The following is a 72,089-nucleotide window of genomic DNA, read 5'->3' as shown; positions in this document are numbered from 1 at the left end:
CAAGCTCACAAATCCTCAGTAGTAGCCTATAAGTTCCACGAGTCCAGAGGCCACGTGTATTGTATATATTGTGTCCTATATGGTATCAAAGAGTTGTTGAGCCATCAGTATTGATAAGCGATACAAATAATAATTTTCTAGTGTTTATAGTATGAGTGCCTAGTATATAGTATATTTCTTAAACTATACAATAACATAGCCAGTTAGATACTACTGTTATCCTTGGATTACAACTAAGGAAACAGAGGTCATTTTTAGGTTGTCCTGTAGTACTTATCTAACTGTCCTAGTAGATAACAGTTGGACAGGTGGCCTTGAATCTGGGCAGCCATATTTAACAGTGTGGTAGCCTTGTTTTCAAGGGAAACTCTTGAAGAGAATATAATTGTGGCATGCATGCATTAAAGGAATATTTGTCAAATAATGAACACTGATGTGGGGAAATCAACTGGAGTTACGAATGGTTCCAAAAGACTCGGAATGTCACACACTTGCAGCCAGTCAGATAAAGAGAAATGAATTTACGAGTGGCCTTAAACTCAAAATGCAAAACCGTTCAATATCTCGAGGGCAATAATCAATTGCATGTTACCAAACTCCATTTCCTTTTTAGTAGACGGGAATTATTTGCATTCCTCTAAGCTTCATTATAGAGCTCTGAAATCACAAGGCAAAATACCCACAAAGGCAGAGCTGGACTTGACTAGATGAGGTAGTCTGTGCATCATACACTTGAGTCTTTTACAATCCTCCTCATGGTGGGTTTCGTGTTACAGTATACTCTAAGTGAAAGCAAACACAGAGATGAACATTCAGAGCGCACAGTTCTCTGACACTGTGGAAATACTCTTAATTTCTAAAACTGTCCTCTTAGCACACAAATGTTTGCTGAGGTCTCAACAGATATCAGTGCTCAGACCAACTGATTGGTGTTCAGCTACTTCGGTCTCCTTTAGCTTTTGTGTAAACAGTACTGTGCTGGGGGACAAGGTTCATGACCAACAACTGCACAAAACAGCTTGGGGTCGAATCTGAGTGGCAGGAAAGTTCTAGTTCAAATTTCTGGGTGGCACACACCATAGTCAGGACAAAACTTCACAGTTAACATGCACCTTGCAATTTGAGTTATTTCTTACGTCTTGCTAGAGTGCAAACCCACTGGCAGAAGAATGTCATATAAGTTGATTTGGTGTTGTCCCTGTGACAATCGCTGATTTTGGCATGAGCTCTTTGGAGTTAAAGGAGCTGTGATAGGACAGTACAGAACCTTGGAAAGATTCTGTTTCTGTGGCTCATTGCAAAGGTATGAGCAGCCTACTGGAAGAGTAACACTTTCTCCTCTTTCCCTACTTCTAAGGCTTTAGGGAGAGTAGCTCTACACACAGATACACTGGGGGGGGGGGGGGGGGGGAGGGAGGGAGACAAAACACATCATAGGCACATGTTTCTAGAACATTGATCTTCCTGGACTGTAACAGCAACAACAATAACAACAACAACAACAACAACAAAAAATCAGGAGTCACACAACCTACCCAGACATCACTTAGCAGTGTGTCCTATTAACTGTCTTAGCACTGGACACAGTCGTTAGATTTTGTAATTAGTATTTTAAAATGCCTAAGTAGCTGATAAATTGCCTGGCTCAAGTACCCTTCGTTTACAACCTACATTAACTACTTAACTACAAACAGATGGGGCAGAATTCAGCAGGTCAGTTCAACACTGTCCTCGTAAGAGACTCTGGAGACTACCACGATCTAACTGTAATGAAGTAGCTTCGGTATTTAGAGCCAAAGTCTTAAAATGTGCTGGGCCTTATAAACTATAACATGATCATGAAAAGACATGAGCAAAATAGGAATCTAGAGGACAACGATGTTATTCAGACTTGGGTACTAGAACCACCGGCTACCAGAGTCCTATATCATAGTTGCTATTTTAATGCACAAAATTCTTCTACAACAGTGTCTCAAGGGCTGCTTTGGGGTTGAATGTAGCAAGTATCTGTGCTATGACTATGGGTGTCTGCACTGGTCACATGAGCCTATATGATAGAAGTCCCTCCTATCTGCCCCAGAAGATGCTTCAAACAGTGGATGATACAACCCTGTATGTGCCGTCTTTCCATATATATGCATACTCATGATAAGTCTAACTTGTAAATTAGATTAAATATTAATGATACAAAGATGGTTCTGCTTCACTACTTCAATAATAACTTTATTTTATTACTCAAATGGAAAAAATACACAATATACTGTAGGCACAGAGTGGTAACAAGAGGTTGAGTTCAGGGTGGGTTTCCTCAGTCACTCTCTACCTTATTTTTGGAGACAGGGTCTCTCATCTGGAGCTTGATAGCTCAGCTACACTCTGGGCCAGCAAGCCCCAGAGTCCTTCTGCTTTCACCCCCAGCATGGGTGTTACAGGCATGTATCCAGCTTGTACATGGACCGGATGACCTACATGCAGGTCCTCATGCTTATGTAGCAATTACTTTACACATTAAGCCATCTTCTCCACCCAAAATTTCAATTTCTTCTATGCATCATAACATGCCATTCGTGTCTTAGCTCTTCCTCATGGTCTGTCTTGATCAATCTTTTCAATAACTCCCATGACTTTCTGTAGCACAGCGTAAGTTCATAGGTCCTCCAGAGATGTCAACAGGCTTTAGCTAACAAAACCAAAGCTGCTACAAAGGTGTGTTTCTAGAATTGCTGTGTGATGAAACACCATGACCAAAGCAACTCAGGAAGGAAAGGGGTTGTTTGACTTTCACTCCCAAATCATGGTTGATCACTGAAGGAAATCAGGACAAGAACTCAAACAGGGCAGGAACCTGGAGGCAGGAGCTGATAGAGAGGCTGTGGAGGGGTGCTGCTTACCGGCTTGCTCATCGTGACCTGTTCAGCCCATTTTCTTATAGAACCCAGGACCATGTCCGCTAACAATCACTAATTAAGAAGATATTCGACAGGCTTGCTTATAACCCAGTCAATGGAGGAATTTCCTCCGTTGGGTCCCCTCCTCTCAGGTGACTCTAGCCTGTCCAGTTGATATAAAATTAGCCAGCACATTTGATCCCTTGTCAACTTGACACACGGCACTTTTAAAGACATAGCCTTTCCTTTTTTTTGATTTATCCCCCATGATCTCAGATTAGTAAATATCACAAAAACACGTTACAGACTTAAAAGTCGTACAGTCTTTACCAATTCAAACACTCTAAAAGTTAACTCTCTGTAAAAATCCAAAGTCTCTTTTAAAATCCAAAATCCTTTTTAAAAAACTCAGTTTCTCAACTGTAGGTTCCTATAAAACCAAGCATAAGTTAAATACTTACTTCAAGAGAGAAGAACCAGGGTACAGGCACAATCTAAACAAAGCAAAACCAAACTCCAACAGTGTAAATAACTCAATGTACATATCTGGGATTCACTCACCACCTGCGAACTTCTGGGCTCCTCCAAGGGGCTTGGGTCACTTCTCAGGCTCACACAGCTTGTCTTCTAAGCTCTGGCTGGCTCCACTGCACTGCTGCTGCTGTTCTGGGTCGTCAGTCCATGGTACTGACATCTCCAAAATGCTGGAATCTTCTGTTGCAACTGGACTGTATTATCACCAATAACATCCTGGGCTCTCTTCATGAGGCAGAGCCTCAATTTTTCTCCATGACCCCTTCAGGCCTGGGGCTTCTATTACTACTCTGGCTGTACCTTCACCAATGGCCTCTCCTGGGCTCTCACAGTTCCAGCTTCAGCTGCTCTTAAAGTGGAAACTTCTGGTTTGTTTGGAAACTCAATTATGTCAAATGATGTTTTGCTGGGGCACACAGGTGACAGGATGTCTTACTAAAGCAGACACCTGCAAGACTGTTTTCCTAAAGCAGACATGGGTGAAAGGATGTTATGATTTAGCAAACATGTGAACGGGCCCATGATGAAGGAGAATAAATATGACCCCACAAACAGTAGGAGAGGGAGCACTGAGCTTTGGTCTGGTTTGCTCCGCCTTGCTGTTCTTCACCAATGACATTCCTGTATTGGTTAACCTTTCTGAGCTCAACTTGAGGTAACACTGCCATTGAGAGAAATTTGCCCAAGAACTTCTTGTGAGGTTCCTGTGGCAGTTTGCCACTTCCTCGGCCTCACCTCAGGCTGGTTGAAGAGCCTTGCGGTTTCTTCAGGATTGAACTACAGATGCTGGTTTGTGCCCGGTGTCTGCCTGCCAAGAGGACTGGACTGAAGCTTCTGAGTCGTATTTGGTGTTTGCTACAGGACTGAACTGCTGACAAAGAAGATTGAGCTCGCCCCCAAAGGACTATTGCTGAACAGGTCCACTTCCCTCATATCCTAATAATCTTTCTCTTCCACTGCCTCTGGTGGGTGGTGGACAAGAGGAGAGGTTGAACAGTTATTAAAATAAGCTGCAAAAAAATTTATGCCTTCAGCTCTCCATGACCCCTTCATGCCTGCAAAACCAGTACCACCTGAGTGACTTACACATGACCAAGTTTGGTTGCCATCACATGACACAGCCTTGGCCACCTCTGAACCCAGCTTGCATGTTTTAAGTCTGAGGAAACACTTTCTAGATTTCACCTCAGTGATTCTGGCCTCTTCTTAATAAGGGCTGATTCTTCAGCCCCAGATGACCAGCATCCACTGTCCCAGCAAAACAAAGTTTACTTTGGTGGCTCTGGTCTCTTGTTAATCACAGCCATTCTTCAGCTCCAGCTGGCTACACACCACAGAGTCTTGACACAAAGGCCTGCTAGAGTCTTTGCTTCCCTCTGAAACGTCACAGGCCAGGCCTCCATCTTCTGCACTGCTCTCAACATCCTTATTCCCCAAGCTCCCACAGAATCGCTCACTGAACTCTCTCAATGGCTTTTCTAATCCAAAGTTCCAAAGTCCTTCCACAATCCTTCCCAAAACAAAATGGTCAGGTCTGTCATTAGCAAAATTCCACTATCCTGGTACCAATTTCTGTCCTATTAAGGTTATCATTGTTATGATGAAATACTATGTATGTCAAATGTAACTTGGAGAGGAAATGGTTTATTTAACTTACAGTTCCACATCACTGTTCATACTAAAGAAAGTCAGGGCAGGAATTCAAATAGGGCAGGAACCTGGAGGCAGGAGCTGATGGAGAGGCCATGGCGGAGTGCTGCTTGCTTATCATGGCTTGTTCAGCATGCTTCCTTATAGAACCCAAGACTACAAGCCCAGGGATGGCCCCACCCACAATGGGCTGCCCCCCCCCCCCCACCCATCAGTCACTAATTAAGAAAATGCCTACAGCCTAGCCTTCTGGAGGTGTTTTCTCAACTGGACTTTCTCATCTCAGATGACTCTAACCTGTGTCAAGTTAACACAAAATTAGCCAGCACAAGAATTAGCCTATAAAAAAAAATCCCCAACTGTGTTTATTGTGGTTTTGTGTTTACTATCACAGTAACAAACTTAAAACTCAAATATGACCATTTCAATCTTCAATCACATCTTTGTTCAAAAATTTCCTCTATTCTTGAGAAGTTCATACATTTATACAATGAATTACAGTTTTAGATATCCCCCCATCTGCCTATACCAGCTCTCTCACATCCCTGTCAATATACCTTCTAACTTCATGGCCTTTATAACTCACTAAGAACAGTTAGTGCCACTCACATGTGCATGGATGTGGGGCCAGCCACTGGAGCATGGGAAACATACCATTGGTCACATCCTCAAAAGAATTGCCCTCCCTCCCCCAGTAAGTGCCCACTGTCAAGAGCTCCTCAGTAGGGAGTAGGACCTTGAGGTCCTCTACCCTACTGATGCCAGAATTCTGTCTGGCTCGATCTTGAGCGGGTCTTGTGGTAACAACTCGTGCTGTGGGCTCATGAATGTGATAACCATGTCATGTCCAGAAGACAGCATATCACAGAACTCCTCCTGTCCTGGTCCTTACATTCATTCTCTATATTTTTGGTAATATGTTCCAGAATGCAACCAAGTACAAATAGCACATGACTGACACTAAGTCTACCACGTGTGTGGTGTATGTGTGTACGGTGTTCCTGCATGTGCACATGTGTGAGTGTGTGCATGCCAGAGGCTGAGGGTGAGTGGCTTCCTCAGTCATCCTCCAACTTGTGTCTCGATGAAGCTGAAGCTCCATGACTCATCAGTCTATCTGGCCACAAGCCCCAGGGATGCCCATCTCTACCCTCCCAGCACTGGGGTTCCAAGCATGGGCTGCTACACCTGGCTAAGTAGATGGAGGCTGGGGATTGAACTATGGTCTAAGAATCCCTGTCCTGGCTCGTGTGTCTACAGGGTTAAAGAGTGCTATGTACTGCGAGTCTAGCAAATTGCAGCCATGACTTTATTCTCTGAAAAAGAAAACCCAGACACAGAACAGCTCTGGAGCTGGGAGAAGACTCATGATTGGCTGTGTAGTGCCTGGAATACAGACTCCAAAGAGTGAAGGCCAATGGTTAGCATCCTTAGCACCTGAGACTTCAGTTTGAACATCCCCCACCCCGTGTATCTGCAGCCCAGTGGTATTTCTTTTCTCTATATAGAGAACACAAACGCTGTCACCTGCCGGGAGTGACCCTTGCAGAAAGGAGCTCAGAGTCGTATGACAATAAAACTAGATCTTGCTGATGAACTTCCATATACACAATACTGTTTAATCTGCCTACTGTCGTACTTCAACCCTGGCCTTCTGCAAGCTGCCTCTTGCCTCCTCCTGGTCATTTCTACGTTGAACGATCTGCATGTCTGAACATGGGGCAGTGGTGTCACAGTCGCTCTCCCTGGGGTCCACTGGCCTGGGATACACTCCTAATGTAGTCTGCATAAAAATATTCCAGAAACGAAGCTGCTGAGCTGTGGGGAGTTCCCAGAGCCTCTGCATTAAGCCAGGGGATCCAGAAGAGGGAAGACCAAGAAAACCTCAAGCGAATGGCTAGAATGCCACAGAGCAGTAGAGCATAGACTAGCACTTGTGGCATGTGAGTCTCCGAACCCAATCACCCCTGAGGTCCAGCTGCACTCCCCTTAGAGCCGGTTCAGAGCAAATGCCCAAGCTTATTTGTGGTAAGTTTCCATCACTGCAACCTGAAGAAAATTCATCCACGCTGCTGGGAACCTCGAGCCTCTTGTTTGACACTGAACACATCTCTGCATCAGCAGCACCTTGCTTCTCTTTATGGAAAACCAACCCCAGCCATCTGCTCCAGTGACACAGTTTAGGCAGAACTTCAGAACTTACTAGTAACCCAAATTCTCCCTGCCCTGCTAGATATATTCAGTGAGAAAAAGAATGAAAGCTATCTTGGTACCTTCATAAAAAGCAACTGCCACACAACCTGCTACTTGTAACAACACAGGCTGCATGCTGGCCTTTACATTTTAATTTTAGCAAATGGAAAAAATGGAGACAAAATAGATTATTCTCTCTCTCTCTCTCTCTCTCTCTCTCTCTCTCTCTGTGTGTGTGTGTGTGTGTATGTGTGTGTGTGTGTGAAAAGGTAGTCAGTTCAATGAAAACTAAAATTTCAACTGTGTCGATGAAGATATCAAAGTCAAATATGAAATAATTCCAAATCTCCAAGGGATTTTTGAAATGATCTTCATGAGAGACAGATAAATTACTTCCTGGACACTCATCGTCCTTCTCAAAGAGGAGAGCCAGGACTGCCCAGCTGGGGTCAGACTGGCTAAGTAGATTGAGCGGACTGCATGGAGGGTCTCAGATGAGGACTCAATGGCACACTCAGACGGGTTGTCAGAGGTGAGGAGTTCATTTGAGGAGCTACTTTTGCCATGGACAGACAGTCAGGCAGGACAGACAGTGTCATGGGGGCTCTGAGGAGAGTTTGGGCTCGATCACCTGAGACAAATAGCATGGTGAAGTCTCTGAAGAGGAGCCTGGGTCCCTTCTTCTAGGCCCCTAGAAAAAGGGTGTTCCACAGCACAAGCCTAGAGCCAGGCTCTCTGAGTCCCCGTGAGGTGGCAGGGAAGGAGGTTGGAAACAAGATACGGACACCAGGAGCATTTTGCAGTGTCCAAGATGGAAAACTCGCTTCCCCTAGTGACAAATCCAGCTACCTGAAAGCCTGCTTGCTAGAGCTTCAGACACGCTACTGTCAGCAGGGGGCTGTTCGTAGCTGTGACAGGAAAGAGGGACTGCAGCTGTGGCCTGGGCAGTAGTCTGGTCTGGAGTCTAACACTGCACCGAGCAATAGGAGTCCAGTCGTGTGGAGGTCACAGAACACAGCCAGGTGGCGCCGATGCGATGATCAGGCTCAGCTTCCGGGTGCTCTCTTCTGTCTTTGGTACCTGGTTTACCAGTTTGATGATTCATTAGCTTCCTGGAAGGTCTTCCTGCCTTCACTTCTGATCTTCTGCACCACCGACTCATGGCTAGCGAGTGGTTAGAACGTGTCTGCAATCCCAGCATACTCCTATGGGGAGATGGGTGGGGGAGACAAGATAATCCTTTGAAGCTCACTGGCCAGAGCTAGCCTGGCATACATAGAGGTGAGCAGGAGACCCTGTCTCCAAGAAGACATAAGTCAAGGACCAACTCTCAGCACTGTCCTCTGACTTCCACATGTGAATGCACACCCACGCTTACACATGACCCTACACACACATACATACCATACACACACATATACATCATACACACAAACAACATATACACATATACACACCATACACACATATATGCCACACACACATACACACCATACACACATACACGCCACACACACATACACACCATACACACACATATACACCATACACACACATATACATCATATACACACATACACATCATATACACACATATACATCATATACATACATATACACCATACACACATACATACCTTATACACATACACACCATACACACACATACACACCTTACATACATATACATCATACATACTTTACACACACATACACACCATACACACACATATACATCATATACACACATACACATCATATACACACATATACATCATATACATACATATACACCATACACACATACATACCTTATACACATACACACCATACACACACATACACACCTTACATACATATACATCATACATACTTTACACACACATACACACCATACACACACACACCATACACACATACACACCATACACACACATATACACCTTACACATACATACACATCATACACACACATACACACCATACACACATATACACCATACACACATACACACCATACGCACACATATACACATATAAACACCTTACACACACATATATACCATACACACACATACACACCACACACACACATACACACCTTAAACACATATACACACCATACACATAAACACCTTACATACACATATATGCCATACACATACATATACACCACACACACATATACACCATACACATACATACATACATACATTCCATATACACACATACACACCATATACACACAGACACAAACGATTTTCATAAGTAGGGGAGAGGGGATGCAGCAGTTACAGTGTTTGTTCTTATCCAGGTCCTTTCTTTAAAATGTTATTATTTCTTTTATTTTTTTATATTACAAATCACATCATTTCTGCCTTCCTGCCCTCCCTCCAAAGCCTCCCATATGACCCTCCTTACTCTCTTGCAAAGGCATGGCCAGTTTTATCATTAATTGTTATTGCGTGCATACATACACATATGCACATATAGATTTCTACATATAATCATCTGCTCAGTCCATATAATGTTAACTTGTATGTATGTTTTCAGGGCTGACCATTTGGTGTTGGATAACCAGTCGGTATGTTCTTCCATGGGGAAGACTGCTTCTTCCATTCTCAGTGTTCCTTGGCTGCCTGGAGCTCTTCGTATAAAGCCGAGATTTACTTGATGTAATGCCATTTACTTGAGCGTGCCTACTCTTGTCTTTGTTCAGCTCATGATTCCTGACTACATTCTAGGTATGTGTCCTTATATTCACAGGTAAGTGTGGCCCTCCTCCTCGGCAAGGAGACTTCTCTTTGCAACCACATCCAATCGAAATGCAGAGTGCGGGGCCCAGTCCCAACTGATGTGTCTTCAACATAGCTCTCCTGCACAGAGGCCCCTTTTTAATGTGGAAGACACTAGCTCTGTTTTTGTTGTGCTAATGGGATTTAATTAAACTAATGATGTCTGGCTTCCCCTATGGAAGATCAGGCTACTAACCTCATCCTGGCACTATAAATAGCTGTAAAGTAGGAGAATATATTTACAGTTGTTCTGGCAAAAAGAGTTAATTAGCAGCATCCCGAACCACCTTTGAGGTCTAATGGTCAGACACCGGTGTCGTTTTCATTAGTAGGTTCTAATATTTAGACTTCTGAAAATCGAAGAAAGGTTGCCAGTGGGTGGAGAAGAGAGTATTTTCCCACTGACTGGTGTCTATAATGATTAAATACCCAGACAGTGGTAACATACAAGCCCTGTGAATTTCTATAGACTAATAAACGTGTGCTTCATAAAAGCATCACCGCAGTCCACCGCCGTGACTTGTCAGATACCCGAGAATGTTGGATGTACAATGCAACGTGCCAAGCAGGAGAGACGCTATGCTCTGCCGATGAACAAGCTAAACTAACACCATTTGCATGGCATTCGTATACTAGCAGCACATAGATCATTCCAGAAACCAGCCAGCATAAATCCATCATGAGCCTGGATGGAACTGCTGTCCATACACTGAGCTCTGATCTCAGATTCGGTGTGTGATGGTCAGTGGATGGTTCTCCAGGCTCAGAGCAAGTACCACTTCCTCTTCTATTCCACAATGCTGACATTTAAACCTGTCGCCAGCAGTGCAGCCTCGTCCTGATGGCAGGATTTCTTGTGCTTTGAGGCCCAATTGCATATTTAATCATAAGAACTGCTCTTGGGAAAGGGGACAGAAAAAAATGGAACACATTCAGTATGTCCAAGAGGGACAAGCGAAAATTCAGCCCCTTGAGGTTGGAGAGTTGACTCAGTGGTTCAGGCCATTTACAACTGCCTGTAAGTCCAGCTCCAGGGGTACTGATAGCTCTCTCTTTTGGTACCCACATGCACATGCGTATAGTGTGTGTGAGCACAGACACACACGCATACATGTGAATAAAGATAAAATCAATCTTTTTTAATGCAGTGCTTCTTTGGAAATGCAAATGAGCTGAAAACTTGGAACCAATTAAGGACAAAGAGAGAGAAAGAAAAAAAGGATGGAGGGAGAAGAAAGGAGGGAGAAATGGAGGGAGGAGGAAGAAGAAGGAAGAGAGAGAGAAGAAGGAAGGAAGGAAGAAATGAAAGAAGGAAGGGAGGGAGGAAAGAAGGAAGGAAGGAAGGAAGGAAGGAAGGAAGGAAGGAAGGAAGGAAGGAGAAAAAGAGAAAGGGAATCCAAAGCTAAGCACACCTCTATGGTAATTGTTTCTCCATCAGCAAAGCTCTGCACTGATAAAATTAAATCCAGGTAAAAGGCACTGAAGCAGAAGGCCAGCATTTCCTCTATCTTCTCCCTGTAGGCAAATTTCCTAAAGTTTATAACCATCAAAAAGGAGAATCAGATTTTTAATGATGAGAGAGAGAGAGAACTCTCTTACATTACAAAAATCTTAACTCTCAGCTCTTGAACCTAGTTCTTCGAAATGCCTGAGATCGAGGGTAGACCTGAGCTGGTACAATAACAACAATAACAACAATAAGAGACAATAACAACAACAACACAGTAAATATGAAGTGTTCCTCTAAGCCCAAATTAAACTGGGGTCACTTCCTTTCTCTGGTCATATGTTTCTTCATTCATTCAGACAACAGACATTTACTGAGTCATTTGCCAGATCCTGAAGGGATAGGATAATCAGCGTGGACCACATCCACCACCTGTGTGAAGCCTCTGTCTTAGAAAGAGGCAGGCTCCCTGCTTGGTACTCAACTGAAGGACCTGAGTCAACCTGACTTAGAGACCCCTGTACAGCTGCATCTGTGGCTGCGCTGCACACAGCAGGTTATCTACAGAATCTGCCTAGAAGTCCCCCCACCCCGGCACCTGATGGACTTGTAGATAAAGGTTCTTGCCAAGAAGGAAATGACATGGATACCTCTTTATATTTCTCTCATTTCACTCTTGGGAACTTTTGTATGTAAACAGGAAAAATTAGCTTCCCTGTCTATAAAACGGGAATGGGTGATGTCACCCTTTTTGCGGAGGACAGTATATCTAGCAAAAGAAACATGGCAGTGCCTGCGAGGATCTGTCTAAAATCCTACATCTAATTACATTCCCTTTAACTGACTGCCAACAATGGCTCAGAGTGGAGGAGGGAGAGAATTTGTTTTTATCCAGCACATTCTAATACTTAGAAATCCCCAAATACCACTTTCTTTCCTGCTGTGCAATCACATTGGGACCACTTTCTTTCCCACTGTGTAATCAATCACACTGGGATATGTCCATGTTGTTTTTGAATTTAGAATTGGAGTAGAATTCTATAAATAGAAAAAGAGGACCAGTGAGATAGCTCAGTGGGTAAAGGTGCTTGCTGCCAAGCCTGACAACCTGAGTTCAAACCCCAGAACCCCCATGATGGAAGGAGAGAACTGACTCATGCAAATTGTCTTCTGACCTCCGCACATGTACCACAGCAGGTGCACGTCACATGTGCACACGCATGCGCACACACACACACACACATAAATAAATAAACACAATTTTAAAAAGTAATCCAAAAGCTCTATGTCCTTTTCAGAAAACAATATATATGGACACAGAAAAACACCTTCTCTTTTTCCTTTGCAAAATGTGAGGTGACACCAGCTCCCCAAAACAAGAACAAAGCACAGCTCCCCCAAATGAGAAAACAGAAAGCTGCCTCTTAGAAGAAGAAGCTTCACCATTTAGAGACCGAAATAAGCCCCTATTCCCCTCTCTTCAGCTTCCTTCCCAATTAGAGGCAGCCGGGAGTTGGCTCCTGGGGGCCTTGCTTCACAGCTTAGAAGACAAATAATCCCTTAATGGTCTTGTTCCCCACACAAACACAGTGACTGACACCACATACTGCAATTAAAAGTGATGGAGACATTTATTTGAGATAAATTATACTTTAATTGGCATTTTAACTGAGGATGTGTTAAACACACTAACCCTGCGGGCAGACTGTGCCCTCTAGGCAAAGGCTCAGGGTTTCTTGTTTGTTGATACCTTTGAGCTGGTGACCAGGCTTTTATTTGACAATAACTGTCTGTATTCCACATCTGAAAAGTATGTGCTATAATATCAGTGAGCCAGCCCCACCCAGTTCCTTCCTGCTGTGATCAGGTGACATTACTCCACAAGGGTCCTTGCTTCTGCACATTGGGGTTCCTCACAGGGGTGAGTGGGGCCTTCTCAGGACACCTGTTCTACCTGCCACTCAGCACACAGCTTCGGTGTTTAGGACACAGTCCTCATGGGTAGGTACAAGAAAGAAAGTGCAAGCCCAGCTTCTCTACTGCTTCAGAAGTACCTGAGAAACTCCCAAATCTTTGTTGGATCACACATAGGAAGTGCAGTGTCTTCCCAAAAGGGAGACAAGTGTATGTGAATGATACAAGTATGTTTGCGTAGGTGTGCATGCACTGTGCTCTTAGATGCTTGGGTAAGTGTGGGAATGCACGTGGAGACCAGAGGTTGATATTGGGGGGGGTGGGGGTGTCTTCCTCCATCACTCTATGCCTTGTTTCCTGAGACATAGTCTCTCACTGAACCTGGAGCCCATCCATTCAGCTGGGCTGTCTGTCCCTAGAGCTCTGGAGATCTATCTGTATTCACCCCACCACCACCCCTGGGGCTACAGATTTGCAGCACCACCAAGGTGCTGGGTTACAGCTCCACAGCTATAGAAAACCCACTTTCCTTACATATGCATTGGGTATCAAGACTCGGGTCCATGTTTGCAGGGCAATTGCAAGTCCATGTTTGCAGGGCAATTGCAATGCAGACTGAGCTATCTCTCCAATGCCATGAGGGATTTTTGTTCTTTTCTTTTTTTTTTTTTTTTATCCCCAATCCTTTCATCAGATTTTGTTCCAGGCCATCTTTTCAAAGAAGATTGGGAAGCAAAAGGCCTTGAGAGATAAAGTCACTTATTCAGGGACAAGGGACAAATTGGTCTCTTGACCAGTGTAAGAAGGATAATGTTTATTTAGTTCTTAGCAACGTTTGGGCAGATTTGCTACTGACCTCTTTAAAAGACTGGATGTCTCAGCTCGAGCTTTCTCAAGCTGTGGCCTGTGTGCACACATGCAAAAAATGCACATGTACCAAAAAAATGCACACATCCACAGGCATACACAACTGTGCACACACTGGTACACAAATGCATACAGATACACATGCAAACATTCACACACCCAGATTTGTTCATACACATTCACGCACACAACCGAGCAGCATCTACGTGGGCTGCTTCCCAGGTCTGCCAGGGACCTTGGGAGGAAGAGACATCACAGGCTCAGACAGGTCTGAGGCCCTATGGCTCCTGCCAGCATCTACAGAGCAACAGCAGAGTAGAGTTACAACCTAGAAAGCAGCATGAAGATCTCCGTCCCTTCACAGTTCTTGTCAGAAAGGAGAGACGTTTGCCAAAGAGAGCGGTGGGGGGACAAAACAGAGGAAATATGGTTGATTACCCTAAAGGTGTTGTGATCAAATACGGGATCTCAGGAGTGCACAGGTAAAAATCTCATCAAAGCAGGCAAACTCGTGAGGGCCCTCACAACCTCTCCATGCCCCAGAATCCATGTCTGAAAGGTCGGAGCAGTCCAAGGGAGCTGATTTGCCCTTCTGGGTTAACAGTCTATTAGAAGAATGCTATAGCGAAGACAGACAGACAGACAGACAGACAGACGAACAGATGGACGGATGGACAGACACACAAATGGACAGACAGATGGCAGTCTGGAGGGGTGGGGGCTCTGTTAAGAGTTTAGGTCTTCGAAGCCCTGCTCACAGCTCTCAGCAGCAGGGAGGTCCCCACCTAGGATGCAGCCAGGCTATCTCTCTAATTCCCAGACTGTGGAAGGAGAGGTGAAAATTCAGGGGAAGGAGTGTCAGGCTCTGACTTTGGTTGTGGGGACACTAAGGAGGCGCACACCTCCTTAGTCACCTCTGGTGACTTTTTGATGTCAGGGAATCTGGTAGGCTTGTGGGCTGTCTGGCTCTCCTGGTAGCATCAGGCATCCCACCATCAGTGACAAGGCTGGAAGCTGCAGAAAGGGCGGGAACTCTTGAGCCTGAGCAGCCCTGGTCAGAAATGCAAACTTTGCTTTCCCAGAATCCAGGACAGAAGAAGCGCGGCAGTGCATCACAGATGGACTGTCTGTGGGTGCTGCTTGCCCGGAGCGGAGTGGCTGCAGAGAAGTGTGGCTCCCTTAGCCCCAGCTCAAACCTAAGAGCATCCTGCTCCAGTGCACCTGAGGACTTTACAGAACAACCAGACAGGTGAGTCTCTTCATGCACCAAATGGAAGCTGCCTCCTTCGAGACACTCCAGCCATGATCAGGATGCCCCTTTCCATTGTGTTCCAGTCTTCCAGCCAGACTCTGAAACTTAGTTTGGGTGAGGTTAGGAGCTGAGATTAGGAAGTGGGTGGGTGTGGGGAAGAAAGATGGGTGAGGAAAATAATGAATGAGTAACTATGACTCTGACGCTCTAGATAACACACAGGTCTGGAATGAAGCTGGATGTTCCGTCTCCCACCCATAGGTTACAAATCTTGGCTCTCAGAGTGCTGGCTCTTTATCAGATTATTTTCATAAATTTATGTTCCTCAAGGTCCTGAAGTCCTAAGCACAAGAGAGGTTCCACTAATGAGAGCCTTCCACTGCAAGGCTCTGCCTGTCTGACAGAGACCCCCTAAATTCCATGCATCATTACCAGAAACCCACTCATGGAGGGGAGAAGTTGCAGAAACAAATCCCACCTTTGACACTGGATGCTAGTCTACACAGTACTCAAGGACTCGCCTTTGCAGTACTACAAAACCCAGGTCCCTGGCTACTCCTAAAACCAGGGAAGGAACCCCAGATCTTTTTGGTTCTAGGCTCTGCTCTTGTGCTGAACCGAATATGCAGGGATCACAGGGCACTCTCTGGGGGCTTTTCCATTTGGAAGGGTGGCTCAACATTTTAGTATGCCTCTGCTGGCTTGATTGGTCTTCACTGTGAACCTGGCTGGATTTAGAATGAACCAGAGGACACACCTCTGGGAGCATCGTTGAGGGTGATTTCAAGGAGGTTTTACTGAGGAAGGAAGACATGCCCTAATGTGGGCTGGGGTCCTGGGCTGAATAAAAGTGAGAGGTGGAGCTGAGGGCTTGCATTCATCTCTCTTTGCCTCCTGACTGTGGGTGAAGACTCACTGCCTCACATGCCCAAGGGGATCAAACCAAAACCTCCAAGATAGACCATATCCCACAAACTCTAAAGTAAACCTTTCCTTTCTTAAGTCATAAGTAAAGGTCCTTGCTTGTTTGTAATGTATGTGGATTTGTGTGTGTGTGTGTGTGTGTGTGTGTGTGTGTGTGTGTGTGTGTGTGTGTGTGTTTTGAGACTGGATCTCACTACACAGCCCTGGTTGCCCTGGAACTAACTATGTAGACAAGGCTGGTATTGAACTCATAGAGCTGTGCCAGATTTCTCTAGTGCTAGGAGTAGAGGCATGTGCCACCTTACTGGGGTTTAAATTGCTTTGGCCAAGGATTGCCAATGCAACGAGAAAGGAAACTACGACATTAAAGGGATCCAACACACAAAGGTTGCCAGTCATGAGAATTGTACCACCGAGGTCACAGAGTGGTGAGGGAGAGGAGCCCACAGCCCAGCACTTACCCAGGAACTTGGTGGAATGTCTCTGTTCTCTCGAACACGCTGTCTAGTCCCATCCTGCAGCTGACCATCTCCTCCTTACAATACTCTGGAAAAATGACTCAAACTTGACCTTATGATTGGTTCTGTCCCTCAGCTGGCAAATACACACCACCTGCACAGTGATGAGCTGGTATAAGTGGTGTACTGACAGGTCACAATTGTCTCTGAGCAGACCAAGTCTCCAGCTGCTGCCTGAGCAGTGGGGTCTGTGATGGTTTGTCTATGCTTGGCCCAGGGAGTGGCACTATTAGAGGGTGTGGCCCTGTGGAGTAGGTGTGTCACTGTGGGTGTGAGCTTTAAGACCCTCACCCTTGTTGCCTGGAAGTCAGTATTCTGTTAGCAGCCTTCAGATGAAGACGTAGAACTCTCGGCTCCGCCTACGCCATGCCTGCCTGGATGCTGTCATGCTTCTGTCTTGATGACAATGGACTGAACCTCTGAACCTGTAAGCCAGCCCCAATTAAATGTTGTCCTTATAAGAGTTGCCTTGGTCATGGTGTCTGCTCACAGCAGTGAAACCTTAACTAAGACAGGGTCACTGTAAACTTCACTCTCCGTTGTGAAAAAGGACCAGCCTCTTGTTATTTGTAGAACAGGTCTACCGCAACCTCAGTACTTGCCTGCTTGGCAAGCTGCAGCCAGTAAGAGAACCTGAGTCAAAAACCAAGTTGAAGGTTGCACACACACAAGCACACCCCCACGCGCGCGCGCGCACACACACACACACACACACACCACAAGCCTATGTTGTGATCCACATGTATATAATCTCAGGCATGGTGGACTATCCATTTAAACACCTTTATCCACAAAATGCTACGTTCTTGAGTGTTTGTTCTCTAAATAAACCTTATCCACTCTCTAAGATCATTTTTCATTTCTATACTCAAAAACCATCCAAGCCTAAGAGCTGAACAGTCTGTCTTTGCACCTTGAGGTCAGGCTTTCGGGAGGAGCGGTGGGGCTGCCTGTCAGAGTCTACCCACTTCAATGTGCTGCTCCCTCTTCCAGGGGAGTTGACATCTCCTTAGTGGAAGACAGTAACTTTCATCTCAGAGCTCTGCTGTAATTAGTGGATTTCTTAATTACAGCTTGCGTGAATTACTTCACACAGGGGAGGGTGGTGGGGTAAGCGCTGCGGCTGCTGATGGCGGGCGAGCAATCTCTCAACTGCCTGGACCTCCAGATAGTCTGCAGGCAGCTCTGCCAGTTCCTCCAGAAGTGGAGGCTGTTCAAAGGTGGCCCTTTACTTCTTAGTTAGAACTTCTTATTCTTCTGCTCACAATGGCTTGACCACAGAGCAGGGTTACTAGGGGTTGTTTGGTGGGAAGCTGGAGGCTCTGCGTATCTGCCTGAGCCAGATATAATATTGTGTGTTGGATAGGGGTGTGTGTGTGTGTGTGTGTGTGTGTGTGTGTGTGTGCATGTGTTTCTGAGGAGTGAGCCTAACAGAGCTCATGCATGCTAGGCAAGCAATTTACAACTGAGCTGTAGTAACTCCAAGCCTCCTTTTCCAGCTCTCAGTAAACTGCCCAGGCTGCCCCTGAGCTCACTATGTGTAGTCTAGGATGACATTTAATAGGTAAGCCAGCTGTGGGTGAATCTGTCTTTGTCCTTTTTTAAACTCTTACTTAGTGGTGTGGTCATTTTTGCTTTTAGATTGTGTCAAATTGCCAGTCAACAGTAACCATTGTTCCAATGTCCTTCATCTGTCCTGCATGGCCACGTCGTTAGCATCACTCTCTCTCTCGGGTTCTTTTTACTGTTGTAGCAGAACCCATGATATGCTGCCTTCCCCAGAATGCCCTAATACGGTTTATTTTAGGGAGTATTTTATAAAATGCCTCCACAGCGACCAGGCTAATTGGGTCGTGTGGTTTTCAGCAATTTGAAGATTATGTCTTTTTATTTTCACTGGAATTACTTCTGTTGAGTTTTTAAGAAAGATGTTCAGTTGGCAAAGGGCTGTTTGCTGACTACAATTATCAGATTTGCCCACTGACTGCCCCTCTGGGCAAATCTGCTCACAGCTATAGTGACTGCTGTAAAGGAAGGTTTTCTGTTTCTGTTCAGGAATTAGTAAAGTTAGGGAGGTTATTTACACAAACTTTCCTACCCTTAACTAGTTTAAAAGAAGGGGAGAGGTTTTTTTTTCAATAGACCTTAAATGATAGGATTAATGAAATCATTAGGAAGGTGGGCGATTTCTATCGACTGTTCCAGAGATGGACTGTGCTTTCCTCGGTGCCCACGCAAGAAAGCTGAAACTCATAAAACAGGAAGGAATGAGCTGGACCTGAGAGAGGGCTGGAAGCTGCGCTTAGGACCGCCATTCCAAACAGCGACCTGGAGCCTGGAGTTCTGAGCTCTGTTTCTCCAGGGCTGCATTTCAGATGCTGTGGAATTGGAAAGCTGACAACATCCACCCAGGATTCTTCAAGACTCTTCACTTCAGAGGGAAATTGGCAAGGTTCCTAGTTTCTCTAGGATTGAACAGAGAAGCCAAGAGCCGTAATTGGACTCCTGGTTGGAATACTTTATGAGTGTGTGTGTGTGTGTGTGTGTGTGTTGTGTGTGTGTGTGTGTGTGTGTATGTGAGAGAGAGAGAGGATATATTATATATTGCATGTTATATGTTATGTGCTATATATTGTATTATATTTTATATATTACATATTATATATTATATGTTATATATGTTACATATTACACATTACATATATATGCATATATATCCTTTTTCTCTAATGATTTAGTTTTCAACTACAGCAGAAATTTCTAATTTTTATGTTATACTTAAAAATGAAAGGGATGACGTTGGAGAGAGTGGAAATGATGACCTGTCATTTTGAAATTATATGTATATCACACACAAAATCTTTTGGTGATATCCTTTGAGAATGCTCCTCCCACACTCACCCAGCTGATCAGAGTTCCACAGGCCCGGGTGCAGGGCGTGCAATGAACCTGGACAGGACAGAGCCCCCATGAGCAGCTTCCAGTGCAGGGAATTCATCCTCGGGCACGCTTACACACATGCCCAAAGACCACCCAACACAGGCACTTTGGAAGGCATCCCTGAACACTGAGAAGAATTTTCATGCCCACCAATAGTCTTGGAGAAAAAGTTAAGTTCGGTCAAGCAACAGAATGGAAAACAGACGGAGGTCAATAGGAAGCTGTTCTGGGGAAAATGCCCAAGGGATGTTACGAGATAAAGTCAACTCTACTGTGTCAGACTGTAAAGTGAAACACGTCTGTCCAAACTTCTCAGCTCGGGCCTCTCAATACAAGTTAGCAACCTGTGTGTGACACAGAAATGTCTATCTGCCAGCCAATTAAACGGTAACAACCAGTGCTGGAGAAGAGACGCGTAAGTGAGTCACGTGGATGAGGGGTAAGTCGATCCGATAGCTGGCGGACTTAGAGCCAGTGAGCAGACGGACAGCCAAGCAGCTCTTCTGTAGCCCCTGCCAGTGCCCAAAACCACATTGAAAGAACCAGGGAAGACTTTGAGAGATGGGAGTTGGAAAATATGAGATTTTTTTAAAACTACATTAGGGGCTGACAAGATGGCTCAGTGGGTAAAGACGCCTGCCGCCAATTCTAATGAGCTGAGTTCAGCCTTAACCATCAGCCGTTGCTCTTCTACCTTTAAATTTTTTCTTTCTTTCTTTCTTTCTTTCTTTCTTTCTTTCTTTCTTTTCTTTCTTTTTTTTTTCTTTTTTTCTTTCTTTCTTTTTTTTTTTTTTGGCAGCATTTGTATGTGGGAGGTCAGCACAGGTAGAAACAATGTAACAATATGCACGAGTCAATTCTGTTTCTACCACTTGGGTCCAAGGAACTGAACTCAGGTTAGCAGGCTTGGCAGCAAGCGCCTTTAACAGCTGAGCCGCCTCACCAGCCTGGCTTATTAAGAGCACCACATTGCCTTGTCTGGCCTCAGTGGGAGAAGAAGCACCTAGCCGCTCAGAAACTTGAAGTGCCAGGGTGCAAGAGTTACCTGGAGGCCCCCACCCACTCTAAGGAGAAGGGGGGGAGGAGGAAGTAGGAGGGATTGTGGGAGGGGGTAACCGGGAGGGGAGCAGTGAGTAGGATGTAAAGTGAATAAGTTAAGAAATAAAATTAAATTAAATTTAAAAAGAAGAGCACCCCTGATTGTGACTGTGAATTCTGCTGTCAAATACTATAACGACTGGGTTTAATGTGTTTTCTCTCTGCTACTATGCCAGGCACTGCTTTTATACAACATATACACATACATCTATGCATACACACACATACATACATGCATGCACACACACATATACATGCATACATGCTTATACACATACATACATATACATACATGCATATACACATAAATACATATACACACATACATACACACATACACATAACATACACATAGACACATACATGCATACACACATACATACACATATATACACATATATGCATATACACATACATACACATATACACACAAACACGCATACACACACACACACACACACACACACACACGGAGCCAAACTCCCAGACTGCAGTAAATCTTCACCCTCACTGAACCTGAGAAGCACTGAAAACCAGCATCTGCCTGACCTCATTCCACACTGATGGGATTGACCCTCCGAGGAACAGCCACGTAACTAACTGTATAAAGGACATTGGGCACCTAACATAACTCACTCAACTCACTTTGGCAGCGTGACGACTTGAGACACAGGAAGGTCTCAGCAGTATCACAAACTCATGATTATGTGGAGGCAGGGCCACTTAAAAGACAAACAAAGCTGGGCTGGGAATGAGGCTCAGTTAGCAGAGACTTGCCTGGCATAAACCAGACATGATAATGCGCGCCTGTAATCCCAGCTCTCAGGAAGTGAAGGCCCAGAGGATCAGGTATTCACAATGCAAAAGCAAGTTCAAGGCCAGCCTCAGACGATGGACTCTATCCGAACAGAATAAAAAACAAAATGAAATACTCTTAAGGTGAACAGGGCAGAGCTCTGCTACACAAAATAATACAGGAAAATGAGATTTCTGATATATATATATGACATATAAGAGACTTTACAAAGACTCTCAAGCCGGCCTTGGAAGCAGGGAAACAGAAATGAATTGACTCTGATGGCCCTGTGCACTCAGAGCAGTCACTGGGGCCAACAACAGCTAATTCTTCTTGAGGATCCATGGGAATTTGGGGGACTTTTTATTTGTTTTAATCCACACTTTCTGTTGACAGTTCTTAACCACTGCCTGATTATGCTTTACTCCTAAAGAGAAAGGTCACCTTGGTCCACGGTAGTGCCCTGGGTTTTCCTCCCCAGTCCTGTCGCTCTCTGTTTAATCTTGGCAACCCCTGAGTCCCGACCCTTCCAACAGCAGGTCATGCTCAAACTTTCCCGACTTCTGAACATCTGGCCATTAACCCCACACCTCTGCCCCTTAATTCCCACAGGGCAGATGTTGGCAATTAGCGATTCTCAGTTCAGACCTCCAAAAGGCCTCCTGCTGGGCCTTTCTGTAAATAGCTTCAACTAGCTAGCAAAACTGATATAAGGACTTTCGGACTATTAACCAACCATGAGGGACAAACACAGAAATCTCTCCAGATTCATATATCATAGATAACTAAGATAAAGTTTAATTTGAAATTTAGACACAAGAATGTTAGGGCACAGGCAATCCCTTTCAGTCACTCCTACGAGGCCAGAAGAAATCAGGTCACATCCTATGCAGGGTTCCCCCTCTGTCTGTTTCTCTGTGTCTCTCCCTGTCTCTGTGTGTGTCTCTCTGTGTCTCTTTATGTCTCTCTCTGTCTCTCCTCTCTGACTCTCTGTCTCTCTTTCCCACCCTCCCTCCCTGTCTCTCTCTCTCTCTCAGGCAGGTTTTTTTTTTTTTTTTTTTTTTTAAACAAACAACAAAATGGCTTCTTCAGCTTCATTTTATTTTTAATTATCAGTGCTTGTGCATGACTGTAGGTGCCACATGCATCAGACCTGGAGCTGGATTTACAAGAGGTCATGAGCCACCTGACAGGGTGTGCTGGATAGTTTTATGTCAACTTGACACAAGCTACTTGTCAGAGAGGAGGGAGTCTCAATTAAGAAAATGTCTCTGTAAGATCCAGCTGTAGGGCATCTTCTTAATTGGTGATTGATGGGGGAGGGCCCAGACCCTTGTGGGTGGGGCCATCCTCAGCTGGTGGTCCTAGGTTCTATACTGGGAAAGCCATGGAGAGCAAGCCAGTAAGCAGCACCTCTCCATGGCTTCTGCATCTGCTCCTGCCTCCAGGTTCCTGCCCTGTTTGAGTTCCTGTGCTGACTCCTTCAATGATGGATTATAATATGGAAGAGTGAGCCAAATGAACCTTTCCTCCCCAACTTGCTTTCTGGCCATGGTGTTTCATCACAGCAATGGAAACTAAGACACGTGGGTGCTGGGAACTGAACTTGGGTCCTTCATGAGATCAACACGCCCTTAAAAACGGTGCATTTCTCCAGCCCTGGGCTGGGGTTTTTTATAGCTCCTTGTCTATGATACCTAGTTCCTTCACGTCCGTTCCTTGTCATATTTAACCAAATCACGTGGTAGGGAGCGTCCTGAGCCTCCATGGAAGCTAGTAAGAACCAAGTATCCCCTTTTGAGGGGTGATTACTGAAGGTTTCTAGGGAGGGTTTCCCTGAGACGGCACCTCTGACACTACCCTCTCACACATAGTCACTCTCTCTCTCTCTCTCTCTCTCTCTCTCTCTCTCTCTCTCTCTCTCTCTCTCTCTCTCTCTTTCTCTCTCTCTCTCTCTTTCTCTCTCTGTCTCTCCTTCTCTCTCCTTTCTCCTTCCCTTCCTTCTCTCTCTCTCTCTCTCTCTCTCTCTCTCTCTCTCTCTCTCAGTTGCAATCTCTTTTCCGATCTCTCTTACTCTCACTCTTTCCAGGTTTTAAGGGAAGTCTCTCCTCTTTAAGGCCTTTGATGCTGTTGTAGAATAGGCTGTATATTTCTAAAACTAACTCAGTCCAAATCCCGATCGTGCCCTTGAGGTCTTTTCTCTGAATAAAGCTCTTTTAAAATTCTTTATTCTGTATTCTTTGAATAGCAAACATGTATACTACACACTTAGATCCTATTTCTCCCCATACTGCCCACTTCCAGCTCTTCCCAGATCCATGCTTCCCCAACATTAAGTCTTTCTTTAGAGCCCCCCAAGTCTAATCGTGCTGCCCAAATACTAAAGGGGCCACTCCCCGGACTGTGGTTCACTTACCAGGAGCCACACCCTTAAAAGAAACTGAGTCTCCTCTCCCAGAAGCCACCAACTGTTTATAGGTCTTCAGTTAGGGATAGGGGCTCATGGGCCCCTCCAGGCTAGGATGCTGACTGGCTTGATCTGCCACAGGTCTCATACAGGCATAGACAACTGCTGTGAGCTCATGAGTATAGAAATCCTGTCATGTTCAAAAGATGCTGCTTGTGTCAATAAATCTCATTCTTGAAGGGTAATTAACTGTCAGAGTCCTTTACACAAACTGACTGTGTTGTCGAAGGCCAGCTTCAACTGCACTGCTAAACCAAGGAGGGCCGAGTGCGGAGTTGGAAGTTAGCAACTCAGCAGATGTCTTCTGAGGGAGCAGAACTTAATTCTCTGAGGCTGGCAAGAAACGGGGAAAACCACACATACACGTGTGAACACACAGAAAGAGACAGAGAGAGACACACAGAGACAGACAGACAGATGAAGCAAGTTCCAACAAGCTTCAACAACTTTACATATAGACAGACAGACAGACAGACAGACAGACAGGCTGGCAGGCATATTGGATGGATGGAGCAAAGCTCCAACAACTTTATTTTTTCTCCTTATCCCTTTTATACCACCTAAGACAAAGTTTATATAAGAAGAAAATTACCTCATAACCACAAGTTAATATTCTCTAAAAACAGTCACCACAAAAACATACTCTTCAAAAACAGATTTAAATCGTTACACGAAAGGGAATTACAACAGGATTATTGATTACATATTCTTCTTTTGAAACTCATAACTAATTAAACATTTCCCTTCTTCCTCTCCACAAGTTCATCATAACCCCAAAGCAATAATTCTTTTGTCGCTGATTAACAAGTTTAAGCAAGCTAGCCTATAGTAGCGAGTTCTTTCCTACGCTTAGCTGACAATGATTTGTGTTTACCAGGAAACATCATTGTCTAACTTACGTCTTATTTCTGAAGTCTTGATCAGCTAACCTGGCTAGTCATCTGGTCTCTGTCCTTACATACACAATGAAATTACTTACTCTTTGTTCATGACCTTCCTTTTTCACGGTGCACACCAAAACCTGTGGTCACACCCCTAGATCACAAGGACCAGGAACTCAGGCCCAACCTAGAATGAGTGTTTTCTTTGATCATTAACTGACCCCGGCCTACTTTTCTTCTTGCTACTACAATTAAGAGCTCAGTATGCAGCTCTTGCTAGTCTATGAGGAAGGGGCATATTCTATTCTTAATTCTAACTTAAAACTTTCTATCAACCACCCTAACTTCCCCAAATCATTTAAACAAAACTAGCTTTCAAAAACTACTTAAATCAAATCGGGAAGTCCATGAAATCAGTAATTCATCTAAACAGCATTATCTCATGAAAATTTATCTTCATGTTGATCTGCAGGAAAATAGCCCAACAAAGTGGGGCTGTCACCCAGGAAGCAGTCACAGCAGGCTATAAGCAGTGAGGGTCTCCCCACACCCAATCGTGCCATGCCAGGTATATGAGGATGACAGCAATGCCAAACTTGAGAAGGCACGGCAGCAGTAAGAAGCAACCCTGGGACACAGCCCCTGGGTCCACACCTCTCCAGGGTATGTCCACTAGAGCTGAGCAAAATGGTGAGCTGTCTCTAGGAAGCTCTCTTGCCCGCTACAGCTCTTCCTGCTTGGCATCTGCCAGGGTGTTTTTTTATCTCCTTTTTCTTAGAGTTAATGAGGAATGATTCCCGGAGAGAAGCTATGTCTGCGAGGACTGATCAGACCTCATGGCTATGGAGAGGCTGGAGCGGCTCAGATCTAGAGGCTAATTATCTTCTTTTGGGCTAGCTCCAGCCCCGTGAACAGCCTTGCCTGGCCTCTGTAGAGGAACTAACATCCTAATAGGTAATGGCCTTTGGGAATCTACTAATATAGCAAACCATTTGCTTCCACCAACCGGAAGCTAAGTTTTCAGATAGCATCTATAGTCTATAGAAGAGATTCCCCCATTTTGCTGTAACCGACTTCCTGATGGATGGTGTCTTAGTTAGGTTACTACTACTGTGAAGAAACACCCTGAGCAAAAAGCAAGTTGGAGACGAAAGGGTTTATTCAGCTTACACTATTGAACCAGAAAGCATTTGCGAGCCCAAAGGACCAACCAGGAGCCCACTCTGACATAATCAGGACTCTTTACTCACAAGCTCGAGCCTGAGCTTACTCTCTGCCCACTTACAGGATGCTTTGGGGAAGCAGCCCCAAACTCTCATTGGGACAAAATTTTATAGAAAATGGCAAGCAAGGGCTGAGTGTTTCCAGCCTAGCAAGCATCTAATTGAGGTGCTATTGTGGCCTTTAACATAATTGGCTGGTGCTGGAAGCCAAATCATAAACTTAACTTCTGTTTTCCTCCTGATTGGTGATTGTTAGGAAGTGAAGCGCCAGGGGCAAGCTTGTAACCTGAAGGGACAAATGGAGCAGGGAGAGGGGAGGTAACCTGGCAACTGGTGCTAGACACCAGCCTATTAGTTAACTCCAGTTCAACCTTAGGTCAGGTTCTCTAAGATGGAGTCTGAACACAAGATCTGGTCTCTCAACACTTCCACAATGCTTCTCATCACTGAAGGAAGTCAGGACAGGAACTCAGACAGGACAGGAACCTGGAGGCAGGAGCTGATGCAGAAACCATGAAAGGGTGCTTCTTACTGGTTTGCTCAGCGTGCTTTCCTGTAGAACCCAGGACCACCAGCCCAGGAATTTGGTCACCCACAATCCAGTGGGCCCACCCTCATTGATCACCAATTGAGAAAATGCCTTACAGCTGTATCTCATGGAGGCATTTCCTCAACTGAGGCTCCTTCCTCTCAGATGACCCTAGTTTGTGTCAAGTTGACATAAAACCAGCCAGTACAGGTGGGTACCAATGTATCTATTACTTTCTTATTTTGTTTCTATAAAATTCCCGGAAAATGCTTCCACATCAGAAATGTGGAACCTGGGAAGACCTATGCCCACAGTCATTCAAATTTTCTCAAGAACAATCCATTTCCCTTGTATTCTGAGGTGAAAGTTGTGTTGTGTCCACATTAACAGAGATTTGCAACCATAAGAACCATATAGAACAGCCATAGCCATGCAGTGTGCTCAGAGCTGAGGGACTGAGGTCTCCTTTCTCTAAATACTTTACTGGTGTACTCTCCCATCATGACGGTGTGAGCTGACAAGGTGCCTACGTTATGAAGTGGCGTGCAGGGAATGGCACAAGCCTGGTAATACAGCATTAAACTTCTGCAGAAAAGTCGCCTGAACACACAGCCATACCGTGAGCATTGATCTGATAAGCAGGAGGACTGTTGACTCATGGGTAGGGAGCACGGACAATGTGGACATAAAGGGATGACTCCCGTCCGGGCAGGAAGAGGCAGTGCACCTTCACATTTCATCACGTCACTCAAGGCAGTATGCAACTTAAAACCTACATGGAATTGTTTACTTCTGGAATTTTCCATATGAGGTTCTTGGACTGTGGTGGACTGTGGGTAGCTGAACCCAGAGCAAGCTAAACTGCAGATAAGTTGGGACCATGATAACATAGGCTGGGTGTCTAGTTTGATAGCACATCCTCAGGGCATGATGTCAATGATAAATGTCAAAAAGCATCATTTCCAACATGGGTGTTTGGTCCAGTCTGCACACTCCTCACTCTTTCCTTTCAGTCCCCCAGGCCCACCATCCTATGAATTGCAGTGGAAGCTCTGTCCTGGAAAAGGGCAGCATCTGGGAAGAATACAAGTAACACAACCATCAGTCACATAAAACAAGGATCCGTAGCAAGAGATCAGCACACTCCTGGCTGTGTGGTGATGGAGACTCTACACAACCTCCCTGTGCCTCGGGTTTCTTGTCAAGAATAGAAATAGGATCATTAATAATATCAGGAGGCTGGAGAAATGGCTCAGGGCTTAAGAACACTGGCTGCTCTTCCAGAGGACCAGAGTTCGATTCTCAGCACCCACATGGCAGCTCACAACCAGCTCACAACCAGTTGTCCCATGATCTTCAGAGACCTCTTCTGATTCCTGTGGGTACTGCACATACATGGTACACAGACACAAAAAAACAACATGAATAAATCTAATAAATGTTTTTGTGAACACCACAAAAGAGGGGCTGGTAAGAAGACTCAGTTGCTTAAGGCATTTACTGCCAAGCCTGACAATCTGAGTTTGAGTCCCTAGGATCCTCACAGTAGTTGGAGAGAACACATTCCTAAAAGTTGTGTATCAAGGCACATGAGTGCACATATTTCTCCCTCTCCCACTCCCTCTCCCTTTCACTCTCACTCTCCCTCTTCCCATCCCCTTCCTCTCCCTCCTCCATCTCTGTAAATAAATAAATGTAACAAAAATGCATATATATATATACACATACATACATACATACATACATACATAAAAGGATACTCTATAGAGAGCTAAGGAAAACACAAACCCACTGGGTGGTGGACTTAGTGGCCCTTGTCTATAATCCCAGAACTTTGAAAAGAGAAGCAAGACAATCAGGAATTCAAGGCCAGCCTCAAGTACATTCTGAATCTGAGGCTAGTCTGAGCTACATGAGATCAGGTTTAAAAACTTAGTAAATTGAAGCATAAAGTCAAGAAAACAGACTTGACCTTGGGAGGTTTAGAAGCTGGATAGAAAGGTTTTAGTGCCGTTAAAAGGGTCCAACATGTATGGTTTAAATTCTGTCTAGAAAGACATGTAAATTTCACACAATTTTTTAACTTTCAAATGTTTCTTACAGCTTTTTATAAGACATGCTTTTAGCCTAAATCTGTCATCCATAGGCAGACATTTGCATTTCCTGGGGAGGGCTGACTAGGAACAGGATAGAAGACAGTGCAGAATAAACCAAATAGACCAGAATTTGTTTTAAAGGTCCACGTAATGTCAGAAAGGCTTCCAGAAGGTGCAGACTCATCTCTGAGGAATCGCTAGAGGGTAGAGGCTCTGGGAACAGGATTTTCAATTCACTGAGCAAAGTATGTATTGAACAACAGTACAGTGTTGGCCACTCACCAGGCAGGGCGTCATGGCTGGCCCCTGATGACAGTTGGAGCTAGATAAATCCCTGCTGTACAGGGTTGCTGTCCCTTGTGACAGGATGCTTAGTGGCATCTTTAGCTCCTCCTCCTTGAGATGCCAGTAGTATGCATATCAAGGTACATAGGCAGAAATGTCTCAAAATATATATCACCAAATCTCACCTGGTGAGGGAGCATGGAGGTGGGAATCAATTCCACTACCCACTGCAAGAGATTAAAAGAGCACAACCTCTTTCTTCCTCTCTCTCTCTCTCTCTCTCTCTCTCTCTCTCTCTCTCTCTCTTCTCCCTCCTTTCTGCCTAAAAAAGCTGCCATCTTATTACAAGAATACATATATATATACATATATATACATATATGTATCATATTGTAAATTATATATATGGCTTATTCTGAACTCGTTCATGTCATGATTTTTTTTTTTTTTGTCTATGTGTACATTTCACATTAAAACAAACCCTTGCATTGCACAGTGGTTAGCTATGGAGGACCAGAGACCAGCTTCCAAGTTTGAATTCTATATCAATCACTTAGTGTGTCATTTATGGCATGTCATTTCACCTACCTCAAAGAGAACATATTCCAGAAGATTGCCAAAAATGGGCTAGAGAGATGGCTCAGCAGGAAGAGGTGCTTGCCACACAAGCCTAGTGATCTGAGCTCAACTTCTAGAACCTGCATAAAGGCAGAAGGAGAGAACAGACTCCACAGGCTGTCCTCTGACCTCCACAAGTCAGGCACTGTAACACATACCCCTCTCCCCCACTTGAGTGTGGGGATTAAAAAGACACCTTTAATCCCCACACTCAAGAGGCAGAGGCAGCCAAATTTCTGTGAGTTCAAGACCACAGAGGCCTGGTCCCTCTATACAGCAACTTCCAGGCCAGCCAGGCTAGGAAGTGAGGGCCATGTCTTAAAGAACAAAACAATAGCAGATTATTAAAAGCATTTAAAAAAATCAAAGATTGACAAACACAACCTGTAACATGTGTTCAGAATTTAGGCAGCTTGTTCGACATAAATCAGCTGTTGATTGGGGGCGGGGGGGCAGAAAGGTCCCTTGAAGTCTGTGACAAGGTGTACACAATGGGCTTTACACGCAGTGACTCTGCAAAGGAGGAGGGGCTGGAGGTGTAAAACATTACCTAATGCTTTCTCATCCCCCAGGATAGCATAAGTACCAACCAAGCAGAGTGGTGTTGAGACCGAGAAAATCTGTAAGAGCTCCTGGTACCAGCATGCAGTTGCCACAAGTGATAACTGACTGACAGTTACCAAGATCTTTCCTGTCCACGACTCTGAACAGAAGGCAGCTCAGGCAAAGGCTTGCAGACTCTGAGATCTTCACACACTTTGTCTCTCACCACTGGTGCCAAAGAGGTACCTTCAGGCTTGCTGGGATGTTGCTAGCCTAAGCTGAGAGGAAGGAGAATGAGGTGGGCACAGATAAAGCTACATACACTCAGACACTTGCCCACTCCAACCATCTGTTTATGCTGCATTGAACACCGTGAGGATGAAGGACAGGAGGAACAAGAACGGAAATCTGACTTCAAGTACTCAGAATTTGGGGTTCTGTGTGGAGCACTGTCTCTCAACCCCAGCATACCTGTGTGTGGCACTTCCCTATGCTCAGACTTCCTGACCCAACAGAAGGGATGGAAGCAAGAAGGGTGGGAGACATCACAGAGCAAGAGTTGGGGTGTCTTGGTGTATTCTATTTTCTAGCCTAGAGTCCCCCTGCAGTTCTTTAGTAGAATGTTGAGGGTCTTTTTTCCCAGATTCAAACCTTAGCCTCATGCCTGATAGCTGTATGCCTTAAACACATTAGATTCTCCACGGGTATTCAAGGAAATGAGGATGGCATGAATTTAAGTTTTCCTGTCTCCCCCCCCACACACACACACACCTTTCCCCTCAAATGCTCCTGTAAAGTCAAGAGAACAGGATGTTCAGAGATCAACAGGAGGCCATCTTTGAATTTATTGACCCTCACAGGTGCAGCAAGACCAAGTCCTCCTCCTCCTTTTCTTTTAAATGGGAGTCATGGGGTCTTCCTTTGCGATTGTTGCTGCTAAGCCACTTTAGTACAAATCTTGACTATCAACCTTTTCACTTCAATTCACGTGTCCAGGCAAAATGCAGAACACAAAACCATTGCCACAAGCTGTTCCCCTGCTAATTATGGGCGAACTCTACCATTGTCTGGATAGTCATCTGGGCTAGCCACAAAATGGCAACTCTCTTTACCAGCGGGGCCTCTCGTTCTCTGACCTCTACCTGTAGAACATCTCAAAGCCTTGGTTAAGATTACAGGTTCAACTTTCTTTCTCCAGATATGAACCTGTTCAGCTAGCACCTGAGATTCCTGGAATACCTCTCTATGCTAATGAGGTGTTTCGGTACCCTAAGCCTTCAGCCTTCAACCTTTGCCCACCCCGGATGTTCCTACCCGAGTCCCTAAAACTATATAATCCTTGAATCGCCCCAAATAAACTTAATCTGCCTCCCCACAGCTGGTCCCCACAGTGCCGTCACTACTGTAGGGCTTCTGAGTCCCCCTGTACCATTTGCCCTTGGGAACTGATATCAGCCAACAATCACCAGGAACAGAGATAGTCACAACAAGCCATTACCACTGAGAATTACTAAATCCATGATACCATATAATATGAGGCCCATAGCTAAATTTTTCTCATCTTTAAAAAAATTTTTAATTGTGCTTAAAGTGTGTGTACATGTGTGTGTAATTGTGTATATATGTATGTATATGTATGAGAGAGAGAGAGAGAGAGAGAGAGAGAGAGAGAGAGAGAGAGAGAGAGAAAGTATGGCATCAGAGAATAATTTTCTGGAGTTGACTTTTTTCATGAGTTTTCGAGACTAAACTTCCAGGCTTGGTGGCACTTGCCTTTACTTCTGGGCCATCTCTTTGCCCCTGTCTTGGCTGTCTTTTTCACCCAATAGTCTTATTGCTCTAAATATCTCATTTGGCAAAATAAGTGAGTTGGCAGCTTCGTGTCATTCTCACAATGTAGCAAGAACATGGGGAAGGAGAACCTACTTTACATTTTGAAATCCAGGATTATAGATGCTGGGCCCCAGAACCTGCGGCCTTGCCTCATAGATGCACTGGACCTCAAGGCCCTCTGTAATAACTTAGTGTAGCCAAAGATGTTTGCCTTCCATCCCAGGTCTCAGGAAAATCCAGGGAGCCATATACACGAGTGCTTCCTGTACGCTGCCTTTGAGCACAGCACCTGCCTCCCAGAAGCTGGTTGCTAAGTTAACTTACCCAACAAGTACCAATGAACACCTGTGACAGCCTGCTACTGTTATGGATCAAACAAAGGACTCATCACTCAAGAGCCTTTCCCCAATAATGCTGCACAAGCATGAAGACCTGAGTTCAAATCCCCAGCACCTATGTAAAAGGTCAAGTGTGGTGGTGCATGCCTATATTCCCAGTGGGGAAGCAGAGAGAGGTTGACCAGCCTAACCCAACCAGGGAGCTCCAGGCTCAGTGGAGATCAATTGAGGAAGACACCTGACACTTACCGCTGTTCTCTATACACATTCACAAACACGTATATACACAGTGCACCCCAAACATTCATGCATTAGAAAATCCTTGATTCTCTAGAACTTAGATGCTGATGGAAACAGAAAAAAAAAAAAAACCAATTAATTAGCTTGTGTGTCAGGCAGCGACACAAAACAAGGGATGTGGTAGGACAGGGTGACCTTGGAATGAACCTGGATGAAGCCAGGGAGTGAGCCTTGTGGCTCAGAGGACATCTCCAGCTGGACATAATGTTGGCATTTAGTCTAGGCTCCACCCCTCAGTTACCTGGCAACAGCCAGGTGTGCCTGACTCACTATAAGAGGTGCTGCTTGCCCCCTCCTCTCTCTTGCTCTCTCTTGATCTCCTGCTCTTGCTCCAGCTCCTTACCCTCTGTCCTCATTATCCTCCCCCCTCTCTCCATGTGCTCATGGCCGGCCTCTACTCATTCATTCTCTCTCTCTCTCTCTCTCTCTCTCTCTCTCTCTCTCTCTCTCTCTCTCTCTGACTATCTCTGTCTCTACTCACTCAACTCCCCTTTCCATGGCCTGAATAATCTGTAGTATGGCTGGTCCCTCAGGGGGAAGGGATGCCTCAGCATGGGCCCGCAGAGACACCCCTTTTCCCACACCTGACTACACATTCACCAAACATATTCCTTCTCCTCTGATCTTTTTATAAAACACAACACATGCCACATGTTGAAACTCTACAGTGGGAGAAAGAGAGGGAGTTCGAAAGAGGGGGCTTTGGTGGCAGGAGAAAGCTCAAGAGGAGGGGGGAGGCCAGTCATGAAGTCAGACTAGGAGGCAGGGGCATACCATCTGGAGTAGGCTAACAAACCCTCTCAGAGAACCAGGCAGTAATATTTAGACTCTCTAAGTCCTTTGGCCTTCATCAAAATTACTCAATTCTGCCATTGCAGAGGGAAACTTTGCCATAGGTGATATGTAGATGAACAAGCATAGTTATACTGCAATGAAACCTCACTTATGGGAGCAGGTAAGATCCGGCTCAGTCTTCTGCCCTGTGATCTAGGGTTTTATAAGACCTGGTAATTAGCATGGATTTAATTAGAAGCACAGTTAGAAGTCACTTGAGAATTTTGAGCAGGAGAACAATATAATTTAATTTACTTTTTAATATGACCACAGCTGCTCTTCGTGCACTGTAGAAAGGCAAGCTCAGAGGCCAGAAGACAGACAAACGGGACACACAGGAAGCTGTGATGGTTAATTCTGATTGACGACTTCATGGAACTTAGAATCACACCAGAGGGGGGTCTATGAGTTTCCAGAAATGTTTAAGTGAGGAGGATAGGTCTGCTCTCTGTGGATAACATCATCCTGTAGACTGATGTCCCACAATCAATAAAGAGGAGAGTGAGCTGAGGACCACCGTTCATCTGTTTCCCAACTAGGGACGCAGTGTGAGCCGCTGCCTCCAGCTCCAGCCACCATGATGGATTAAACCATGAGACAGAATAAGCCCTTCATTTTCAAGATGCTCCTGTCAAATTTTGTCACGGGAATAGGAAAATAACTGGTACCAAAGCTAGGTATGTCCCAGGCAAAAGAAGGTGAAGCTTTGACAAGATGGCGGTGCATAGCACACCGAAGAGCTGTCACGGCCAAGAACATAGTATTGGTTAAGAATCAAGTGTAGGCTGCTGGAGAGAAGGTGACTGTCTTCTTGTTACAGACATGAGTGACAACTTCTGAGATGTCACAGGGCAACTGCCAGAGCTTGTTAGAGAGAAACTTGGAGTGGCGTCCCCTGCCTGTGGTTCCATTGCCAGGGAGACAGAGACAGGCAGGCCCCTGGTGCTCACTGGCCCAGCCTACTCAGCAGGCTGTAGGTCTGTGAGAGATCTTGTCTCAAAAGGCATGGTTCATGGCATCAGAGGAGAAACGTTGCCCACCCGGATACAATGTAACTTAATGCACACAGATACAATGTACCTGAATGCACCCATGCAAAGACAAGCTGTGTTTAGTGAGCTAGAGCTGATGACTACTTCTTGAGGTACACAGCTAAATTACCTGAGTTTTTTTTTAAACGCCTCTGTTTCTTAAGGAGTATCATCCTGATATTAAAGACTTGGGAGAGAAAGAGGAAGTTTAAGTGGTTCACTGTGGGAGTCTCGTCTTTGCTGCTGTCTCAGCCTTCCTACCCATCTCCAGGGTGGTTTTCAGGACACCTTGTAGAATGATGGCCATGAACACCCAGCCCCACCCTATTCCCCTTCCTGGTTCCTGCTCAGTGGCCCCATTCTATAACTGTTTCAGAGAACCATCTGCCTGTTACCTCCTCTTCCTTCCTTCCTTCCTTCCTTCCTTCCTTCCTTTCTTTCTTTCTTTCTTTCTTTCTTTCTTTCTTTCTTTCTTTCTTTCTTTCTTTCAATTCATGTTTCAGCTGGAAATGACTTTGCACTTCCTAACACCTCCTTGGCAGTTTAAGCTCAGTTAAGGGTTTTCCTTAAACTTTAATGCATTTCATCGGAAGGATAAAATGAAACAATCTTGCTGGCTTTTATGAATAATTAGTGACTCAGAAAAGAGCCTCGAGTTAGGGGGAAATTTGGTGAAGTGACAAAAATATCCCGAAGTCTATACTTTGATGCTCTTTAAAGAATTCATCACAGACTAATAATAGGGTCTGTCAAAGGAGCCCGTCAGACTGACAGGAAAATTGTTTTTCGGGAAACAAAGTCGGTGTGGCATTTATAGCAACCCCTCTAGAGGTTTACAGAACAAGAAAAAGAGGAAATTTAATTCCATTATTTCCCTGTGCCCTATAAGTAATGAAGTCTAAAAGAAAGATCCATGTGTTGACGTGTGTGTGTGTGTGTGTGTGTGCCTGCATGTGTGTAGGCACACACACACACACACTTTCAGAAAGGGTGACACATTTTCTTTCACTCTCTAACATACAGAGGAACAAGTCACTTTTGGCCACTCTTACTCTTTCCTAGAAATGTTTGATTTTGAATAAAGTCAAAAATCACACTAAATGCCCTAGTGGGAAATGGGGGGTTGAGGTGGGGCTCTCGCAAACCATTTATGTGGTATGCTGTCATGACAATTTCAGACCTAGGTTGGGGATGGAGTCAGGTGAGCAACTAGTCAGTGCCTCTACCGTCTCTTCCTCAGGCACAGTGACAAATCAAAGTTCTTTTCTGTGAAGCAGTTCCCCCTGGAGAAACATTGAGTTTATGGGGCTTCCTTATGGAGCATGGGTGAGTGTTTACAGGTGTGGATGACCCCAAAGATCCCACACCGGAAAGTCTACACCATGTATGGATGACAGCTGCTAAAGCCAGCATGGAGGATGGCTTCCCCATGTCTTTTTAGTTGGGTCTCCTCCCTCTGGTCACCCTCAGTCTATCTATCCTGGCTCATCCAGAGACATAAATGTCATGTGCAATTAGGGCAAAATTGGGGGAATGGTTGTATATACTTGAATCAGGGTCCAGTTACCTCCCTCCTGCCTCCTTCCTCTAGGATATGGTCCATGGGATGCTTTTCACATGGACACAGCTGATCTGATGGAGAAGAGGGTGATCTTTTGGTTCAGAGGATGATTCTGTTCAATGCACGCTCATCCCTCTGACAGCACCTCTCTCTGTGTGTCTACACACAACAGTCTTGTTGTGGGGTCACTTGGCCCTCCCTCAGCCATTTGATAGGTCCGTGTCACTTCCCTTCCATCCATCCTTAAGATGTTTTCCACGTAAACAGCTGTAAGACAGACCCTGCAAGATGCAAAGGCATGCTGGGGAGGTGGTTACTCAAGCATGAGGATGGAAGTTCTGATCTCCAGAAACCATCTAAATGCCAAGCAGACAGGTGGCTGCCTGTCCAGCACAGGAGGCAGACACAGGAGATCCGGAAGTAAGCTGGACCAGCTAAATTGGTGAGTTCTGGGTTCAAATGAGAGAGTCTGTCTCAGTAAAAGTGCCTCTGGTCTCTACAGGCACAAACATGTGCAGTAAACTCATGTTCATCCACACACATACAAACACACATGTACATGTTAAAAAATAAATTAATTAAAAGTCACTTCTTCAGTAGGTGAATTCCCAGCTGCTTCTTTGTCTATCCTTAAAATATAACCAGGAGTCTCCGGATGTATCAAATCCTTTACAAATGAAGTGAATACCAAGCTTGTAGGGTTTTGTATTTTTTTTTTCTCAAATAGAAAAGACTATCAATCAGCTTTGTTATCTAGAGACAGAAAAACACCAATTTAGTTTTGAAAATAAAAGTACCTATGCAAGAAAAAAAAATATTTTTTTAACTCCCCCAAATACTTGCCTTATAGGTTAGAATCCCTCTGTCTGCTGAGTCCCCATAGTAAAGATACTGAGCAGACTTACAGATGGCATTTACACCCACCTCCTGTTCTCTTTAATGTTATCTCCCTGTGTCAGCCTCATCCTCTTATCATCATTATTATTACTATTATTAATTTTATTCATTTGCATTTCAAATGATATCCCCTTTCCCGGATGCCCCTCCCCTTTGCCTCCATGAGGGTGCTCCTCCACCCACTCACCCACTCCCACCTCATGGCTCCAGCATCCCCCTATGCTGGGGCATCAAGCCTCCACAGGACCAAGGGCCTCCCCTCCCACTGATGTCAGATAAGGCAATCCTCTGTAGCTAGAGCCATGGGTCCCTCCACATGTACTCTTTGGTTGGTGGTTTAGTCCCTAGGAGCTCTGGGAGGTCCAGTTAGTTGATGTTGTTCTTCCTATGGGGTTGCAATTCCCCTTCGGCTCCTTCAGTCCTTCCTCTAGCTCTTCCATTGAGGTCCCTGGGCTCAGTCAGGTGGTTGGATATATCTGCATCTGTACTGGTCAGGTGCTAGTAGAACCTCTCAGGGAACAGCCGTACCAGGCTCCTGTCAGCAAGCGCCTCTTGGCATCAGCAATAGTATTGGGGTTTGGTGTCTGCATATGGGATGGATCTCTAGGTGGGGTGGTCTCTGGATGGCCTTTCCTTCAGTCTCTGTTCCAATTTTTGTCCCTATCTTTCCTCTGGACTGGAGCATTTCTGGGTTAACAATTTTGAGATGGGTGGGTAGCCCCATCCCTCGACTGGGGGTTGTGCCTATCTACTGGAGGTGGTCACTACAGGTTCTCTCTCCCCTTTGGTGTGTATTTCAGCTAAGATCCTCCCCAGAACACAGAAATCCACCTGCGTCTGCCTCCCAAGTGCTGGGATTAAAGTGGTGCACCACCACTGCCTGGCTATATTATTTATATTAGGGTGTTATTTCCCTAATTTCTTTCTTAGCTCATTTATCCTTTGAGTAGAAGAAGGCTTGCTTTTAGTCAACAGCCCATAGCGGAGGTGATAGATGCCATGTTTTTGAGATTAGGTGACAAAAACCTGTGGCTTCCATATTTTTGTGCTCTTTCTCCTGTCCCTTCTCCGTCTCCCCCTCTTCCCCTCTCTCCTGCTCCCTCCCCCTCTTCCCTCTCCCTCTCTTTACTCTATGTCATAGGACAGATCAATGCAGACTATCCTGCTAGCAAGCTCTAGTGTAAATCTTCAGAAATCAAACAACACCTACAACCGTGAGCTTCATCTGGAGCCCACCCTGTCTACTTAGAAGCAAGCGATGGCCACAGCCCAGCAGATGCCTTGACCAGCATCTTGTGAGAGACAGAGAAGAACATTCCCAGCTGGGCTGTTCCCAGAGGCCGACCTGTGAGACTGCTGACTTTTCTTGTTCCCAGCTGCCAAAATTCAGAGAGATTTGTTGGTCCTCCACAGTTAACTGATGCAAGAAGCCGCTAACCCCCTGCTGTGACATCTAAGTTGCATCTACTGTACAAAGGCTCCAAGTATAAACAGTAGGAAGCTCAAGTATAGATGTTCATGTTCCCAGTGTGATTGGATGTTGCTGAAGTATTCATTGTCGTCGGATGCCGAGAAATGATCTCATTGTTGAGACAGAAACGTGGAAGAAAGGAAGCTGTAAAGACACTTTAAAGGTTAAACGAGAAAGCTACAGACAATTAGAAAGTCAACATTTCTATAAGAGGCACATCCTTCATGAAATATATATATATAACATATATATGGATGTGTGTATGCCACAGCTGCCTTATGGAACAACTTGTCAAAAGACAACTTGTCAGAGTCAGCTGACTCCTTACGTACTGTGGATCCGGGGGATGGAACTTGGGTCATCAGGTTTGGCAACAAGTTCCCTTAAATGCCAAGTCACCGTGCTGGCCCTAGGTGAGTCAGTCATAAAGATCAAAAGAGAAGAATCAAAATTATGTCAGACTCACATACTTTCTCTCTGAAATGGACGGCTGGACAAATGTGCGCCTATTCCAGGCTCCATCAGTCTGTGGTGGACAGTCTCTATTAGTCTCACTGACTCCAAGTCTGGCTTCTTGCTCTCGTCTGGGTTCAGTGTGGAGTGGAGCTCATGACCCAGGCTTAAGCAAGCAAACCACCCTATCTCCTTATAATGGACAGACATGCAGACAAGTGACCCAACCTGGTCCAATCAGAACGAATCTCTAGTTTCTCCAGAAGGACAGTTGTATCAAATGCTTGCACCTGAACTGATAAGCAGATGTGGCCACAATGACAGAAGAACATGAAAGAAGCCACTGGGTTCTGACACTTGTGGTCTAGGAATGAAGCCAGCAAGCTGCCAAGAAGAGGAGCAGATTCAGAGGAGGCCTCTCAAGCTCTGCCTCCAGCCCAAGGCCTGGCCTCTTCCTGCACGGTTGGTTATTCATGCCAGCAAAATTCCTTCTGAGTTTTGGCGAGTACAAGGAGAAAATTCTTCCTGGTTGTTTGCCTAGGTCACATTCAAGTATCTTCACTATCTTCAGGACCAGGCATCTCTTCTTTATATTATTATTGGATATTTTCTTTATTTACATTTCAAATGTTTTCCCCTTTCCTTGTCTCCCCTTCGGAAATCCCCCACCCCATCCCCTCCCTGCCTCTATGAGGGTGCTCCCCCACCCACTCCTGCCTTCCCACCCTGGCATTCCCCTACAATGGGGCATCGAACTCCCTCAGGCCCAAGGGCTACTCTTCTCACTGATGTCTGAAAGACCACCGAAGGGAGACCCTCACTCAAGTCCGGATCAGCGTGCACCCAAAGACACACAAGAGACCTTCTTGATGCAACAGCAAAAGGCAGTTTAATAGCGAGGGCCCTCAGGTCGAAACATGTCTCACGAAGGAGATAGAGGATTCGACCAAGAGCCCAGGAAGCTTGGGATATTTATGGGTAGAGGTTGGGGAGAGCAGGAAAATTTGGCACGGTTACATATGATTGGATATTTTAAATATCAGCAATTTGCATAAGTAATCATTCGAGTTGGCAGGATGGCTAGTTATTTTTTGATCATAAAACCTTGGACTTCCCAGAAAGGGGGAGAGAAAAGTAAACACTAGATGGCCCATTACTCATTTGGGATTGTTTGGACTTGTCTGGGCACATCCTTGCATGCCTTTTCATTTTTGGTCACCCTGCCCCTGGAGGGACTTAATATTTTTATTATGACTATGTTTAACAAGTTGTTGGTGGTCTTTGCTGACCATGAATTTTTGTTATTGTTTCAAGCTGTTTTCAAATTTTATTCTCACAATGTCCACTAAGGCCATCCTCATGGCCAGAGCCATGAGTCCCTCCATGTGTACTCTTTGGTTGATGGTCCAGTCCCTGGGAGCTCCAGGGGGTCTAGGACCAGGTATCTTTAAGACAACAACCGTTCCACTAGCCAGATACCTTGAAGAGTTCCATTGATGCCTCCTAACAACTTGATTCTAGCAGGAAATGCTGTTGGCAGCCAATGCAGAGATGAAAGAATATCCACTAAGGTAACCATGGCAGCAACAGCCAGGCATGGAGCAGCAATTGGGCACTGGGTTCTGTTGACATATATGGTATCTCATTATGATCAACTCTCCCCACCCTCTTCCTTCTGTAATCAGGAAAATTCTAGATTTTAACAGAAAAGCAGTGTTTCTCCTTCTTCCTACTAATGAGATTTTCCCCCAAGGCATCTTTTATTTATTCTAAGTATTTATTTTATGTATGTGAATGTTTGTTTTTCTTCATGTATGTCTGCACACCAAATGTGTGCTTGGTGCCAAAGGATCTTCTGCAACTGGAGTTACAGATGACTTTGGACAGCCATGCAGATGCTGAGAACCAAACCCAGGCCCTCTGTAAGAGCAGAGTATCCTTAACCACTGAGCCATCTCCCTACCCCCCTACCCATGTGATCTTACTTAGATTTCAATTTCCCGGTCTTCAATTTCCCTGTCAAATGGGATGGAGCTTCTGACCTCAGATTTGTGAAGATAAGAGTCAGGGTTGGTGGCTTACACCTGAAATCCCAGAATTCCACAGGAGTGCGGGAGGATTTGGGAGTTCAAGGTCATCCTTGGTAACACGGGAAGTTCAAAGGTTAGTCTGAACTATAAGAGACACCAGCCCCCTCAGAGAAAAGAGTGTGGTTTGGGAGGTTAGTCAGGAAAGTGCTTGCATGTACGAGGACCTGAGTTTGGATCTCCAGTAACCACATATAAAGCTGGGCAGAGTGCCTGCAATCCCAGCACTGGGCAGCTGGAGCCAGAATTCCTGGAGCTCACAGGTCTGCCTGTGTAGCTGGGTGACTATGCCCTAAAATTTCCCACAAAGATACAATCAAGGCACAGGCCAGAGCCATTGTCTCCTCTGCAGGGTCTGATTTTAGGCTCACCTTATTATTAGCAGGGTGGCCAGATGGAGCTCTCAGTTTCTTCAAGGTTGGGAGCTGACCTGGTGTTTGCTATGTGTTCAAATGCTAAATCCTGTACCCCAAGATCTGGTTGCCCCAAGACAAGAAATTCCCACATATATCAGCTTTTGCTGTGCAAACTTAGCCACCCAATTTAAAGCTATTGGTTAAATAAGAATGGCTACAGCCAATCACTGGGGAGAATAGAGAGAGGTAGCGTTTTGAGTTACCAGGATGGGGGTCGCAGATAGGAACACTGAGGAGGAAAAGGAAAGCAAGGAGGAAGAGGACGGTGGTCTCCATTGGACATTGGAAATGATGGGACCAGGAGCACGTGGCCAATCAAGATGAACCCTTAGGACAGGATGGTGGAGCAGAAATAACCCAGGAAGACTGAAACAGCGAGCATTTGGGGAGCACAGCTGGGAATTAACAATGTAGCGAATAGAGCTATAGATTGGGGACAATCCCCCAGTGATTGCTCAAAGCTAAATAAATAAATAAATCACAGTCTGAGTCTCGTTCATTTGGAAGCTAGATAGGGAGTGTAATAATTTTTGATCTACACTTCATGGCAGGTGGGTAGCCTCCCTCTGCCCACTGCCCCCCCCCACACACACACACCAGCTAACCAGCTTCATCAGAATAAGCATGAAAAAGAGGAAGACAAGCACACCAGGGGTGAGAATCGTGGGCTGTCAAGAGAGAAGCTTGTCTACCACTGAAAGAAATTAAAACCCATTCCGTTTTACTCTTGACCCACAGTCAGCCCCTGTGGGCCTCAGTTCTCCTCACTCTAAACTTTGTGTTATGGAAAAGCTCCAAGGTCCCTCTCAGCTCCGGCATGATTCTAGGAGACCCCAAACACTACAGAGAGCACACCGGGAAGCCACCCTGGATTCCAACAGGGATCGATCTATGGGCTCTTCTCCAGCTGCAGTTGTCAGGGCCACCTCCTGTGGCCTTCGTGCTAATGAAAGTCAGAGTGAAGAAAGCAATCGGATGTAGCACGGGTTCACCTCCTGGGCCGAGAGGGGCCTTGAGATCCAAAGAGGCTGCTGGGGCCATATACCTCTTTGCAGCATTTTAGAAGGTGGGAACCCGAGTCTCCAAAATTTAATTGAAATGGGAGGATTTTATTAGTTTACCCGCAAGTGTCAATAAACACTGGTGCCCAGCAGCTGGTTCCCCGCGAGCCAGCAGCGGCGCTGTCACGAGGTTAATAACCTCCCTGCTTTATAGACTGACTGGCAGACCCGCTCACTGCCGTGAAGTTTGTATAGATGTTTTCCTGACCATATTTTCAAAAGCCATTTTTTTTTTGAACTGCTTTCCTTTTGAGCATCTTTGTAACGATCTCTTTGAAGTCACCATAGCGTGGCAACTAAACGCCAGAGTTAACAATTCCCTGGTGGTGTGTTTTTCTTTAAAAATCCTTGAAATGTTTATTTATTTAAAGGGACCCTCCTTTGGACAGAAGATGGGAAACATTGTTGAATAATGCTGTTTGATCTAAGGTCTGAGATAGGCAAGATTTGATTTATTTTGCAATTAATTGAAAGGATTTTTGTCAGGGCGCATGGACTCCTGCGGCTGGTGCTGTCTCCTTCGGAATCGCGAGGTGTTGCTGGTCTGTGCACGAGAACCTGCACCTGTTTGTCGTCTCTTCCTTGCTTCCCACTCCTTAATGCCTTAACGTAGACTGAATTGATAACGTTTGAAATCTGAGAGGTTTCACAGGCACAGTGTGATGGTTAGTGTCAATTAGAGATTCTGGAGTCACGTGGAAGTCGGGCTGCTGCGCATGCCTATCCGGGATTGTCCTGATTGAGTGAATTGAGGCGGAAGACCTGCCCCCGGTGCTTGGCACCATTCATAGCCTAGGTTCATAACCTATGTAAATGCAGAAAGAGAGTCGAGTAGCATGAATTCATCGCTCTCTGCTTCTTGACTGTGGATGCCTGTGACCAACTCCCTCAAGTTCCTGCAGCTATGATGTCCCTATCAGACCCGATTGTGCCCTAGAACCCTGAACCAGAATAACCCCTCCTTTCCTTTAAGCTTCTTTTGCCAGAGTATTTTATCACAGCAACAGAAAAGAAACGATGATGGAAATAAAAGGAGATGGCAAGCTTCTCCTGACCAATCAGAATCCTTGCATACATCCCAACATGGCAACAGCTGCCCAAAGCCAAGAGGCTGTTTCCTCCTGGTGATGGGCGGGGTTTCCTGGCTACAGTCATCTCCTCAAATGCCAAGGGTCTAAGCAAGGATGCTTTTAGTAGAAAACAAAAATCTCTCTTTTATAGAAGCCAGCAACTTGGTTACTAAGTCCATAGAGTAGGTATGGTGCCGTAGAAATTTCGGTCACCTACGAGTCTCAAAGCTATCACTTATTGTAGGAACAGGACGGAGGATAGGGATAAGAGACGATGGAGTCATGTGACAAACCCTGGGAATCAGCCTCAGAGTGCAGAACTGAGTTTATCACCCAGCACATAAGCTGTGTTTGAGCCAATCCCAAGCCCCCTCAATCCTCACCCAATCACATCTCACCACACTGCTCCAATGAAAGCCCTGCCTGATGAGGTAACTTAGAAGGAGCAGAGGAAAGGGAGTGGGGGAAACCACCCGTTAGGACTTCTATGAAGAAGGGGAAGTAGCCACCGCCCTGGCCTTGGGACTCGACTCATTTCTGTTTGTTTTTGTTTTGTTTTTTTTTGCTGTCTCACTGGTGCTCCAAGAGCCCCGGGAGCCATCTCAGATCTAATGCCGTGTTACAGCAGACCAGGTCTCTTGAGGAGTCGCAGGAGCCTGTGGCGCCTCGCTCTGCATGCCACTTTTCCTTCACAAGGTGGATGTCCACATCCCTCCCAACTTATCCAGTGTGTTTCACTCATTTAAATCAGCTCCGTGGCTACCAGAAGTACCTGAGTCAGACTGAGCAAAGACATGAGTTACTCCATCCATTGTGGGAAGTACTGCAATCATCCAATAATCCTATGTGGCCTAACTCTTTGTTCTTTGCATGGCAGTGGCTTTTCTGGGTATTGTGATTATCTATTCTTACATTCCTTGCTCTGTGGAGCAATGAAAGACCTCCACTCTTGACCATACAGGAAGGTGTGTTACTGCCTTTCAGCTGCCTTGTTTTTGTGTGAGTAGCAGCTGTAATGTCGGAACTAAGCCGCATTTTACACAGGCTGGTTGTCCTGCATAGGACACATAGCTATTGTCACACACATGGAATGTAGGCAGTTGATTGTTGGCTTTGATTTTTCTCAGCCCTAATTTTAATAACTGTCCTCAGATGCTTTACTCCCCCACCCCTTCTATCTCACCACTCACCAGAGGTAGTGAAAAAGAAAGGTTATTAGGATACGGAAGAAGTAGACCTGTTTAGAAATTGTTCTTTGGAGCAAATCCCATCTGCGTTGTCAGGAAATCAGCAGTTCAGTTCACAGGAATCAGCAGCAGCAGCTCGATCCACTTGCAAACTCTTCACAAATATACTAACAGCCCAGTTCAGTAGTGTTGGGATAGCAAGCAGGAATCAGCAGTGGTGGCACGACCTAGCAGAGACAGCCAGGCCTCAGCAAACTGACATGAATCAGCAGGAGGAACCAGGACCAGCAGGGAAGCCAGAAGAAGTTCTCTGCTGTGCCTCTCTCAACGAAGTGAAGATCAGTGAAGCCGAAGACTCGAAACCAAGAAGTGTTGCAAGGCTAGCTATGCAAGCCTTTGTCACTGTCCACTGGGTCCTATTTATACTCCCTCCAAACATCATGTGTCCTCCCCAGGTCTTATCTCACCACAAGCCTTGCCTCAGCACAAGAATCTGTCTTAGCAAGGCCCGAGGAAGTTTTTTGGTGCATTTCTCTCTATGGAGTCACGACAAACAGAGCTCAATATGCAGTGTAAGGTGAACCAATACATGCCTGTCGTTAGCAAAGAATCCTTCATCACTTGTCCTTTCACGTGCTGGCTTTAGCAGAACATCCTTTCAGCTGTGTCTGCTTCAGCAAAACATTCCTTCATGAGTCTGCCTTATTGAAACATCCTTTCACCTGTGCTTAATTTTGAGCTGTTCCTTCACCTGTCTGCTTTAGCAAAACGGCATCCAACACAACTAACTCTCCAAAGAAGGCTTAGGTTTCCACTTGAGGTGATCACCCGGAGGGTCCCATGCAGTGCCCATATAACACTTAAAGTTTCTCGGTGTACGATTTCCATCCAGTTCCGGTGTGTTTGTTTCTTTTAAAGACTTCCATAAAAAGCTTCAAACTTTCCACTAGCAAAGAGCTATTCAAATCCCATACACAAATACTGTATAAGCAGAGTGAGGGTTTCCTTCCCTTCCATACTTTCTTGATAGCTTCCTGTAATAGTTCAGACTGTGAGCAAACAGGTGATTACTTTCAAAAGAACATGTATCCTATGTCACAGTCTCTGCCTGTTTAGATCGGCACCAATAAACGACTTAACCTGAGAGTAGACCTGGGTATTCTATAGCAAGCCTGGAGGTACAGCTCATTATTTACACAAGGACTATCGGGACTCTAGATTTTTGCTGTATTTCTTCAATTCTCCTTCTCTAATCCCATTCTGTATCAGATCAAACCGGACGAAACACCAAAGCGTGGTTATGAGTCCAGTATCATCTGCATCATGGGGGACTGTATACAAACACCAAATTTTCCACAGGACTCAACTCTGAAAGGAACATTGGGTCACAGAGCAATGGTGTTCTGCATGGTTTAACAGACCTTAAAACTGCTTCACGGAAATTTAGGGAGGTGACATCCAGTCTTGAGTAAGAGGCTGATTTTAGGGCCTCAAACGCTCAGTTCATGTGTTGGAATGACCCTTGGTTTTTATTTTGTTTTTGTTTTTTATTAAGTCTCATGTAGCTCAGGCTAGCCTAGAACTCCCAATCGGAGCGGGAGGTCCTACCTTCTGAGGATATGGTGCCACCACCTCCACTTTGTATCGTTTTAGCCCCAGAAGCTACAGGATTGAGAGGTGAAGCAGGAGGGCTAAGTGGTTAGCGACAGGTGTGCTACTGCACAGCTATCTAATCCCAGCGCTCAGGAAGCTGAGACTTGGAGATGGAAAGTTTGAGTCTAGCCTGAGCTACGTAATGAAATCCAAATCAGCCTAGGCTATGTAATGAAAGTCTGGAAACATGCGCATGTGTACACACACACACACACACACACACACACAGCATTTTGCTTTTCCTGTTTTGATTTTTCATTAAAACAAAAACATTCCAACATCATCAAACCCATATGTCACCTCATGCCACTGGTTGGGTACTTTATTTATAGCAATCGTTTAAAGGAACTAGAAAAATCGGATCCCTTTGTGTTGAAGAGTTCTGCTTACACAGAACTCAATCAGATGTCCCTCCTCCCCAAAGAACGCCACTCCTCACCTGGCAATCCATCTGCTTCAGAAGGACACACTCACTTCTCACAGCTACAGCAGGAAGAACAGCCAGGGCCACAGCCTCACAGCCCCAGGAAAGCATTTGGTTTTCTTTTAAAATCAGGGGCTGGAGAAGAGTCAGTATAATCGTCCCTGTTGTGTTTCTTTTTATGCCGAGGGGTTCAGGCAGGTGAATTTGCTTAGCACTTATGAGTATCCTAGAGGAGGCGATGTGTTCAGGGATCCTGCTAAAACTGAGAATTCCTGGAAAGAAGCCAGGCTGATTGACAGATTAAAGCTTCAGGCTTCAGTGATGTGGGAGGTTGGAATGGTGCAGGTTCAGAGGCTGATCGTGATTTCCCTTAGGCTAGCTATCCTTAGCCCCCATTCCTTGTCCTTTTCTGCCCTAACGTTCTGTGATTAACAGACTAAAACCTTGGGAATGTACTAACTTATCAGAAACCCCATTTCCCATCAATCTAAGGGCTACGAATGTTCACAGGTAGCATCCGAGGCTCACGGGTGAGGTTGTCGGCTTGGCTGTACCCATCTCTCTGATGTTTCCACCAAGGTCTTGATTCATGCCTTTCTCTGTTCTGTTTCTATAAATAATTCCCTGACCTACTGCCATGTTGGATAATGGAATCTGGAGGAACCAAATGTGTGTTCCTTGGCAGCGGCCACTTGCATTTGGCTCCAGAATCAACTCTCTGATTGCTCTGGGGGTGAGAGCTACGGCTTTGTGTTGACACTACGGAAGTCACTTGGGAGTTGGTCCACACAGTAGTAACTGTGGAGCAGCCGGCACAAGTGTGACGTCACCTAGCGCATGGCTTTCAGTGGCCACTCAGAGCCTCTGGGCTTTCGCAGGGCTAATCACAGCAGACAGCATTTACAGAGGGAGCCCTTACTCCATCCCAGGACTTGTGGGGAATGCACAGCGTGCTTGCATTGTCTCACACAGTCCTTCAGTTAGGTTATGACAGGAGCTGCATCCTGGGTAGGAGGACAAGACAGTGATGTCACACGGAGCCTTACCATGTCCAGGTCCACGCCAGCCCCACAGTGTGGGCCTGGGGAGTGGCTTCTCCAGTCGTTTGAAAAAGTCAGAGTCTCCTCATCTGAAAAAGAGGGCTAACATTGAATCACAGCAGCAATGGGCCCATGTTCTACCTCAAGAAATGGAGAATGGGGATTAATAAGATTCCTGATGTCTCTCCAGCTGCACTGTCTTCTTCTTCAGTTCCCCTTCCTGTCTTTTCCAGTAGTTAATCCTCTAGAAAAAGCTTGTCTTAGGGTTTCTACTGCTCTGATGTAACACCACGACCAAAAGGCAAGCTGGAGAGGAAAGGGTTAATTTCAGCATATATGTCCAGGGAACAGTCATCACAGAGGGAAGGCAGGGCAGGAACTCAAACAGGGCAGGAACCTGGAGGCAGGAGCTGCTGCAGAGGCCATGGAGGGGTGCTGCTGACTGGCTTACTTCTCATGGCTTTCCCAGTCTGCTTTCTTATAGAACCCAGGACCAGCAGCCCAGGGATGGCCCCACCCACAGTGGGCTCCTCCATCAATCACTAAGAAAATGCTGTCCAGGATCGCCTACAGCCTGATCCTGTGGGGCATTGTCTTAATTGCGGTTCCCTCCTCTAACATAGCGTTAGCTTGTGTCAAGTTGATATAAAACTACCCAGTACAAGCTTCTGCAAAAATTAAAAATATACCTAATTTCTGTATTGCCTAGGATAGCATTCACAAAACCACTGTGTTGTAGTTTCTTTTTGAATTTTTTATTTTACTTATTATTGTTGTGCTGGGTGGTTGTGATACAGCAGGTGTGTTGACTGCAGAGGGCAACTTTAGGGAGATCCTTCTTCTACAGGAACCATGGATCAGACTAAGATTGTCAGACCTGTGTGGCAAGTGTTTACCCTGCTGAGTCATCCCCCTGCCCCATGGCATCCTTTCTTATCCCTGGCTGTGCTCCCATTCCCCTGGACTTGTGCTCCCATTCCCTGGCTGTGCTGTTCCCCTGGACTTGTGCTCCCATTCCCCTGGACTTGTGCTCTCATTCCCTGGACTTGTGCTCCCATTCCCTGGCTGTGCTCCCATTCCCCTGGACTTGTGCTCCCATTCCCTGGCTGTGCTCCATTCCCTGGCTGTGCTCCCATTCCCTGGCTGTGCTCCATTCCCTGGCTGTGCTCCCATCCCTGGCTGTGCTCCATTCCATGGCTGTGCTCTCATTTGCTGGACTTGTCTCTGCTGGCTCCCCTGGGTCCTCCCACCTACTCCATGTGTAACCTTCCTGTTAGGATCATGTATATGTAGCCCTTCCACCCCCTTTCTCTATTTTTGAAAAAATAGACCCCAAGAAATTGGAAATCTTGGCCAAGCCTGAGGACCTGAGTTCAATCCCCAGGACCTACATGGTGGAATCAGAAAACTCCCACAGGTTGTTGACCCTCTGACCTCCACATACGTGATGTGGCATACAAATACTCTCTACTCTCCTCTCCTCCCTTCTCCTCTCTTCTCTCTTGCTCCTCTCTCTCTCTCTCTTTTTCTCTGTCTCTGTCTCTGTCTCTGTCTCTCTCTCTCTCTCTCTCACACACACACACACACACACACACACACAGAGAGAGAGAGAGAGAGAGAGAGAGAGAGAGAGAGAGAGAGAGAGAGAGAGAGAGACACTAATTATATTTTTAAAAAAGAAATTGTAATTTCCCAGGAGTCTTCCCAGGGGAAGGGAAAGGCTGAGGACCTGGTGCCAGCCAGAGGGAAGGCTTGTCTCTATTCTCCCTCCTCAGGGAGAGGTTTCACATTTTCTGACAATCATCAGGCCACGTTACAGGGAAGACTGGGCTGAAGACAAGGACAGGTGGACCCTGATGGACAGGACACTCGGTTGTGGATACCTCTTAGCTTCTGTTTAACCCCAATCCCCACGTCAGGACTCTGAAGACAGGCTTCTTTGCTCCTCTTTCCAATATGGCTACACTGAATGCATTTCCTTTCCCTGCTTTTGAGGGTCGCCTCTTGACTTCCATGAGCCTAGTTTCTTAGGACCACCAGGATCCAGTCATTTGTCGCCGGAATGAAGACATCATTCTAAGGAGGCTCTTGTGCCCCTCACTTTGCTGATCAGTTTTGAGACAATTGTCCAAGGACTTGGCATTTCCCCAGGTGTAGCATGCTGGGAGAAGAACTCGGGGCCTGTAGCCTGTGCCTGACAGTCAGGAGCTTGTTTCCTGGACCAATTTCACAAAGCTGTGACAGCCTGCCTGACCGCCGTGCAGGGGAGTCTGGAGCAGAGGCAAAGATGGTTGGATAAGGGGCAGTGTCTTAGTTGGGGTTTCCATTGTGGTGAAGAGACACCATGACCAAGGCAACTCTTATAAGGACAACATTTAATTGGGGCTGGCTTACAGCTCAGAGGTTCAGTCCATTATCATCATGGCGGGGAAACACAACAGCACCCAGGCAGACATGGTGCTGACGAAGCGGAGAGCTAGCACAGGAGATCTCAAAACCTGCCTCCACAATGACACACTTCCTCCAGCCAGGCAACACCTCCTAATAGTGCCACTCCCTATGGCCAAGCATCCAAACTCGTGAGTCCATGGGGGCCAAACCTATTCAAACCACCACAGGCAGAAACATAGTGACCAGAACCGCTTAGCTACACATGCCAGCACCCTCAAAGGCAGACTTAGGTTTGGGGAGGACACTGGACCTGTTTATTTGTTCTTCTTTCCGTTGCAGTCACTGAACAAAACGTCCATTCTCTGTTTTCCACTGCTACAGGCCTGCTTCAGCCTAGCTTGTCAGGGATGTGGGGGCCAAGGAGCTGACCCTAGAAATGCAGGTAACAGGCACACTGTTCTTCCTAAACCTTTTCTTTAAGGCCTTTCCTTCCAGCCGGCACCGGCTTTAAATCTGCAGTCTGTCTCCTTCCCACTACTGCTAATCTCCACTGCTAACATTCGCACCGCCCACAGTTTAGTCTTGTACAGTCATTTGGTACCAACATCCCAGATACCTCCAGCCACCCTGAACCCTAAGCCCTTGGGTCAAATAGCATGATGCTCCTGTGTCTGGTTACCTGGTTCAAGGCTGGTCTGTGCCAGATCGGCAGGTGGGGCTCTGGTCGGCTCTGCACACTCCTAAAGCACAGCATTAATTGAACCAAGCCAGTTCTCTGGCTGTTTCCGAATCACCCCAGGCCAGTCTTTTAGTTCACTTGTGTGCGGTTAAAACAGACTGCCTGGGGCAGGTGATCTTTCAAGAACAGTTTTTCTTCCTACAACTCGAGAGGTTGGGGAGCTCCAGGGCACACAGCCAGCATCCAGAAAGACCTTCCTGCTGTCATCCAAGGAAGGCAGAAGACAATCAAGGGGACCAGACTCATTCCATAGCAATCTTTAGTCAACACTGATCTACTTCTGAGGCAGAGCCCTCAGGCCCTCATTTTGATTTTGATTTGAATTTTTTTTTTTTTACATTTTATTTTTAATGATGTGTATGTTTCTGTGTGTTGGTATTTGCACGAGTGGAGGGTGGACATGCCCTCAAAGGCCAAAAGATGACAGATTCCCTGGAGCTCAAGTTACAGGTGGATGCCAGCCAGCATGCATGCTGGGTCCTCTCTAAGAGCAGCCCTGGCCCTCAGCTTTTAACCACTGAGCTACCTTTCCAAACCCTGATTTTGGCTTTTGAGACAGTCTCACTGTATAGCCCAGGCTAATTTGGATCTCACAGTATGATCTATATCCTGGCACCCCTCATTTCTCTAACAGCATGTTAACTAAAAGCTTGAAAAAGAAAAGTCCTTGTGAGTCATTTGCTAGAATCCTTTTTTGCAACAATTCAATCTTGGCTTGGAATCCCGGCCTGGTGGTGCATGCCTTCAATCCCAGCATTCAGGAGACAGAGGCCTGTGGAGCCTTATGAGTTCAAGGCCAGACTGATCTACATATCGAGTTCCAGGACAGCCAGAACTATAGAGACCCCCCCCATCTCAAAATCTGAAAAGTTTGCCTTGAGGTTGGAGAGGTGGCTCTATGGTTAAGACTGCTTGCTGCTTTCAGAGAACCTAGGTTTGGTTCCACACCAAGTGGCTTACCACTGTCATTTACTCCAGTTCTGGAGGATCTGACGCCCTCTTCTGGCCTCAAGAGGCACTTGCACTTAGGTCAGCCTGTAAGCCAGGGTGGGTCACACACAAATAAAAAATAAATCTCAAAATGTGTCTTTGTTAAGACTTTTAGAGATTATACAACTGTGTCTTTGTTAAGAATTTTAGAGATTATCTATTCATCTAGCTTTAAACTTATTTACAAACTCTTAACAAAAGCATCCTTGAAGGTTAAACAATGTCTTCTAAAATTATATTAATATTGAAAGCAGCCTCATTCTTGTGACCCTTCCCCGGATATTCTGGCCTACCAGCGCCATCTTCTGGGAAGCTAACATAGAGACCTTCCAAACTCCAGAACATGCTAGTGGTGGTTTGGGTGAGAACTATCCCCAGAGGCCCTGGTCAGTGGCACAGTTTGGGGAGATTATGAGGAGGTCCAGCCTTGCTGGAGGAAGTGCATCACTGAGCGTGGGAGACGGCTTTAAGAACGAGTAGCCTCCCCGGACTTACAGTTCAGTCTCCCTGCTGGATGCTTTCAGACAGGACCCCTCTGCCATGTTTCCCCGCCGTGATAGACTAAGCTCTGACCCCTGTAAGTTGCCTTGGTCACACTGTCTTATAGCAATGGAAATTTAACTAACACAATTGTCTTTTAGGGAAGGGGATGAGAGCATATACTCATCTCAAAAAAAACAAACAACAAAAACTGCAGTTGCCTGATTTCTAGGTCTTTATCAATTTAATGACAATGCACTAAAAATCTAAAACTAACTTATTACGCTGGAACCAGCAAACGGCTCAGCAGGTAAAGGCGCTTGCAGACAAAGTCTGGTAACCTGAGTTCAGTCCCCTAAATCTACACAGTGGAAGAAGATAATCCCACAAATGGACCTTTGACCTCCACACAAACCCACATACAGATGCTTAAAAGAATGTAAGTAAGCATTTCTTCCTATAGACCTCAGTTGTTAAAGTGTGTTTTCCTGTTTGCATGAAGATAAATCATTCGGTCTGGATATTACCAATATCCATAACACTGAGATACACATTACATAGGCCTAAGACTCTGGGTTATACGTATACCCACCTATTGTTAGCAAGTGACAGTGCTTTTGACTGTGAAGCCAGTCATGCAGGAGGTGTTGGCTGGGCACCACTATTTGGCTTCACCAGCAGCCACTGAAGCCAGGTGGATAAGCAGCAAGACACAACGGCTAAGTCTCCTTTCCTCTTTAAAAAAATAAAATAAAGGCTAGATATGATGTCACACACCTTTAATCCTGTCCTCAGGAGGCAGAGGCAGGTGGGTCTCTTGTAAGTTCAAGGCCAGCCTGGTCTACACTCTGAATTTCAAGCTCACCAGGACTACATAGTGAAAGCCTATCTTAAACTCCTTGGAGGCTGCAGAACTGGGTTCAGTTCCCAGCACCCAAATCCAGTGGCTCAACACCATGGCCCACGCCTCAGTCTGGTGCCGTGGGCACCAACACACACAACATACACACATACACACACACACACACACACACACACAGAGAGAGAGAGACAGAGAGACAGAGAGACAGAACACAGACCACACGCACATACAGAGAATAAAAATAATAAATAAATCTTTAAAAAAACAAAAAGACCCTTCTCCATGTGGGAAATATCGGTAGGTACTTCACTACATTTTATAAGTGTGTGTGTGCGTGTGTACATGTGTGTGCGCGTGTACATGTGTGTGTGCGTCTGCATGAGCATGTTCACGTGGAGGTCAGAAGACAACTTGCAGGAGTTGCTTCATTCCTTCCGTACGTCCCAGAGATCAAACTCAGCCCATCAGGCTTGCTTGACTGAACACTTATCCACGAACCATCTCTGTCTGATCCTAGGGTTTAAGAATGGAAATTGAAAAAAGAATTCTAAAGTAATAATATAGAAACAAAGACTGTTTAACCAATTTTAATAACATGACATAAAGCTCCTAAAATTGATAAAATCATTATGCAAAATACATACATGAATACTGTCTTCTTTTAAAAATATAAAATAAATAAGCAAGACATGTGAAAATAGGCGTTTCCATTAATTAAATGAAAATTTTTAAAAAAGAAAGTTTTCGTTTCATTTGGAGAAGGAAAATTATCATTTAAGACAATATTCAAGTTTGTTAAAAAAAAAAAAAAAAAGTATTATAAAATGTTTAGCTTTCATCCGCCTCAAGGTTTATGTTGCTGCCAAACTTGGCGTACAACTGCACTTTCAGGTCGGCTAACACCCGCTGGATGGACGCCACTCTGGACTCTAAGGCATCGATCTCTTCTTGCAAAGTTTTCTGGAAAAGAAAGAGTTTAAATTAACTAGCTTCAGCTGAATGATCTATGAGTACACAGTCTGGAATAATGGCAAGAATCTGAGGTAAACAAAAAAACCTCTAAACCAGTCAGGAGCAAAGTAAGAGTAATCAGCTCCCAGCCCAAGGCTGGAACGTGCACCATTTACCTCGGCGACACCAGCTCACAGCGGTGCTTTGGGTGCATCTTCAGTCTCTGCTGAGATCTGAACTTGGGGCAGAAAGAAGAGCGACTAGTGCTCTAACTTCTGAGCCACGACGCTCCAGCTCCTATTTTTATGTTTTTATTTATGTGTGTGTCTGTGTGTGTCTATACATGAGTGCAATGCCCTGAAGTCTCAAGAGGCTGTCCCTGGAGCTGGAGTTACAGGTGGTTTTGAACTACCTGATGTGGGTGCTGGGAACGGAACTGTGCGTCCTCTGGAAGAGCAGCCAGTGCTCATAACCACTGAGCCATCGTGCCAGCCCCTTCTCAGGGTTTATTAGATGTAGACTTATTCAGTGGGAAGCTTTGTTTTAGAAATCTGAAGCAGAAACTATCATCGTAAGCAGCAAAGCTAACAACGCAACAGCACCAGAGCAGCCATGCCTGCGCCTCCCACGCTGGGCGGCCAGCAGGCCCGTGGGGCTAATTTCACACACCTCTCTACAGCTGATGCAGCCTGACCCCAGTGGTCTTGGTCTATTCCCAGCCCAGCACATAGCCCAATATCGAGACCGAAAGGTTTCCCCTTGTTAAGGCCTCTCCCGCCATGCTGGCTCTGCCTCTCAGAGCTCCGAGACAGCTCCCTTGGTCCTCATGAGCAGCTGTTGTGTGCTCTCTCCAGCCTGGACTGCGCTGTGGTTACCTCTCCCCTGGAGACCAAGCCTCTTGACCCAAAGCCTGGCCGAATTCCGCCTCAGCTAAGTTCTTTCCCTCTGGCCCACCCGAGTTGCCGCAGATTGGAAAACACCAGACAATCTTAGTTTAGAATCAACAGATAACCCAATCGCTGGGCGCAAAATCTATCATCCTAAATTTACCAACTATTCTGTTAGACGTCCTCCGTCCTCCGGTGGCCGATCCTGGCGGATTCTACCACTCGATCACAACAGCCCCCGGCCCACATCCTGTCTGCTTTGCTCCCGCCTCTCCGTTCCTCTCTCCTCCTTCCCGCTTCCTCTCTTGGACCCGGAAGGCCCACCTCCTTCTCGCCCAGTGATTGGCTTCTTGTCATCTTTATTATCTAATCAATTAATTAAGGGAGAAATTCTGCTACAACCATGATCAAGTTTCTTATTCCTTCAACACAATTTTCTAAACCTGAGCTAAGATCCACATGTAAGATCACTCACTGAAACACCACTACAGCGTAATATCAGAAACAAACGAATGCTCGTAAGGCCGCTGTAAGCAAACTGAGGCCCATCGCAACATTAAGATGGCCTCAAACAAATCCTAAGACAGTGCTGTGCTGGAGGCCTGTGTCCCTGCAGAGCCACGTGCGGGATAAGTGAGCATCTGACAGAGGGACTGCTCCTCACACAACGTTACCTGACCTATGTGAGGAGATTTATACAGATGAGGAGGGCAGAGAAGGAGGGAGCCATTTTGGGAAGCCTTGGCTTCCCTGAGCTTCTGCTCCTCATTCAAATTGTGCTAATGATGGATTACTATTTAGATTAAATAAAACCACCTAAAACCACCGTGGCAGAGTGCTCAGAGCCCTCAGAGCCCAGAACGCTGCAGCAGGGCCTCACCCCTTATTACCCTTCACCCGTACTTGTGCATTCTTTACAATGACAGACTTCTAAACTTGAAAACTGGATTTCTCCGCCCAGGGCGAGATCCCCACATACCTTTGCATCTTCTAACATTTCCTGTGTTTCTTCTTGAGAATGGCTGATGAAAACGTCTCCGATCTGGTACGGGATCATCAAGCAGTCATCATCCGCCAACATGATGTCATCACAAGCATCCTCTAAATTCTGGAGGTGTTTCTATCAGGCAAGAGAACAGCCATGAAAACACCGTCAAGATTTCCGCACAGAACCAAGAGCAGGCTCTTACGCAGGGGCCTGGGCTCGCTAGGGACCAGTGCATAGCAGCTACTGTCAGACATGGAGATGTGTCACATGGACTCACTTAGGAGCCAGCACAGCACCCTCTACACTCTAGGTGGCTTTAAAGTCTCTTCTGTGGTGAACAGCAGGTGTCCACAGCTAGTCACTTCTAATTTAACAATTCCCCAAGCTGCGAATCCTGCCACCCCGGAGAAACAAAACCAAAGCACCAGAAGATGCGCTCTCCCTGCCCCTGCCCCTGCCCTGCTGCTGACCAGGGTGAAGCACACAATAACTACATCCAGTGCAATGCACCGGAACTGAGTACCCAAGAGAACTCCCCGAGAAGCCAAGCACAGGCCTCAAGAGTTACAGGACAGCAGCATAAGCATGAGTCCCTAAGTCTGCAGGGCTCCAGAATCAGGAAACACAGATGCAGGTTCACACGCAGGCAGATTATTAGGCGTGGTTACAGAACTGCACTGGGAAAACCAGCGCTGGACCCAACAGCCTCCCTCACTGTCACCATACCTCTCTTAAGAGCACAAATGACTTCTTGAGCTGGGCTCACTTCCCACACCTCAGTCACCTATAACCATGCAAGTCAGGAGGCTGAGGCAGGAGAATTATGAGTCTGAGGATAGCCTGGACTACATGGTAAATTGCAAGACAGTTTGACAAAGAAAGACCCTGCCTCAAACCAACAAACACAGACTTTGTATTAACTAGACAGTGTCACCAGGGGCAAGGAGCCCATGAGGGAGCTGACACCTGCGGATGGCGCAGGTCTCAGGGCTACAGTACAAACTTAAAGCAGATGTTGTATCCAGTACCTTCTTCACTTCGATTTCCTCCTTTAGCTCTGTGATTCGACTCGTATTCCGAGCAAATTTGTTTATTTTTTGTTGATCTTCAAAAGTAACATTGACATCTTCTGCAGCCTGAAAAAGATGTTTAATTTTCTGTAGAGTTTTGATGGAGCAGTTACACCTGGTATCTTACACTGTGATGCGGTAACCAGGTTCACTTCCCATCCTAAGGCAGCTGGGGGACACACGGCTGTAAGATGTCACAGATGTGCTGCGCTCACGATTTGCTCATAACTCTGCAATCTCTCCCATTATTCTATAGGATCACTCATGAGCAAATGTTTGAAATATAAAAAGTAATTAACAAACATCCCAATAATAACAATTAAAAAAAAAAAAAAAAAAGCTGGTGGTGGCGGCGCACGCCTTTAATCCCAGCACTTAGGAAGCAGAAGCAGGCAAATCTCTGAGTTCGAGGCCAGCCTGGTCCTCAGAGTGAGTTCCATGACAGTCAGGGCTACACAGAGAAGCTCTGTCTCAGAAAACCAAAATAATGATAATGATAATAAAAGCCACTTGCCCAAAAGTCAGAATTTCCTAAGCTAGGACACTGTTTCCCAAGATATCTCCAGCAAGCAAAATGTTCTGTGTCAAACACCTTTAGTGATTGCAGTCTTGCAGAGATTGTTTCTGAGGTACAATGTATATGGTATACTGTGCTGATAAGAATATGACCATTTCTCCAACTTTCAATATGACAAGCTGGCTAGGTCACCATACATGCCCATGGTTCTACTCCACACACTTAAATTCTATATTTATTTTAAGGTTGGAAATCCACCATGGGGTGACAAAAGTTGAGTTTTATACTTGATATTTGATGCAATTAAATCTGTAGACAAAGCTGAGTGTTTAGACAAAGCATCTATAAAGTAACAAGAATGGCTAACATGGCCTGAGGTCCTACTGCACACTAAAAACTCAACCCCAGAGTCTTCTGAGGGCATCACCAATATCACTGCTTCATAAATGACCAGAGGCTGCAGAGTTTAGATAATTTGGCCAAACCACACAGACAATAAATGGACACGCTTTGATTCTAATGCAAGCAGTCTGTCCCCAGAGTCAAGTATCCATATGCCTGTAGTACAGAGCTCCTGTTCAGTCAGAGGGTACGGCAGGGAGTTCTTAGACTGCTTCAATGCTTCCAGGGGTTTCAATATACTAGAGAAGAAAGCTGAATACTATGAATTCTTTCCAGTGTCTTAGTAAAGCAAGAACAAGTGTATTTCACGATGCCTGTAAGGGTTACAGATAGGCCCTACGAGCTGCCGTGACACCCCTCTCAGCACATGGCGCTGGGGAGATGGCCCATGGTTAAGAGCACTTGCTGCTCTTCCAAAGGATCAGAGTTCAGTTCTCAGGACCCACATCAGGGGGCTCACAACTGCCTGTAACTTCAGCTTCAGGGGATCTGAGGCCCTCTTCTGGCTTCTGTGGGCACATACATGCATGTACATGTGTGCAAACACATAGCATATATACACAGGAACACACACACATATACACAAACAAAAAGAAAACCTTTAACAAAGAAAAGGCTCTCGCTGAAGCTATGTTGATATATAATAACATTTATAGATAATATACTGTTAGGAGCCGACCCCTAGCAGAAAGCAGCTATCATCTTTGTAACCATCTCAAGCCATATACCCTGACAAGAGACTTGTTTTTAACAGCCTACAACAGCTGAGCACAGTCTGATGAACATCTTGTTTTGCTCACATAACTTGTTTTGTTGTTTAGTGCCCCAGCTGTAAGGCACCCGTGGTAAAGTGTCTTCAGCTATGTTCCCGTTTGTGCTTATATATACCCAGGATTTCCTTTCAGTAAATGAGACTTGGTCAGACCCTCTGTCTTGTCTCCATTCTTCGAGTCTCTTGCCCCTCCATCCCCACTCTGTCTCTTGCTAGACCTTGTTGACTGACCCAAACGGATCGAGTCACTTGGCCCCCAAACGTGGGGCAGTGTGGACCTCAACAGTATACCATATTGGAATTAATAAATGCAGGGTTAATAAGGATGGCTGGCTCTTCTACCAACGGCAGAAGTCAGGTCACAGATCCACACTCCATCTATCCCAGTCTCCTGTAAGCCATGGCATAAGGTGTGTATACACAAACTTCTCCAGAGGTTAAAACTGTAACCTGTAGTCTCAAGAGAAGGCTCAGTGGTCCAGATAACGAGACAGGTGTTGCAATCTAGGCCTCTCCTTCACCAGGCTCTCAACCCAACAAGCAACTGCACATGCACTAAGCCTGACATCAGACATAGTGCGTGTGCTCAAAGGATCCTTTTCATCATGTGTGCACAGCACAGAGTGGTCAACACTGCAGCTTCTATCTCAATAGAAATGGAGACGGAGAGACCAGCATCCTGGGTTTTGTTTTTGTTTTTTGTTTTTTTTTTTTTGCCTGTGAGAATTATCAATCTCCCAGACAGAGACCCTTCAAGACTCCTGCTTACCTTGGGAGTTTACAGTGCCCCCAGGCCCTACAGTGCATTTACAGGCGTGTCTGTCACCATGAGGACTTTAGGGACAACGCAGGTGAGAGGCTCTAGCAAGACCTACCTGACAAGCAACAGTGGCAAAAAGCTTTTGAATTAGAATCTAAAGTATGAGAGACCAGACTCAAAAATATTTGGACATCAAAGACCACTGAAAATGGCTGTTTTCTATCTTTCCAAAGCAGGCATTTCCTGGTATCTTTCCAAAGCAGTCACAAGCAGGCACTTGGTCCCTAGGATCCAGTTCCTTGAAGTGGTTTTTCTCCCAGGGTTAAGACTGTAGTCAGGGGTGGTCCCCAGCAGTAGCTAAGAAACTTGACACTCATGATCCCTAGGGGCAGAAGCTCCAGAACCCCCTCTTGTTTCTTTCTAAGGTGCTAGAGATTGAACTGAAGGCCTTCACATGCTGGCCAAGCATAGCATGTCCACACAGCTACACCCCAACCCCACTTCTCCAGTCCTTGAAATGCATTTTGGCAGGAAGATAGTAACTTTTAGCTGGCATGCAAGGACATCAAGAATAGGCAGACATTGCAGGGTGTCCAGCTTCTTGACACTGTTACATGATGCCATCTACAAATGGTTTGGGCTACATTCACAGCTAACCTTGGGACTGAAGGCTGCAGGGAGAACATGCCTGGCATACGACATGTACATTCTCTGGAAGGGGTCCCACAGATTTTCAAAGAGACCTAAAGTTCAGAGAGCTAGCAACTCCTGTCTTAGGCAAAGGTGGGAGACGTAGTGAGTACTGAGGGGTTATTTTCTACTATTCCAGGCAGGAATGAGGGAAGGCAGGATGGATTCCAAACCAGGCATGTGGAACTTCAGGTAATTTACTTATGCAATTCCCTGGAGCCACCCCTGATCTGTCATCTGTGAAATGAAGAAGGTATTTCTACTTTGCAGGGATGGTAAAATGAGTCCCAAGTGCACAGGGTCCGGGCATGTGGTCACCCTTCAATAAAGGATAGCCAAGTACTTTGCCTGCTCCATATTGCTTCCAAAGTTCAACAGACAGTTGACAGAGTGCTTGCTCGGCATATGTAAAGGCCTGAGCTTTACCCACAGCACTGTATAAAACCAGGTGTGCTGGGACAAACCTGCAGCCCAGCAGTCAGGAGGTGGAGGCAGGAGGATTAACAGTTGAAGTTCATCCTCAGCTGCATAGTGAATTTAGGTCAGCCTGGGCTAGGTGAGACTTTGTTAAAAGAAATGAAGAATGGCAAAAAGGATCACTGTAGATTTAAGGGAATCCTGCTAGTTTTAAGAGACACAACTTGCTCCAGATTCAAGAAGAAAGTAAACTGCCCTGGACCCTGACTACACCCTGGCCTTGGTAACATCTTATAGGATTGTAAGAGGAATCAGACCATACTTTATTCCAAGTTCAGGTACTGAAAGTTGGGTTCCCCAGTCAAAAAGTTCTCTACAATTTCAGCTGACAGTCAGACCTCTAAGAGTTCCAGACCAGCCAACGCTACACAGTGAGACCTTGCCTCAAAGAAGCAAACCCCAAGACAAACAGTGTTATCATTGAACCGAACATTATAATTGACAGCTGAGGGCCCAATCTAACAAGAGAGGCAAAATGAACCTGTCTCCTGCTTGGCCAAATCACCCTGGCCCCGGACTGCACTCTGCTGTATAATAATTTGTAGGAGACAGACCAGGGGGAGGGACTCATTCTAAAGCCTCCCCAGGCTCAGCAGCCGTTCGATCTTAATGAACTGGAATGGCTGACCATCATCCTTCAGTGTCAGAGGCAGTGACTACATGGTGGGAATAGCAAGAAAAAGACAAGGACATTCTAAGGAGGTCTTACAAGTGCAGTGAAAGCAACTGTCTTCAGTCAGGCACTTCTCATCCGAGACAGACAGAAACACACAAACAGAGAAAGAAAGAAAGAGAAAGAGAAAAACAGACAGACACACAGAAAAGGAGCCTGAGAGACAGAAACAGACAGACAGAGAGACAAGGAGCCTGAGAGAGGCAGAGACAGAGAGAGACAAAGACACAGACAGACAGACACCTGGAATGTGAATGCCATTTAAATCCCAGCTTTTCTTCTGCGCTTCAGTTCCCTCTTCAGCTAAATACGAATAAAAAAACAGAATCTCCCAAAAGGTTCACACAGATCAAAATAAACAATGCAAAGAAACGCTAAGAACTCTACCGAACATACTGTGAAGCCCCCAATAGTTATGAGCTGTTTGCTTATTTGTTCTTTTTGTTTTCCTCTCTGCAATTCTTTCCCTTATTTAGATACACCTGCACATCTGGAAACACGTTTAGGTTACAAAAACCCACATGGAGGTTTAGCTTAAGTTGGTGGCTCGAAGTATGACAAAGGGTTGCAAAGCCATGTAGGTCAGTTGCCCATCATGCACGAAGCCCTGGGTTCACCCCACCAACACCCCAAAAGCCAAGTGTGGTGGCAAACACCGGTAATACCTGGAAGGTGGGGAGGCAGGAGAGTCAGAAATTCAAAATCATCTTTGACTTCATAGGGTGCCGTCTGGTACACACACAGAAGACCATATCTTTTAAGAGTGTGATAAAACACCACACCGAGCCCCAAGAACAATTATCGGAGGTCGTTTTAAACTAATAAAGAGCTGTAATTTGGGAAAACAAAATCACCAGATCCAGCATCTTACCAGGTGAGTCGCCAGGTTCTGGCTAACTGTAAAGAGTCGGGGGCAGAGTGCGGGGACCCGTGTCTTTCCTGATGGCTAGGAAAAGCCCGGGCAGCCACCGCACTCGCTCGGGCCGACTCCTCTCAACGTCAACTAACCAAACACTAGGTGCACGGAGCGTGGTCGGACCCGGGCGGTTCAGGGCGGACCACAGAGGTGCGGGACCAGACATCCCGGGATGCAGAAACCGATTCGGTGCCTGGGGAGATGCACGACCCCTGCCCTGACGGTGAGCCGAGAGAACAGGAGCACCCCTGTATCCAGCGCGGGCCCCCGCACTGCGCATCCCGTGGCCCGGGCCACTCAGATACCTCATCTCCTCAGACCCCCGGCTCCCAGTGTCCCGCGTCTCCCCAAACCACCCGGGCCAAGGCTCCCCGGACCCCGGCCCGGCCGCACTCACCGCCTTCTTCATGGTGGCCGCCATCTTGGACTGGACCACGGGGCGCGGGGGAGGACCACCTGGGCGCGCGTCACCCCCCCGAGGTCCCTCTAGAGCCCTGCTGGGCCAAACACCCCTAAAACACAGCACTATCTCCACACTGCTGCCATCCAGGTCTCTGACCTACGGATTCCCAGGGAAAGGACTCGGGAAAAAGCAATGACCTGGAAACACTTGGTGTCTTCCAATTAAAGGGACAGGCAGCTTCCCTCTCCGCCGGTATAAATACCAAGCGCGGCCAATAGTCGGGCCTGAGATTCCAGCCACGGCCAGCAGGGGGAGCGCGCTGAGTACCACCCAGCTGGGTGGACCGGGAGGCTTATGAAATTCTTTTTCCATTTGTTCAACAACCTAGACAGAAGCTAGGGAGGCTAGTGGCGTGGCTTCGGCAATGTATTTGGTAAAGTATTTGTACTCAAGCATGGGGACCTGAGTCCGATCAACAGCCCCTACCACATAAAAGCCCAGTGCTGGGCTACTGACCACTGCGAGGGACATGAGAATGGAATGAGCAGCCAGGATTAAAGGAAGTCAAAGATAGGTGACCCCAAAAGGATCTAGAGCAGTGGTTCCCAACCTTCCTAATGCTGAGACCCTTTAGTACAGTTCCTTATATTGTAGTGATCCCCAACCATAAAAGTATTTTTGTCGCTACTTCATTGTGTAAATTTGTTATGGTAATGAATCGTAATGTGAATAAATATCTATTTTCTGATAGTACTAGGCAGTCTCTGTAAAGGAGTCGCGATCTATAGGTTGAGAACCGCCGATCTAGAGTACAATACCAGACTTAGATGCTCAGGTGATAGCTTACTAGATGGTTGGTTGGCTGTTTGTTTGTTTACTGATAGACAGATTCTCTCTATGTAATTCTAGCTGTCCTAGAACCAGCTATGTAGACCAAGCTGGCCTCGAACTCACAGAGTGCCCTGCCTCCCAAGCACTGGGATCAAAGGTGTGTTCCATCATGTACAACTAAAATAAAATTCTTTTATGTGTTTAAAATTAAATTGATTCAGCAATATGTCTTCCACTTGCTCAAATGTGTTAGCCTGGGAAGACTGCCCACCCAGGGCCCAGTGGGCACCAGGCTTCCTCAGTAACCAAGGCCATTGTTAACTTCCGGGAGCCAAGGGCGGAGGAGCTGAGAGTATTGGGGCGGGGGAGGAGGCATGGCGGGGGGAGGGGGCATTGTCTCATCTACCAAGCAAGTGATGTGGGACCAGGAGGTCTGGGTGTGAGCAGCAACACGGTAAAACCATGGCCTGGGCTGGGCACTCCTGTGGCTTTGCCAGTCCCTCCTATGGCTTCAAGCTTGGCTCTTCACACAAAGGCATGCAAAAGAGGGTGGAGAGGGGCAGATCTCGCCTGTCTGCTTATAACAGTGGTTCTCAACCTTCCTAATGTGTCCCTTTAATACAATTCCTCACATTGTAGCGACCCCAACCATTAAGTTATTTCACTGCTACTTCACAGCTGTAATTTTGCTACTGTTATGAACTGCAGTGTAAATATCGGACTTGCAGGGTACTTGACCCCTGTGAGAAGGTCATTCGACCTTCTAAAAGGATCATGACCCACAGGTTGAGACCCGCTGTTATAATGTATAAGGCACATGCCCATTTGGTTACAATCTGTCGCCTATCATTTCAATGGAATCCTGCTCAGTGCCTGCTTACCATCAAGCCCTCTGGGTGTAATGAACTTGGAGCCCTCAGACAGAAGTTCTAACGCCCTCCTGAGGAAGGTTTGCCGTTTGCGTTCTGTTACTTAGCAGTTGCACATACAGAATCAAATCTCGGTGGGTCACGGCGGCACCATTTCTGAGGAGGTCATTTGTGTATACCACAAACCCCTGTGCTGAGCTCTGTAACTCTTGGACCAGACTCAGAAGGGACAGCTAGTGTCTGGCTGTGGTGGTCAATGGAGACTCTGTAGTTGGTGGCATGTTGACTGGACCAAAAAGGATCCCCGACACCGGGGAATCCTGCATGTCAAACAGATAAAATACCTTGTCCCCCAGCAGCTTGCCTTCTAATGACAGGAGACATACCACAACCAGACAGTTAAATAAGGATAGTGTATCAGAAAGGGTGGTTAGTGTAACTGTGACTGACTGCCCCAGCGAGAGAAACACATGCAGCTTTTGTCAAGAGACAGAAAACATAAAATCAATTGGAAGTGAATGTTGTCCAAGCATGTCCTAGCTTTAGACTGCGTCACACAGGGATGATGAGTGTATTTGTCGTTTTGTCACAATGTGTGTGCAAGTGCCCCTCCCCCCAAAATCCTGCAGCATCACTCCTCCTTCCCCAGGCTTAAGGTGGAAGAGTGTGTGGCAGGAGCCAGCAACTCTCCCTAGCAGGAAGTAATTTGATCCTCTGCCTGCAGGGGGCGCCCAAGGACCATGACTGAATCTCAGGCATTCGAGCCCATTTCCCAATGTTTTGAACTTCTTTTCATCTTCTCTTAGGAATTTGTCCGTTTATATTTGGCTCAAAACTGTTTGTGAGCTATTTTATCCTGACAGAGTTTGGAATTCTCATACCTTCCCAGAAGATGCAGAAGCAGGGCACCATCTTGGATGAGGAGGTCAGACCCTCTGCAGTCATAGAACCTCCCAGCACCTTCACATTGGACTTGTTCATCCTCACAACTGAGAGTAGTACATCTCTGTTGCTTGGGAATTACCAATAATCCAGTCGCGGGGTTTCTTGTTATAGCAGCACAGACTTACTGATACCGCTTTCCTTAGACATTGCCACCCCTGCAAGCGACTCTATAGCTCTCTGCCCATTTCCTTGGGAGTTCTCTTCTGCTAAGCCAGGGGCACCAAGGGAAGCCAACCTCGTCTGCTCATTAATGAGTAAATTAATGTATAAACGATTAAACGGCGGCATATTTAAGGATTAGAGAGTATTGTGAGATACAAGGTAGCTGCTGGTGCATTTGTTCAGTTACAATGTTCGAGAGTCTGTATTCCTGTTTGAATTTTTTCTTCCTGTGCCTAGTACCACACGCCTCACACAAACTGTTTTGGGCCTGTCACCTGAATAACTGCCTTTCATCACTAGGTGGCGCCATGACTCCAAATTTTAACTTTTCTTCTGTACAAAACCTTAGGAAACGGCCACAAAGGACATGCAATCAAGTAAGCCACACTTTGGGCCAAAATATAGCCATTTCTTGCTATTTCAACTTGTAATTTATTTTTTTCTATGAGAGGTACATCTATTTTCAAAGATAGTCTGCATATGTGGACTTTTAGATCTTTATGGAATAGATCGTTCACTGGGTTGAGCGTACAGTGTAGTGGTAGAGTGTTTGACTGGCATCTATAATGGTTTAAATTCGGTCCCCAGAACCATAAAGAGATAAGAAAAGAAGAGAGGGAGAGAGGGAGAGGGGGAAAGAAGAGGAGGGGGGGACGGAGAGACAGAGGGAGGGAGGAAGGGAGGGAGGGAGGGAGGCAGGCAGGCAAACCATTACCTAACCTGCTTGCATTTGTGGTACCTGGCCCCTGCAACTGTAACATTGAGAAAGAAGCCATTATTTAGAGTCAGAAGCTGTTGCCCAATACCAATTCCCAGATGTGATCCAGGCAGTGGGGATTTGTTCAGAACTGTGTGTTCTCTCATTGAGCTGGGCACCCCCCTCACAGGGCTGCTGCTCACAACCCGTCTGATATGCACTGAAGTGGACAGCTTAGATATTTATGATCGTCTAAAGCACTTTGGATATTTTCCTAGGTCTCACTCTTACCTCTCCATTCCAGAAGTCAGACCTCAGCTTACCTTTAAAGACTACAAGCCCAGATCAAGCCAATCAGATTCACCAACACAGTTCAAGCCCAGATCAAGCCAATCAGATTCGCCAACACAGTTCAAGCCCAGATCAAGCCAGTCAAATTCAGCGCTGCAATGAAAGCATCCAGTAAAAAAAAGTTGGGGGTTGGAATGCTGTAGAGAATGGCTTCCCAGAGGCCAGAGCACTGCAGGACCAGGAGCTCTCTGAAGCCACAATGTAAAACACCCTGACTTTGATGAGCTGATTTGGGGAACTCTAGGAGCCATCATCTATCAAGCAAGGAGACCTCAGTGTCATTCCCTGAGGTTTGAGGTCATTGCATGCCCCAACCCCAGAATCTGTGAACTTTCAGGCATTGGTTTTTTCTAGTTCTTCTGATGAATCCTGCCAGAGGGTATTGTGCTGCTGACCACAAAGCACAGTGAAGAAGTTTATTTACATATAGTAAAAAGTTACTCCTTAAAACTCCAGCCAAGAAAATCAAGAAGACTGGGGAAATGTGGCCATCTCCTTGAGGTTACAGTGAGGTGGGGATAAACATAGCTCTGGTGCTAAATTCTAGCTAAAAGAAAAAAAGAGACCCCTCTGAAAGTTGCTACAGAGCATGCGTACACTTTGCTGCCCCCCCCCCCCCCGTGCTTTCTGCTTTATAAACCCCATACTGGGGGAGCTTGTGCGGTTTGTAAGTGTAAAGTGGACATGGGTCATGATGAGGAGTGACAAGCTGAGACAGTCCATCAAAGGCACTCCATGCTGTGGTCCCAGAACAGCAGCCAGCATCCTGAAAGGAAGCAACCAGCAATTATGACTAGTAGGCAGTGCTCACTCTAGAGAGACAGAAGGAGATCGTGGCTTGTCCTGGCTGCACCAAGTGAAGTCGGCTGGGAATGCGGCTCAGTAGGTAGAGCGCTTGCCTGGCATGCACAAAGCTCTGGGTTCAATCCCCAGTACAAAATAAACCCAGCATGGTGGTGCACACCTATAATCCCAGTACTCAAAGGCAAGCAGATCTCTCTCTCTCTCTCTCTCTCTCTCTCTCTCTCTCTCTCTCTCTCTCTCTCCCTTCTTCCCTCTCCCTCCCTCCCCCCCACAGCCTGCTGATCGGGACATAAAGCTCCCCACCACTGTTCCAGCATCATTCATACCTGTATCTATCCAGTGTTGTAGGAAGAGTATGCCTCCTGCCCGCAATCTGCACACAGATACCAACTGTGGTTCTGTGAGTAACAGGAATGAGGCTGCTTCGGAAACTTCCCACTCACATGGTGCGCAACAACTGAAACTCCGATTGTTTTAAAGAAAAATGCTAAAGATTGCAAACCAGCCTCCACTGATTTTGAATGCCTTGGCTCTCTAAAAACACATAGAGGAGACTCACGCGAGGTAAGCCGGATGGATTGTGTGTATCCCTCTGCAGAGCCTGGAATTAGCACCTTTAAATTTTGTGTAAATGATCTTGGGGCCTGGGTTCAGATTCCCAAGAGAGTTATCAACACTGAGATTCATCCACTTGGTTGACAAAGAAAACGCTAAGCAGATTGAGTCTTTGAGGGGTGGGGATGTGGCTCAACTGGGAGAGCACTTGACCAGCGTGCACAAAGTCCTGGCTTCCATCTTGAAGTAGTGCATAAACTGGACATGGTGGTGAATGCTCATAATCCCAGCTCTCTGGAGGAAGAAAGTCAGAAATAAATGCCATCCTTAGCTACATAGTACATTTGAGGACAATAATACACGAGACTCCCTTAAACATCAGAGACTGTGTTGTGCTGGGGGTGAGAAAGGGGGAGACAAGGGGAAATTAGGGTAAAATGAGCTGGCTTCCTGGTCTGCAGCTGTGGAAGTGGCCAGTGTCATGACTACACATGGTTGTGCCTTACACCCAGCACTAGAAGTGGCCCCAGCATCTCCTCTTACAGTGACCTGAAGAAGACTCCTTGGAGACATCTGTGGTTACCAGTTTTAGAATCGATCACTGGGACTGAACGCGTCTTCCAGAGGAAATCCCATCATCACTGGCGGGACATAACTTGCCTCTGTGACCTTAAGTCAATCATACTGTAACCATATCTGCCATTTCCCCAACATGTTCTTATCCTGTTTTAATAAAATATCACACGGAAGCTTGTATGTGCATTCTTCCAACCTTCTTCCAAGAGTTCAGTGACCTAGAGTTTGATGCTTCTGCCCGGCATCTTTGTCCTCACAAGACTGAAACAAACTAGAACTACCTTAAACAGTACGGCTCCTGAGCCTCCCGCTCTCAGCTGGCAAACACCGACAGACACAGGTGAGAAGCCTTCAAGAGGAATCCAGCTCCAGCCATTAGCTGTAGGACCTTCAGTGATGACAGCTGTAGCTGGTCCAGCAGCCCTTCCAGAGTGAGGAATAACAAAGAGAGATCGCTGCTTCCAATAAAGAGCCTGTAGTGACTCAGGACCCACTCTCAATAACAGAAGCCAGGAGGACAGTGGTTGGCTCTCTCCTGTTTCTTTTCAAGTGTGTGTTTTGACATCAGCAGCAGAGAGTGCATTCTGACTAAACAAGCTTTCCTGATTTTCTCCTCACTGACGCGGGGCTGGGGAGGGTGCCTGGCATACAATAGGCACTGAGCCAGATTTGCTGCTGACTCCTCCAAAGGATTCCATTCTGACTGGAGAGGGGAAAAAAAGTCAACAGATCTCTGGAGATGTATATGAAATTATTTTTTTTCCAATGGAAAATGCCATCACGGTGGAGGGAATCTGTGGATGCGTGTGTGTAAACACACAGGATTCCGATACTCCTGTCCAAGTTCCAGTAGCCTTGAAGCTGGTGCCAGTCCCTCCTCATTACTGCACACATCCTAAGAATGAGGACAGAAGGGATCACCTAGCTGCTGTCCCTGGGTCAATAGCAAAATCTGTTATAAGAACAGTTAGGCAAATGGCTCCTGCACCACGCTTGTGCACATTCTCTGCTGGCTGTGCCCTTCTGTTTTTAGGAGAAAGGGAATCTTCCATAATTATCTGGCATCGTTTCATTGGTCCTCTGTCTGATCATTAACAAGCAACAATGGAGAATCCACGCTCACTCCACGAGGACTTTACTTTCCCTAACAACAGAAGTACTTCCTGCACCAATCACCTGGCAAGGTGTACCTTTGCTGGTTCACTCTAAAGCCCTGGAAAAGTATAGTCACATCTCAGTAATGCCCAAATAAGTCAACAGGCCCTCGGATTTGTCATGGCAGGCTCCCAACATACAAGAGCAAACCAAACCGTGCTTCAGACCCAAAGTATTTGGCACAGAAAGTTCCATCATAAGATTTCCCTGTATTACACACACAGATGGGATTAGCCAAGTCACACCATGTAGGAAAAGAGGCAGAACAGTATCTATGTGATGATGTAATTTAAATTTTTATCTATGAAACATATATGGTACCAATGGAATGTCAAAAAAACAATCCATAGGTAGAGGCTGGGAAATCAATTCAAAAGATCAGACAGGGTTTACAATCACTCTCAACTGCATAGTGTGATCAAGGCCAACCTGGGCTACATGAGACCCTGTCTCACCAAAACTAAAATACACAAAATCCCTGGACTTTTTATCACTGTCTGGTTTACCTCGCCTCAGACATTTACAGTTGAACCTTCCAAAGTCACCATTCCTAATAACAGCTGTTGGCTATGGCAGCCTGTAAATCCACACTAGAGAGGCTGAGACAGGGGGCTTGCCACAAGTTCTAGGCCAGTCTGGGCTACTTAAAAACTACCCAGGCCAGCCCAAACTACAGAACAAGACCTTGTATTTAAAAAAAAAAAAAAAAAAAAAAAAGATGACTAATGCCAATACTAACTGGCACTAGAGATGGCTCAATGGTTAGGAGGTGTGCTGCCTTGCAGAGTTCAGATCCCAACACCCAGGTCATGTGTCCACAGTCACCAGTAACTCCAGCTTCAGGAGCTTGGATGCCCTCTTCTGACCTTCATGAGTACCCACACACATGGCACACACACACACACACACACAGAGGCACATACATACATAGGCACAAATACACAAGCACACACATGCATACACAGGCTCAGACACACACACACACAAACATATACCCAAGCTAACACACAGGCACACACACATACACACTGAGGCACATGTATACAGACACACACAAAATAAAATAAATCTTTAAAACACTGAGTTGTTCACACCATGCTCTTCCTGTTTTAAAAACAGAATAGCACTTCTGACAATGAACCTATTCAAAAGCTTCCACCCCCGCCCGCCCAGCCGGTGTGACTGTATTAGAAGTTTTTAGATACCTTTACCCACACTTGGAACAAAATATTGACTGGTCAACATGGCCTACTTCTGTTTAGACACCAGAAAGCAAGTGCTTTCCCCTGAGCTCTTTGTATCAGCCTGTCTGGGGATGAATGTGTAGTGACCTGCAGTGTTGCCAATGAGGAAACCAGACTCAGAAACTCAGCTTCTTCCCAAGCCCCGCACAGCCAGTGAGGAGTGGAGACATTGTTTCAACCCAGAGGTGCCCAGATGAGCATCCGGAAGCTCTACCAGTAACTTCCTCAGGAAACAAAAGATGAATTGTTACTAAAGTCTCTGGGTCTTGCTGGGAACGAGGAAAGAATCAATAATCAATTGCCTATTATTTACTTTTTGGGTGCTATTCAACATAAATAGCGTCTGTCACTGTCATGGGAGGGTCGGCCAGCTAAAGACACTAGCTTACAATGTCAAGGGGATTTAAGTGATTGGGAAGAAAGTAGCAGGAGAAAAGTCATGGAGATTATGGGTTCAGGGTAGAGTGGATGGGGAGAGAGCCTGTTTGAGAGGGGGACTTTTTTTTTACTGGTTTTCTTAGATTTTTACTGGTTTTCTTAGATTTTGATTTTTGAATCAAAACAATATGACTTCAGCTGCTTGCAAGGCCCAGGTAAGAGGGATGCAAGGTTGATCCCAGTCTAGCAATTCAGTGAGACCCTGTCTCAAAATAACATGAATCTAGAGAGTCCGTGGTAGAGTGTTTTTCTGGTATGTACTGGGCTTGGTGGTCAGTCTCGAGCACTACAAACACGCAAACTGCAACTATTTAGTTGAGCACAAAGTTCATGATGGAAGCCCTCCTTCTGGGTAGCTTCAAGGAACCAGTCGTGCAATG

General features: G+C 45.9%; 1 protein-coding gene across 1 annotated transcript; it reads right to left on the bottom strand.

The window, feature by feature from the left end:
• Positions 1-54,147: 54,147 nt before the first annotated feature.
• Positions 54,148-63,230, bottom strand: Pfdn4 (prefoldin subunit 4). Its single transcript, XM_034495253.2, has 4 exons — positions 63,077-63,230; positions 57,431-57,538; positions 56,394-56,534; positions 54,148-54,536 (listed from the first exon to the last, which is right to left on the bottom strand). Exons 1-4 carry the CDS (start codon positions 63,098-63,100, stop codon positions 54,405-54,407), a joined length of 405 nt encoding a protein of 134 aa, XP_034351144.1. The 5' UTR covers positions 63,101-63,230; the 3' UTR covers positions 54,148-54,404.
• Between the last annotated feature and the right edge of the window lie 8,859 nt (positions 63,231-72,089).

Source organism: Arvicanthis niloticus, chromosome 2, assembly GCF_011762505.2.
Source record: "Arvicanthis niloticus isolate mArvNil1 chromosome 2, mArvNil1.pat.X, whole genome shotgun sequence".
Lineage (NCBI taxonomy): Eukaryota > Metazoa > Chordata > Mammalia > Rodentia > Muridae > Arvicanthis > Arvicanthis niloticus.
The sequence above is the reverse complement of the archived record's forward strand: the minus strand, read 5'-3'. Positions and strand labels throughout refer to the sequence as shown.

Bases quoted from the DNA above. Each gene is read 5' to 3' on its own strand.
- Pfdn4 (XM_034495253.2), bottom strand. From the start codon at position 63,100: ATGGCGGCCACCATGAAGAAGGCG. The intron at 57,539-63,076 runs GTGAGTGCGGCC...CATCTTTTTCAG, and splicing joins CGGCCACCATGAAGAAGGCG to GCTGCAGAAGATGTCAATGT. The intron at 56,535-57,430 runs GTACTGGATACA...CTTGCCTGATAG, and splicing joins AGGAAATCGAAGTGAAGAAG to AAACACCTCCAGAATTTAGA.